General features: G+C 44.5%; 1 protein-coding gene across 1 annotated transcript; it reads left to right on the top strand.

Annotated features, from left to right (window-relative positions):
* Positions 1–28,478: 28,478 nt before the first annotated feature.
* LOC133800854 (lecithin-cholesterol acyltransferase-like 4) lies at positions 28,479–52,238 on the top strand. Its single transcript, XM_062238938.1, has 11 exons — positions 28,479–28,927; positions 29,383–29,474; positions 30,869–30,987; positions 31,891–32,026; positions 32,171–32,222; positions 32,500–32,600; positions 49,565–49,744; positions 50,142–50,299; positions 50,527–50,581; positions 50,799–50,852; positions 51,589–52,238. The coding sequence occupies exons 1-11, from the start codon at positions 28,687–28,689 to the stop codon at positions 52,006–52,008; spliced, it is 1,608 nt and encodes a 535-aa protein (XP_062094922.1). The 5' UTR covers positions 28,479–28,686; the 3' UTR covers positions 52,009–52,238.
* Positions 52,239–72,089: the final 19,851 nt, after the last annotated feature.

The following is a 72,089-nucleotide window of genomic DNA, read 5'->3' as shown; positions in this document are numbered from 1 at the left end:
CAGGCTACAACCAAATCGCCGTGAATCTGGCGGACCAGGAGCACACCAGCTTCATGACCCCGACTAACGTCTATTGTTACAAGGTCATGCCATTCGGGCTGAAGAACGTCGGTGCTACGTACCAGAGGTTAGTAAATAGAATGTTCGCCAACCAGATCGGGAAGAACATGGAAGTGTATGTTGATGACATGCTGGTTAAGTCAAAGACTGCCGATAACCATGTTTTCGACCTGGAGGAGTGCTTCAAGATACTACGGGAGTATGGCATGAGGCTTAATCCACAGAAGTGCACTTTTGGAGTCGCATTTGGAAAATTCTTGGGTTTCATCGTCAATACCTGAGGAATCAAGGAAAACCCCGACAAGATCAGGTCATTACTCGAGCTTCCCTCACCTAGATCGCGTAAAGATGTCCAAGGCCTGACAGGAAGGGTGGCAGCCCTAAATCGGTTTATTTCAAAATCCACCGACAAGTGCTTTCCATTCTACAACCTGCTCCGAGGAAATAAGAAATTCGAATGGATAGAAGAGTGCGAAAGTGCTTTCCTTGCCCTGAAGGCACATCTGGCCGAGCCACCCATATTATCCAAACCAAAGGCAGGAGAGCCCCTTTTTCTCTACCTAGCTGTCACAGAGGACGCAGCTAGTGCCATATTGGTCCGAGAAGAAGACCGGGTTCAGAAACTGGTCTATTACATCAATAAAAGACTCCTCGGAGCTGAATCCTGATACCCGTTGATGGAAAAATTGGCGTTCTGCCTTATCACAGCCTCCTAAAAGCTCAGGTCGTACTTCCAGTCCCACTCAATACACGTCATGACCGATCAGCCTTTAAGGTAGGTTTTGCAAAAACCTGAAGCATCGGGACGCCTGTTAAAGTGGGCTGTCGAGCTCAGTCAGTTCGAGATTTTGTACACCCCATGAACTACTATAAAAAGTCAATCCCTGGCCGATTTTGTGGCAGAGTGCACAGGATTCCGGGAGGATCCTACAGAAGACTCACCATCTCTGGGGCTGGAATCATTCTGATATCCCCTGAGGGACATAGATTCCACTCGGCGCTGAGATTCGGATTCAAGGCCTCCAACAACAAGGCCGAATACGAAGCTTTACTGGCCGGGCTAAGAATAGCCCAGGAGCTGAAGGCGAGCTCCATCTAGTGCTTCAGTGACTCCCAGCTCGTGGTAAACCAGGTGTTGGGCGAATATCAAGCACGAGGACCCAAGATGGCTGCTTACCTGGCAAAGGTAAAAGTCGAATTGTCCGCATTTGAGCGAGGCTCAATCGAGCAGATACCTCGGGAGCAGAACGCTAACGCAGACGTACATGCCAAGCTCGCCACCTCCAGGGAGACGAAGGCTTTGGGGTTAGTTCCGGTAGAGTTCTTGGAAAAACCAAGTATAGAAGAAGTCAGGATGGAGGTCGAGATGATCGATGCTAGGCCGACCTGGATGACCCCCATCCTTGAGTATCTCACCGAGGGGAAGCTACCTGAAGGGCATAATGATGCGCGGCGGGTACTGTACCAGGCCCCAAGGTATACGATGGTAGATGGGATATTGTACCGACGTGGGCATTCCCTACCTCTCCTACGATGTGTTCTTCCAGACGAAGCAAAGGCCATCCTACAGGAAGTGCATGAGGGTTTTTGCGGGGATCACACTGGAGGGCAAAGCTTGGCCCTAAAGGTCCTAAGGCAAGGATATTACTAGCCCACTCTGTCCAAGGACTCGATCTCGTATGTCAAGAAATGTGACAAGTGCCAGCGGTTCGCCACAGTTGCCTGAGCTCCCCCAGTCGAGCTGAAGATGATCTCTTCCCCGTGGCCATTTGCGGTCTGGGGAATCGACTTGGTTGGCGCCCTCCCTACTGGAAAGGGCGGGGTCCGATACGCTGTGGTGGCCATCGACTACTTCACGAAGTGGGCTGAGGCAGAACCTTTGGCAACAATAACTTCCAAAAAAGTCCTCAACTTCATGGTTAAGAGCATTATCTGCCGATTCAGGCTGCCCAAGAAAATCGTTTCCGACAATGGGACTCAGTTCGACAACGACCTATTCACCGAATTTTGTGAAAGGTATGGGATTGTGAAAAGCTTCTCGTCCGTTGCCTATCCTCAGGCAAATGGCCAGGTCAAGGCCGTCAATAAAACCCTAAAGGCGAGCCTCAAGAAGAGACTAGACGAAGCAAAAGGGGTCTGGCCAGAACAGCTCCCCCAGGTTCTGTGGGCATACCGGACCTCGCACCGGACTCCTACGGGTCATACTCCTTTCTCCCTGACTTTTGGGAGTGAGGCGGCCTCCCCGTGGAAATTAAGGTACCTTCGCATAGAGTCTAGGCATATGATCAGGATCGCAACCACGAGCTACTTTGCGCTTCCCTTGACCTGGTTGATGAAAGACGAGAAGATTTGCAACTCCAGCTCGCACATTACCAGCAAAAAATCACTCGTTATTTCAACTCAAAAGTCAAAAAGCGTGCCTTTATCATTGGCGACCTGGTCCTCAGGAGGGTTTTCTTCGCCGGTAAGGATCCCAAAGATGGAGTATTGGGACCGAACTGGGAAGGGCCATATCAAAGCATCGAGGTCATTAAAGAAGGAACTTACAAATTAGCTCGGCTCGATGGAGGGGCAGTCCCACGAACTTGGAAGGCCATCCATTTGAAGAAATATTATCAATGACCCCCTTGTAAGGCCTAAAAGGCCATTTTTTATGTATTAAGCAATGAGAATTAACTTTTCGTTTATGAGTGTACATGTTTACAAGTGTAATCTAAAGTAACCACGAAAGACCCTTTCCTAGTTACTTGGGGGGCATATGGTGCCTGGATATAACCAGGTCACCTTAAAGACTTATAAGTTAATTCAAATCGATTAATCGTTGTTTTTCTTAAAAAACGCGAGATATTGATAAAGGATTAACACGAACTAAGCTCTACCCTGGATATAACCAGGTTCTAAAACTTAGAAGTTAATTTAAATCGATTGATCGTTGTTTTTCTTAAAGAGCACGAGATATTGATAAAAATTAACGCGAACTAAGTTTTCAAACTAAGTTCCTGGACATAACCAGGTCATAAAACTTAGAAGTTAATTTAAATCGATTGATCGTTGTTTTTCTTAAAGAGCACGAGATATTGATAAAAATTAATGCGAACTAAGCTTTCAAACTAAGTTCCTGGACATAACTAGGTCATAAAACTTGGAAGTTAATTTAAATCGATTGATCGTTGTTTTTCTTAAAGAGCACGAGAAATTGATAGAAATTAACGCGAACTAAGTTTTTCTAAGCAGTAACTAAAATGCGTAAAGGCAAAAGGAAATAAACCAATTAAAAATAAAAATTGATAAAACCGATTGTCTCGAGGTAGAAAAACCTCATGCAAAGTTACAAAAAAAAAATGAGAATATTAAAGGAATGGGTGCAAAAAAGAAAGGCCCTAAGCTCCACCAGGCTGCCCCGAGGAGGTCGCTATCTCGCCCTCCTATTCGGCCACGGCGGTTGCCTCCCCGGTCTCAGAAGGTGTCTCCTGCTGGAGGCGAGCTTTAAACCCCTCCAGGAAGACCTCCCCGTCCGCTCCTAAGAAGGAGAAGTCGTCGTCCGGGTTATAGGCCCAGCAATGGTAGAGCATGTCCTCCATGGCGGTGCTGGAAGCTGCCTTCTCCGTTTCCAAGGCGGCCTTAGCCTCCTCGGCCCCAGCCTTCGCAGAGTCTAGCTCGACCAGCATGGCAGCAAGGGCGGCCTTGGTAGCCTCGGCCTCTTGAAGCTTGGGACGGGCTTCTTCCAGCTCGGCCTGTATGGCCGCCAGAGCATCCTTGGCTTCTTTTTCCTTCTGTTGGGCCGTCTGCAAGGAAGTTTGATGGGCAGCCAAAACTGCCTGATGCTCGCCCCTCATATCCTCGAGCTGGGCCCTGGACCTGGCTATGCTCTGGTGAAGGGCCAAGACGCTCTGCAAAAATAGAGAGGCAACTGCCTTAGAAAAAAAAAAGAGAGGAAAAACAGGGCAAGGCATGAGAACCAAAAATCGTAAAAGGGTAAAGTCAGCTTACCGTTAGGGCCATGCCCAATGAAGATTCCATTACGCCCACCGGGCTCCTTGTTTCGATGGCCCGCAGCTCTCTCTCAGTGAAGTGGTAGAAGTGGTCGACGGCGTAGCTCACCGTCCCCCGAAAGACATCTGGAATCTTCTCCAGGGCCTGGGGGTCCACCGGGATACGCACCTCAGGGGCCGCAGTTGCCGAGGTCCCGAGCTCCGCCCCTGTGTCCCGGACAAAGGCCGGAGCTCACGGAGGGGGTGGGGGCATGTTCCCCACTACAGCAAGAGGTGCAATTTCCTCGGCCTGGGCAGCTGGGGTCTGCTCTTTCCCCTTTGCAAGGGACTTGGTTGGGGTCCCAGCAGCTTTCTTCGCCACCCGGAGCTTCTTCATTTTGGGCCCAAAGGCCCCAGCTGAGGAGTTCCCTCCGGTGAACATAGCTCACAAATTTTTTCCCCCAGGCTGAGACATCTCCTTTGGCAAAACAAAGACAACATCAATATATCAATAAGCAGTCATGCAAAAACAAAAAAAAAACAAGGGGGAAAAAAGAGAAACTCAAGTATATATATACTAAAAGGAATCCTACCCCCCGAGCTAGAAGAGGAATCTATGGTCATGACCATCGGCCCCGGAGCTTCTGCGGGGGAATCTAAGACAATTACTTCTCGAGCTGGCGCGGGTTCTGGATCCGAGGCTGGCTCAGGACTAGACTCTTCTACGTATTGCCTAAGACCCGGAGCTACGACATCCTCCCAGAGTGATGGCCATGACCGAAGGTTGGTCCCATACTCCTCGAATAGGACCGACCTAAAGGCTAGGGTATTGTCTACAACTATGGTACCCCTAGGGTGGCTACTTTCATAATCCAACACGAGCTGGTCGACACAATGGAGCAGGGTTACATCAAAGTCTGGGTCACTTCGATGGCGTTGGACGAGCTATTTGGGATTGAACCTAGCTAGTCGGGGGTCTGCAGTGGCCCTATCTAAGTTCCTAAACATATATGGGTTACCTTGGCCGGAGGGACCTGCAGCTGCTCCGGACCGGATCCTCTCCTCGTCCGTTCTTTGGACGACCTCCAGCGCCCGCTTCCTCGTCCTCACGAGGGGCACCTTGTCCTCCTCATCCTCATCCCCCGCGGCCTCCTCCTCGGGGATAGGCCTCATCTTGCGAGCTAGGGGAGGCACCCGGGGCCTCCTCAGGTTTAGAGTCTAGCCTGGGGAGATCAGCTTGCAGCCCAGCATCGTCTCGTTTGTCATGAGTTGGCGATAGTCCTTTTCACTGGGGGGCAAGCCCGCCAGTGTCTCGTACTGGCTCCCGAGGATCACAGACTTCTCTGTCCTCGCGAAGATACCTGCAGAATTATTCTAAGTCAGAAATGGATACAGGGGGGAGCTAACCGATACTTAACTTACGAGCTAAGGATGAAAGGTACTTACGAGGACGGTTGAAGTAGTGCAGGTCGCAGTTGTGAAACCCCTTGGACATAAAGAACTGGTCTTTGAAGTTGTTGGGGTGGCTGGGCAGCTCGATGACCGCAGCCGTATTTGGAAACTGGGTTAAGTAATAGAACCCGTCGCCTCGCCCCCGCTGCTCCGGGCTGGCCTTGAGGCAGAAAAAGTATAGGATATATGCCGGAGTGGTGGGGACCTCCCACTCCTACTTCAAGAACAGATATCTCAGCCTCGCCAACAAACGATAGGAGTTGGGGGGGAGCTGGAAAGGGGCCAACCTCACATAGTTGAGGAAGTCGGCGAAGTATTGATCCAGCGGGAGGAAGGCCCCTGCCTTGAAGTGTTCATCACTCCAGGTCGCGAACTCCTCGTCAAGCGGCGCGCAGCTCTGCTCACCTTTTGTGGGAGGTCAGGCGATCAGGGCGCCCCTCCCCAGTTCGATGTGATGGGAAAGGAATATCTTATTCACTTTCCCCTGGTCAGTGATCTTCGAGATGATCCTCTCGGCCTCGAAGAAAGCGTCGGGCGCCACCTCGAGCTCCTGCTCCACGGCCGGCCCGAAGACAGGAATTGGGGAGTCTGTCATCACCTCTTTTCCCTTGGATTGTTGGGAGTACGAGCTATCGGCGATCCTCTTTGGAGCGTTCTTCTTGGGTCCCATCTGGTCGCCTAATGTACAAAAGAAGAAATTTTCAGAAAAGGCGACCTAAGCATAAAGGAGAATCAAAAGGGGTGTTTTCTTTGCACGAGCTGAGGTAATCTTAGCTCGTGGAGAGTGAGACCACGCGGTTCTATGAACACACGCCTGTGCTCCCAACAGATCCCTGATTACTCGGAATTCGTGTGTCAGGAGGGTCAGGATAGAAATTTGCCTTGGAAGGAAAGTTTCAGTAGGCAAGAGATGCAAAACCGTCTATGAGGCGCGTCACCTAAGCTACCCTGTTTTGCACCCAAAAATACTGGATATTTTAAACAACCATACCAAAACTCCTACCCAGAAAATTTCCCCAGAAAATGCATCCTGTAAACCGTGTCCCTAAATGGTTTTTTACTACAAGCGATACCCTAACCTAAAAGGCTTTCACCCTTCATGCCCACAAAAAACCAACAAAACCTTGCATGCGGCTACAGTGAAAAATAATCTCAAAACATGCACAATCAGGGGACTTACGGAGTATTCTGGTTGAGAAGAGGATGAAGGGATCATCTGGGTTGGGGCTTCGTCGGAGTAGTTGATTCCAAAGCTTCAAGGGAGCCCTTACACCTGAACTTCTTGAGTGCTGGGAGTGGCGGCCGGAAAGAAGAGGGTTTTTCTTTTGAAGATGAAGAAGAGAGAAGAAGAAGGAAAATTCTGAAAAATTTCAAATGAACTGGTGGCCCATGCGTAAGGTGGCCACCCCTTTTATATACGTGAAAGGCCACGTGAGGAGGGTCGTTGGATTGCCCTGATGTGGGATCCAAGGCTCTCCACTCAAAAGATGAAACGACGGCTAAGTATAGGCTAGGCCATTTAATGCGGTTCTCGGAAGACGTACCGTCACCAACCACGATGTTCCACGTATTCGGCGCCTGTGTAAAATGTGGAATATGAAGAGTTCGTGGGGAAGCCTAAAAGCCCCTACTGTGGCCCTACACGACGTCGTGTACCCCGAGCAGGGGCTTGGGGGGCAAATGTATGCCTTGATTTTCCAATGGGCTATTAGCGAGCTGAGATACGGCCTAAATTATATCAGCCACGTGGATCCCCCATGACCGGAGCTGTGTCATCAGGTCCTACCTCGTTAGCTCGGGGTATCCAAAGGTTCGCCAAGATTACTTAAGGACTGAGTCTGGACTCTAAAGACCACAGGTTGAGGGAAGCATCCAGCTCGTGGTACGAGCTAGAGTTGGAGGCTGTGACCTTTTATAAAGTCAACCACGCAAGGTAAACGTGCATATATCAGACATCACGTGTCTGATATATCCCTGACTTCTCGGACACGCAGGATGAACGTGCGTATTCAGACACCCACGACTGGGTTGGGCCGTGCGGCCCATTATCCCCCTTACCTATTGATTAGACCACACTTCATGTGTCAGGTTTTAGGAATTAATCATGAATGTCACAGAAGTGACATGATAGGTAAGAAGGTCACGGGATGACCTTCTTACCAACTCCCAGGTGCCCTCTCCTATAAATATGGAGACCCTGGGAGTTGCAAAGGGTGGGATTCTATTGTGTAAGGAAATACCCTGTAAAAGAATACCAAGCATATAGCAATAATATTGGCTGATGGAGTAGAAGGATTTTAACCTTTGAACCACCTAAAAAAACGTAATTGTGTCACCAGTTCATTTACAAAGATTATTCATCTATTTCGGTTCATAGTTAAGCACTAATCCCTTCCTCTTATTTTCTTAATTACCTGTTGGCGAAGAACCACGTCAACAACGTTCAAAACGCCTACGGCAAACACAAGAGGCTGAGGTTCGCCGAGACGAAGTAGAGCGGAGGGCTTCCAAGAAAGACCCCCCTTCACCCGAGCATGGAGGTGGACTAGAAGAACCTCTTCCCCCAGGGGAGGAGAGGGAAGCATCATCCCCAGCTATCCAACCCGACGGAGTTCATTCAGAGCCACTAGTGTATCCACTTAACCGGCCCCGGTTGACCCCACGCTCAGGCCACCAGGACCCTAGTCCCTCGACGCACTGGCCAAGCAAGGGTCCCGGGGTAGGCTCGGTAAGTTCCAGCTCAAGGATGCGCTTCTACAAGGATGAGATTCACGAGTTGTATAAAAGGACTCGAAGGCTGGAAACCACAGTAGAGAACATGCAAGAGGTTTTAAACGACCTACTGCAAGGGAAGTCAAGCATACCCCTCCCTAAGTGTAAAGGGAAGGAGCATGAAAAAGGTGAAAGCACTGTCCCCGTAGACAATGGGGGAACCCAACTTTCCACCAGTAAAGCCCCCCAGACAAAGTACCAGGGGGGACCTAGGCCAATGAAATGTCCCCAGGAGCAAAGGCGGAGGGAAGGTGATGGTCATAAGAACGAGGCCGAAGTCCCCTCAAAAGAGGCACCCCCTGGCCTAAGAAAAGAGCTCCATGGCGAGAGGTCAGAAGTAAGAGACGTACCCCCTGCGGTTCCCCCGAGGGACACAACCAAGGCAAGGGATCAGCCCGAGAACCCGCAAAACTCCTTATGCAAAAAGAGGAGGGGACTAGACACCAAAATGCGAAGCCCTCGAGGCAAGATCACCACTGCACTTGGGGGGCACATGGACGACGAAGAATTCGACCGCGATTCACCCTTCACAAGGGAGATTCAGGCTGAGCAAATGCCCACTGGCTTTAGAGAGCCTCGCATGACTCCGTACGAGGGTACTACAGACCCAAAATATCACTTAGACTCCTTCAATAACTTGATGAGGTTAAGAGGGGTCAATAACAGGGCAAAGTGCCATTGCTTTGTCGTTACGCTTAAAGGAGTGGCGTACAAGTGGTTCAAGAGGTTAAGGCCAGGAACAATCAAATCATGGCAGCAATTCTCTGATGAATTTCTTCAACAACACCATGCAGCCTGTGATTACGTCATGCCAATTACCAGCCTCGCTAACATAAAACAAGGCGAGAATGAAAGTCTGAAGAACTATATCCATAGGTTCAATATGGAAGCAACAAAGGTGGGAAGTTTAATCGAAGCAGAGCTCAAGATGGCTATTACAGCCGGAGTACGACCAAGAAGCAGGTTATGGGGTAACATGCTCAAAAGAGAAGTTTCGAATTTGGATGACTTCGAGAGAGAGCACAGAAGTACATACGTGTGGAAGAGGGCCATAAGAACTCGAATGTTGAAGAAAGCGAACCTTCCTCCAGTCGCTCTACTACCAATACGACTGAAGATTCCATATAGAAGGGGGCGTCGGGCTAGAGGGGTCGCTGACCAAGTTTGAGATTGAACTAAGACCATCTAGCCTTGAAAGTCTCGACCTGAGGGGAGATCACCTCAGAAATTGCAAAAAGGGTCTCAAAAGTAGACGCTTGCAGAAAGGGTCTCCAAAGTAGACGCTTGCAAAAAGGGTCTCAAAAGTAGACGCCTGCAAAAAGGGTCTCCAAAGTAGACGCTTGCAAAAAGGGTCTCAAAAGTAGACGCATGCATAAAGGGTCTCAAAGCAAATGCTTCCTAAAAGGGTCTCAAATAAGACGCTTGCAAAAATAGTACTATGCCTAATGACAAGAAGGACGCTTCTCGCAAGAAATAATAAGCGCGCGTGAAAATGTATAAAAGGATAACTAGAACCCAGGGGGTCAATATATCCTTATAGATACAATCAAGGTGCACCGAAGAGAGACCTACCGAACCCCCATTCGCGGGGTTCCAAAGGACCTCGAGCATGGTGAATACCAAAAAAAAAAAAGAGGGGTAATAAAAAGGAAGAGAAGAGTCTACAAGAACGCCTAAAGGCCTCCTTATAGACTGGGGGGCAAGTGTGGATGCCAAAAATCCACCAAATAAAAAATCTCTAGTCCCTGGTTGGAACTTAAGGATAAAGGTCACTTAGTCATGCTATTGGGCTCGAGCCTGTAGGCCTTGTTAAATACAGGAGATCATCTCATGAGAAACAACATGTTATGAGCCACAAGGTTTGGCCCTGCTAAGCTAAGGGGCCACAATTAATACTGCAAGAAGATAGGTGAACAAGGCCCTCACATAGTGAGGTCTGATGTGCCCATGCAAGGTTGACGTGCTCATGGGTCATGATGCACTCACACGCGTAAACGCTGCCAAAGACACCCGGGACATACACCTATCTGCATGCAAAGGGCACCAAGTACCCAGGCACCTCACGAGGCCCCCCGTCTCGCAAGCCTATCACCCGCACTTCACGAAGGGGCACTTGGGGTGCCACGGGTGTCTCGCGCCCATGACCCGCGAGCCCACCTTGCACCTCGTGAGGAACGGTCTCACATCTAGAGGCACGTCGCGCGCCAAGGGTGTCGCACACCCATGTGTCTCGCGCAAGAGGCGCGCCTCGCACCCGACGTCTCGCCCCCAAGCCTCGCACAGCGAGGCCATGCGCCTCGCGCCCGGCGTCTCGCCCCCAAGCCTCGTACAGCGAGGCCATGCGCCTCGTGCCCGGCGTCTCGCCCCTAAGCCTCGCACGGCGAGGCCATGCGCCTCGCACCCGGTGTCTCGCCCTCAAGCCTCGCACAGCGAGGCCATGCGCCTCGTGCCCGGCGTCTTGCCCCCAAGCCTCGCACAGCGAGGCCATGCACCTCGCGCCTGTCGCCTCCCCCCTAAGCCTCGCACAGTGAGGCCATGCGCCTCGCGCCCGGCGTCTCACCCCCAAGCCTTGCACAGCGAGGCCATGCATCTCGCGAAGCTGTCTCGTGCGCCTAAGGGCCTCGCCCAGGTGCGTCTCGCGTGGGCGTTCCTGTGGCCTCGCCCAGGTATGTCTCGCGTAGGCATCCCCTTGGCCTTGTACCTCACACAGCCGTAGCCTCCGTCTCGCGAAGCCGTCTCGCGCGCCTAAGGGCCTCGCCTAGGTCCACCTCACGTAGGTTTTCTGAGGGCCTCGCCCAGGTGCGCCTCATGTAGACATTCCCATGGCCTCACGCAGCCACAGTGTGGGTCTCGCGCCAAGCAGCCCTCAGCCACGCACCTAAAGCCTTATGGCATGGGTCTCGCACCAAGCACCCCATGGCCTCCCACCAAGGGTCTCGCACATGAAGGCTGCAAAGCAATGGTCTCGCAAGGTGAGATCCTAATCACATGCATAAGCGTCATGCCACACTGCACACGCAGTAGGCCCCATTGAAGAGGCCTTACCTCCTTTCCTGAGAAAAGCGCCACCAATGGGGCACCACTCTCCCTGTGAGTCCCATGAGATGTAAAGTCAGAAAGGGCATCATAGCGATTCGACATGAAGTCAGAAGAGACACGGAGTGAGCCTACAGACCAAGAAGAGTCAAAGTACGGATGCAGTGTTCATGCCAGACAGGTAATGGCAGTACAAGAATGGTACATGGTCAGGACTCCCTCAGCATGCTTATGAGGTCCGTACCAGACAAGTGGTGGAGGCATAATAAGGCACCAAGCCATGAGCACTTTTGCAGACCTCTGACACGTACTGGAGCAGACCACCACTCTACCAGCACCACTACCACCTGTGGTGTTAACTTTAGTAGTGTACTCGTGTACTAATTTGTCCTAGGGGACCACCATGTATAAGGGGGCCATTAGAGCCCAGCTATAAATATAGCTTGACCCCTCAGAATAAGGGGTTGGAAAAATCATTGTATGCAGAGGCTATTAAGCAATATACATTATTTACTCCATTGTTGATCTGTGTTTATACTTCCATAAGTTCATTCTAAGTTCTTATCTAAACATCACCACACTTACCTTTGAGTTTTCCAATCTAATTTCGTTGACGAGATTTCACCGTCAACACTGGCTATATAGAGGACAGGGCAAAGGGCCCCGAGGTGACTCATTAGTCCCATATCTTAGGGCGTTGAGCCAGCATGATTTATTAATTATGTGTTTGGGCGCTGAGCCCCAGTATGATTCCATAATCATGTATTTTGGGTGTTGGGCCCCGGGATGATGCATTGATCATTTATCTAGGGCAATTGGCGCCATATGACACTTTAGTCATTTATATGAATGATATGCATGCATGAGTAGGGTTATTACTGCTAGGCATGCTTATTATGATTTGGAAACACGTTATTAACTGCTTATGAGCGTGTTTAAGTTTTCTTGATGAGCCTTGGCTCACGGGTGCTATACGGTGTAGGTAAAAGGGTAAAGAAAGATGGATCATTATTGAGTTGGAGACCTTAGGTGACGATGTGTACATATGCAACTCGACCACCATAGCCAAGGGTTTAAAGAGGAACTAGGGTCAAACGCTATTTTGTCGCTTAGGTCGGCAGGTTGTAACTTTTTATTGTAATTAACCATTTAAATGTATTTTGGGATCCCATGTATACAGTAAACATTTGTATCTTTGACCAAAATTTTTAACCCTAAACTATTAATCATGTTTAGTTGCACGATTATAACCAAATGACTCGTTTAGCGAGTTTAGCACTATTTAAAATACACAGTGTAACGGTCCCTGAGTAGTAGGGCGTTACAGTAACTTACTATTTTTAAATAAATTGATTTTAAAATTAAAATATTGTATAAGTGCTAAATAAAAAAATTATAACAATATAATTGATAATTAATATAAGTAGGGTAAAATTCAGCGATACACATCTTCCTCATGGGGACAGAACACTATGGAACCTGCCCCAAATGAGGCAGGGAATCCTCATCTAAATGGGAAACGGGCATGGGGGCAGGGATGGCACTCCTCCCCTCTCCCTTCGACGGGCCCCATTTAATTTTTATCTGTTTTTGTAATATTTTTTAATGTATTTTATATTTTTTTATGTGTTAGTGTAGTATATTAGTAACTTATTTTAATAATTTAAATTTTATTTGAGATAATGACTAGTATTTTAAATCATAAATATTGTGTAATTTTTATATAATTTATGTTGAAAAAATTAATTTATCGTTTTTATTTTAACATTTTAATTTAAAATTTAATTTTTAAATAAATGGTTCTCCGTGAAGATTCCTCGATACAATAGGGAATTCCCCAACCCTATCCCCAACAAGGAATAAACAGAGATGGGGGCAGGAATGAAATTAAAATTATAAATGGGGATGAGGATGGCCTGCGAATTCCCCTCCCCATATGCAACAGTAGTTGTTGTACCCTAAACTTAGCACAAGTTCACTTGCCCAGCTCGAGTTCAGCTGGCAGTTAATACGTAGAAAAATAACCAAGTAAAATATCTAGTTATTAACCATGTGAACAGCTCGAGAGTCATAATGATCAGACCCAATATTAGGCGTCCTGGATTTACTACGAGCTCGGAATCAGATAGCTGTCAAACACGAGCTCAGGTGAGATATTCAGGTCGCGAGGACCTAGATATACTGCATACTGAAGGATCCCAAGAGACTCAGGAAATCTTTATACGCTCATTAATGACCAGGTTGTCTCATATATATATATGTTGACGCGGTTCTTCGCCAACAGGAAATTAAGAAAAGAAGAGAAAGGGATTAGTGCTTAGGTTGAACCGAAATAGATATATGATCTTAAGAAATGAAATGGTGACTCAAGACACATTTTTTAAGTGGTTCAAAGGTTAAAATCCTTCTACTCCACTAGTCAATATTATTGCTATGTTCTGGGTATACGATTACAGGGTATTTCTTACAAGAGAGAATCCAACCCCTATGTACTCCCAGGGTCTCCATATTTATAGGAGAAGGCACCTGGGAGTTGGTAAGAAGGTCATCCCGTGACCTTCTTACCTATCGTATCAACTCTGCGACATTCATGATTAATTCCTAAACCTGACACATAAGTGTGGTCAAATCAATAGGTAAGGAGATAAGGGGCCGCACGGCCCAACCCAATCGTGGGTGTTTGAATACGCAAGTTCCTGCTGCGTGTCCGAGAAGTCAGGGATATATCAGACACTTGATGTCTGATATATGCACGTTTACCTTGCGTGGCTGACTTTATAAAAGGTCACAGCCTCTAACTCCAGCTCGTACTACGAGTTGGATACTTAACTCGACCTTCGGCCTTCAGAGCCCGGACTCTGTCCTTAAGCTATCAGAGGCGAACCCTTAGGTTACCTCGAGCTAAGGAGGTATGATCTTATGACGGCAGCTCTGGTTTTGGGGATGTCCACGAGATAATCATGAATAGGCCGCAGCTCAGCTCGCTAATCAGCCCGTGGGAAAATCAGGGCGTACATCTGCCCCCCAAGCCCCTGCTCGTGGCAAACGACGTCGTATAAGGCCACAGTAGGGACTTTTAGGCTTCCCCATGAACTCTCCACATTCCACACTTTACGCAGGCGCCTGATACGTGGAACATCATGGTTGGTGACGGTACGTCTTCCGAGAACCGCATTTAATGGCCTAGCCTATGCCCAGCCGTCGTTTCGTATTTCGAGTGGAGGGCCTTGGATCCCACATCAGGGCCATCCAACGACCCTTTTTATGTGACCCTTCGCGTATATAACAGGGGTGGCCACCCTACGCATGGGCCACCCTTTCATTTGAACTTTCTCAGAACCTCTTTCCTTCTTCTCTCTTCATCTCAGAAGAAAAACCCTCTTCTTTGTGACTGCCATTCTCGGTGTTCAAGAAGCTCAGGCGTAAGGACTCCTTCACAACTTTGGAAACAAATACTCCGACGAAGCTCCCACCTAGGCGACACCTTCATCCACCTCCCAACCAAACACTCTGTAAGTCTCCTGACCATGCGTGTTTTGAAAATATTTTTCACTGTAGCTTAGGTAAATATTTACTGTAGCCACATGCAAGGGTTTACTGGTTTTTGTGGGTATGAAGGGTGAAAGCCTTTTAGGTTAGGGTATTTTTGCTGTAGGAAATTATTTAGGAGTACGGTTTACAAGATGCATTTTCTGGGGAAAATTTCGGGGTAGGAGTTTTGGAATTTTGGGTGCAAAACCGGGTAGCTTAGGGGACATGCTTCACAGGCGGTTTTGCCCTCTTTGCCTACTGAAACTTTCCCTCCAAGGAAAATTCTATCCTGACCCTCCTAACACACGAATTCCGAGTAATCGGAGATCTGTTGAGAGCATAGGCACGTGTTCATAGAACCGCGTGGTCTCACTCTCCACGAGCTGGGCTTACCTCAACTCGTGCAAAGAACATTTGATTTTTCCTCACGCTTGGGTCGCCTTTTCTGAAATATTTTCTTTTGTTCGCTAGGCGACCAGATGGCACCGAAGAGGAACGCTCCAAAGAAGACCGTCGGCAGCTCGGCCTCCCAGTAAGACAAAGGAAAGGCGGTGATGCCGGACTCCCCGATCCCTAACTTTGGGCCGGCAGTGGAGCAGGAGCTCGAGGTGGCTCCTGATGCATTTTTCGAGGCGAAGAGGATCGTCTCAAAGATTACTGACCAGACGAAGATCAACAAGCTATTCCTCTCCCACAACATCGGGATGGGGAGAGCGTTAGTGGTTGCCCGACCTCCCGCGGAAGGCGAGCGGAGCTGCGCGCCGCTCGACGAGGAATTCACAGCCTGGAGCGACGAGCATTTCAAGGCGGGGGCATTCCTCCCGCTGGACCAATATTTTGTTGACTTCCTAAATTATGTGAAGTTGGCCCCATTTCAGCTCCCCCCTAACTCTTATCGATTGTTGGCGGGGTTGAGATATTTATTTTTGAAGCACGAGTGGGAGGTCCCCACTCCAGCGGGCATTTTGTACTTCTTCTGCCTCAAGGCCAGCCCGGATCAACGGGGGCGAGGCGACGGGTTTTACTACCTAACCCGATTTCCCAATACGGCTGCGGTCATCGAGCTGCCCAGCCACCCCAACGACTTCAAGGATCAATTCTTCATGTCGACGGGGTTCAGAAACTGCGAGCTCCACTACTTCAATTGTCCTCGTAAGTGTTTTTTTTTATCCTTAGCTCGTAAGTTAAGTGTCGTTTAGCTCCTCCCGTATCCATTTCTGACTTAGATTAATCCTGCAGCCATCTTCGTGAGGACAGAGAAATCTGTGACCCTCGGGGCCCAATACGAGACACTGGCGGGCTTGCCCCCCAGTGAGAAGGATTATCGCGCGCTCGTAACAGACGAGACGATGGTGGCCTGCAAGCTGATTTTCCCAAATCAGACTTTGAACCTAAGGAGGCCCCGGGGGCTTCCCCCAGCTCGTGACACCAGACCCATCATCGTGGAGGAGGCCGCGAGGAATGAAGATGAGGAGGATGAGGACAACGAAGTTCCCCTCGTGAGGAACAGGAAGCAGGCGCTAGAGGTCGCCCAGAGGACGGGCGAGGAGAGGATCCAGTCCGGAGCAGCCGCGGGTCCTTCTGGCCAAGGTAACCCTTACTTATTTAGGAGTTTAGATAGGGCTACAACAGACCCCCGGCTAGCTAGGTTCAATCCTAGGCAGCTCGTCCATCGTCACCGAAGTGATCCGGACCTGAACACAACCCTGCTCCACTGTGTCGATCGACTTATGCTGGACTACCAAGAAAGCCGGCCTAGGGGTACCGTAGTAGTAGATAACACCCTAGCCTATAGGCCGATCCTATTTGAGGAGTATGGGACCAACCTTCGGTCATGGCCATCACTCTGGAGGGGTGTCGTAGCTCCAAGGCTTAGGTAATATGTAGAAGAATCTAGCCCGGAACCGAAGTCAGATCCAGAACTTGCACCAGCTCGGGAGATAATCGACTTAGAATCTCCCACGGGAGCTCCAGAGCCGATGGCCATGACCATAGGTTCTTCTAGCCTGGGGGGTAGGATCCCTTTCAATATACATACTTTAATTTCTCTTTTTCCCCCTTTGTTTTTGTTTCTGTATGATTGCTAACTCTTGTACTAACCATGTCTTTATTTTGACAGAAAAGATGTCTCAGCCCGAGGAGAGCCTGCGAGGTGCGTTCGCCGGGGGGAATCCCCCAGCTGGGGCCGCTGGGCCAAGAATGAAAAGGCTCCGGACGTCCAAGCACGCCGCCATGACCCCCACCAAGTCTCCTGCAAAGGAGAAGGAGCAAGCCCCAGCTGCCCAGGTCGTGGGAGCGGTCCCTTCCGCTGCAGGGGGAAGCAACATGCCCCCACCCCCTCCGTGAGCTCTGGTCGCCGCCCGGGACGCAGGAATGGATCTCGAGGCTTCGGCGATTGTGCCCTCCGAGGTACGCATCCCAGTCAATCCCCAGGACCTGGAGAAGATCCCAGAGGCCTTCCGGGGAACGGTGTATGAGTCGGCGAACTACGCCGTCAGCCACATATACAAGTTCACCGAGAAGGAGCTTCGGGCCATCGAGACAATGAGCCCAGTGGGCGTGATGGAGTCTTCAATGGTCATGACCCTAACGGTAAGCTGACTCACCTTTTTATGGCTTTTTATTATTACACTTTGCCCTATTTTTTCTAAGGCAATTATCCATCATCTCTCGCAGGGCATCGTTGCTCTTTACCGGAGCATCGCCAGGGCCAAAACTCAGCTCGAGGATATGAGGAGCGAACACCAGACCTCTCTGCAGGCGGCTAAGGATGCCTTGGCAGCCTCGCAGGTCGAGTTGGAAAAGACCCGCTCGAAGGTCCAATAGCTCGAGACCGCCCTCGCCACCTCGAGGACAGATCTAGATGCCGCGAAGGCTGAGGCTAAGGCCGCCCTGGAGGCCGAGCAGACAGCTTCGGAAAAAGCCTTGGACGACCTGTTCTACCATTGCTGGGCCTACAACCCGGATGCTGACTTCTCCTTCCTGTCAGCGAGCCTTTGGGAGCGCTTGCTAGTGAAGTTCCAAGCTCGCCTTGATAAAGAAGCGCCCTCCGAGGCCGGGGAAGGCTCCGGTGCAGCTGAGCAAGGCGAGACGACGACCTCCAAGGGGCCACCTGGCGGAGCTTAGGGCTTTCTTCTCTTGTGCCCTTTCCTTCACTATTTTTTAATACTTTTTGTGTAACCTTTGCATGAGGTGTTTCCACCTCGAGACAATTTGACTCAATTTTGTTTTTAATTAATCCTCTTTCTTGCCCCTACGTATTTTGGTTACGATTTTTGAAAAACTTAGTTCGCGTTAATATTTATCCCTATCTCGAGCTCTTTAGGAAGAACAACGATCAATAGATTTAAATCAACTTCTAAGTTTTATGACCCGGTTATATCCAGGAACTTAATTTGAAAACTTAGTTCGCGTTAACTTTTATCCATATCTCGAGCTCTTTAGGAAGAACAACGATCAATAGATTTAAACCAACTTCTAAGTTTTATGACCCGGTTATATCCAGGAACTTAATTTGAAAACTTAGTTCGCATTAACTTTTATCCATATCTCGAGCTCTTTAGGAAGAACAACGATCAATAGATTTAAATCAACTTCTAAGTTTTATGACCTGGTTATATCCAGGAACTTAATTTGAAAACTTAGTTCGCGTTAACTTTTATCCATATCTCGAGCTCTTTAGGAAGAACAACGATCAATAGATTTAAATCAACTTCTAAGTTTTATGACCCGGTTACATCCAGGAACTTAATTTGAAAACTTAGTTCGCGTTAACTTTTATCCATATCTCGAGCTCTTTAGGAAGAACAACGATCAATAGATTTAAATCAACTTCTAAGTTTTATGACCCGGTTATATCCAGGATAGGAATTAGTTAGCGTTAATCCTTATCCATATCTCGTGTTTTTTAAGAAAAACAACGGTCAATCGATAGGAATCAACTTCTAAGTCATTAAGGAGACCTGGTTATATCCAGGTACCATATGCTCCCCAAGTAACTGGGAAAGGGTCTTTCGTGGTTACTTTAGATTACACTTGAAAATATGTACAAATATAAACAAAAAGCTGATTCTCATTGCTTAATACATAAAAAAAAAATATGGCCTTCTAGGCCTTACAAGTGAATCATTGATAGTATTTCTTTAAATGGATGGTGTTCCAAGTCCGCGGGACTGCCCCTCCATCAAGCCGAGCTAACTTATAAGTTCCCTCCTTAATGACCTCGATGACTTGATATGGTCCTTCCCAGTTCGGTCCCAAGACTCCATCTTTGGGGTCCTTACCGGCTAAGAAGACTCTCCTTAGGACCAGGTCGCCAACGCTGAAAGCGCGCTTTTTGACTTTGGAGTTGAAATAGCGAGTGACCTTCTGTTGATAATGGGCAAGCTGGAGTTGCGAATTTTCCTGCCTTTCGTCAACTAAGTCGAGGGAATTGCACAGTAGCTTGTGGTTACGGTCCTGGTCGTAAGATTGGACCCTATGCGAAAGCACCTCAACCTTCACGGGGAGGACTGCCTCACTCCCAAAGATTAGGGAAAAAGGAGTATGACCCGTAGGAGTCCGATGCCAGGTCCGGTATGCCCATAGGACCTGGGGGAGCTGTTCCGGCCAGATCCCCTTCGCTTCATCTAATCTCTTCTTGAGGCTCGCCTTTAGAATCTTGTTGACAGCTTTGACCTGGCCATTCGCCTGAGGATAGGCCACGGAGGAGAAACTTTTCACAATTCCGTACCTTTCACAAAACTCGGTGAACAGGTCGCTGTCGAATTGAGTGCCGTTATCGGAAAGGATCTTCTTGGGCAGGCCGAATCGGCAAACAATGCTTTTAACCACAAAGTCAAGCACTTTTTTGGACGTCATCGTCGCCAGAGGTTCTGCCTCAGCCCACTTCGTAAAGTAGTCGATGGCCACCATGGCGTAACGGACCTCGCCCTTTCCAGTAGGGAGGGCGCCTACCAAGTCGATCCCCTAAACTGCGAACGGCCATGGGGACGAGATCATCTTCAGCTCGACCGGAGGAGCTCGGGCAAATGCAACGAATCGCTGGCACTTGTCGCATTTCTTCACGTATGAGATCGAGTCTTTGGACAGAGTTGGCCAGTAATACCCTTGCCTCAAGACCTTTAAGGCCAAGCTCTGCCCCCCAGTGTGGTCTCCGCAAAAACCCTCGTGCACCTCCTGCAGGATGGCCTTTGCTTCACCTGGAAGAACACATCGTAGGAGAGGCAGGGAGTGCCCACGTCGGTATAACACCCCATCTACTATCGTATACCTAGGAGCCTGATACAGGACTTGCCGTGCATCATTACTCTCTTCAGGCAGCTTTCCCTCGACGAGATACTCAAGGATTGGGGTCATCCAGGTCGGCCTGGCATCGATCATCTCGACCTCCGTCCTGACATCTTCTATGCTTGGTTTCTCCAAGAATTCTATTGGCACTAACCCCAAGGTCTCCGTTTCCCCAGAGGTGGCGAGCTTGGCAAGAGCATCTGCATTAGTGTTCTGCTCCCGAGGTATCTGTTCGATCGAGCCTCGCTCAAACGCGAACAGCTCAACTTTTACCTTTGCCAGGTAGGCGGCCATCTTGGGCCCTCGTGCTTGATACTCACCCAGAACCTGGTTTACCACGAGCTGTGAGTCACTGAAGCACTGGACGGAGCTTGCCTTCAGCTCCTGAGCGATCCTCAGCCCGGCCAGCAAAGCTTCGTATTCGGCCTCGTTGTTGGAGGCCTTGAATCCGAATCTCAGGGCCGAGTGGAATCTATGTCCCTCGGGGGATATCAAAATGATTCCAGCTCCGGAGCTGTTCTCGTTGGATGAACCATCCACAAAGATCCTCCACGACGCCTGGGGCGAGGTGACTTGGGGTGAGTCCTCCGCGGGATCCTCCTGGAATCCCGTGCACTCTGCCATAAAATCGGCCAGGGCCTGACTTTTTATGGAAGTTCGCGGAGTGTACAGAATCTCGAACTGACTGAGTTCGATTGCCCACTTTAACAAACGTCCCGATGCTTCAGGTTTTTGCAAAACCTGCCTTAAAGGCTGATTGGTCATGACGTGTATCAAGTGGGACTGGAAGTATGTCCTGAGCTTTCGAGAGGCCGTGATGAGGCAGAACACCAATTTCTCCATCAACGGGTATCGGGATTCAGCTCCGAGAAGTCTCTTGCTGATGTAGTAGACTGGTCTCTGAACTCGGTCTTCTTCTCGTACCAATACGGCACTAGCTGCATCCTCCGTGATAGCTAGGTAGAGAAAAAGAGGCTCTCCTGCCTTTGGTTTGGATAGTACGGGCGGCTCGGCCAGATGTGCCTTCAGATCGAGGAATGCGCTTTCGCACTCTTCTGTCCATTCGAACTTCTTGTTTCCTCGGAGCAGGTTGTAGAATGGCAAACACTTATCGGTGGACTTGGAAATAAACCGATTGAGGGCCGCCACTCTTCTTGTCAGGCCTTGGACATCTTTTCGCGACCTGGGCGAGGGAAGCTCGAGCAGTGATCTGATCTTGTCGGGGTTTGCCTCGATTCCTCGAGTATTGACAATAAACCCCAGGAATTTCCCTGACACGACACCAAAAGTGCACTTCTATGGATTAAGTCTCATGCTAAACTCCTGTAGTATCTTAAAACATTCTTCCAGGTCGGAAACATGGTTATCGGCATTCTTTGACTTGACTAGCATGTCATCAACGTACACTTCCATGTTTTTTTCGATCTGGTCTGCGAACATTCTATTTACTAACCTTTGGTAGGTAGCTCCGGCGTTCTTCAGTCCGAACGGCATGACCTTGTAACAATAAACGTTAGTCGGGGTCATGAAGCTGGTGTGTTCCTGGTCCGCCGGATTCATGGCGATCTGATTGTAGCCTGAGTACACGTCCATAAAGGACATGAGCTCGTGCCCCGCCGTGGCATCTACCAACTGGTCAATCCTTGGTAGTGGAAAACAATCCTTGGGGCAGGCTTTATTCAGGTCAGAGAAGTCTATGCAGGTCCGCCATTTTCCGTTGGGCTTCGGGACCAGCACGGGGTTGGCAACCCATATTGGAAACTTGGCTTCAGGGATAAAGCCACATTTTTTTAGCCGGGCTACTTCTTCCTCCAAGGCTTCAGCCCGGGTTGTTCCTAGGCGTCTTTGCTTCTGGGACTTAGTGGGAATGCTTTTATCCAGATGAAGTGTATGCATGATGACACTCGAGCTGATTCCCACCATGTCCTCGTGGGACCATGCAAATACGTCCAGGTTATCCCGCAGAAATCGGATCAGCTCTGCCTTCCTCTTGCTGCAGAGGTTTTTCCCGAGCTTGACCATCTATGATGGATTTTGCGGATTAATGTTCACTTCCTCAAGCTCCTCAATAGCCTGGAGCTCGGACCTGTCCTCGCCTATTCGGGGGTCAATATCCTCACTTAAGACGACATTTTCCCCTTCGGTGCTTTGAGGTTTTTCAATCTCAGGATCAGCTAAGGGTTCCTGAGATTCCTCTTCACCACTTTGGATGGCCATTGCCAGCTACCCGGGTTTAGATTTTCCCTTCATGGAAATGTTGTAGCATTCCCTGGCAGCAAGCTGATCGCCAGGGACAGTGCATATTCCCGTGGAAGTAGGGAATTTCATTGCGAGGTGGGGAATGGAAGTGACGGCCTCAAACGCCATGAGCGTAGGTCGTCCCAAGATTGCGTTGTACGCAGCGGTGCAGTCAATGACCACGAACTCGAGGAGTTTCGAGACTGTTCGAGGTCCTTCTCCCAGGGTGATCACCAGCTCGATCGTCCCTATGGCCGCCGATCCTTCTCCCGAAAAACCATATAACATCATGGAGGTCGCCTTCAGCTCGGCGACGGTCAAACCTATCTTCTCTAACGTGGATCGGAATAGGAGGTTCACCGAGCTCCCATTGTCGATCATCACCCTCCTCACCTTCCGATTGGCGAGCTGAACTGCCACGACCAAAGGGTCGTTGTGAGGGAACTGGACATGGCCCGCATCTTCTTCCGTAAAAATGATCGGTTGCTTTTCCAATCGCTGCTGTTTTGGCAGGCACTGCTCCGGGACAAACTCTACTCTGTTATGAGCCTTCAGTTCGTTCACGTATCTTTTCTGGGCGCCCCTGCTCGTGCCAGCCAAATGTGGTCCTCCAGAGATGGTAGATATCTCCCCTCCAACCAAGGGAGGAGGGACGTCCTGATCTACCCGAGGCTCGGGCTGACTGGCCGGGACTTCTGGAGTAGGTCGACTTGCTGGAACCCTGTTCCGTGCGTATTGAGCCAAGGGGCCGGCTCGGATGAGGGTCTCGATCTCATCTTTTAAATACCTACAATCGTCGGTATTGTGGCCAACATCGTTATGAAAACGGCAAAACTTGGAGGTGTCTCTCTTCCCCTTGTGGTGCTTTAATGGCTCTGGCCTCTTCCAGGGGACTCGAGTAGAGTTGGCTAGGAAGATATTCTCCCTAGACTGGGTGAGCTCTGTATAAGTCGTGAAGACGGGCTTGAACTTGTCTACGGACTTATTCTTCTTTTGGTCGTGCTGACTGTTTTCGCCATTCCCCTTTCTCTTGCCTCCACCGGGCTGGTTGTTCTGTGCGACGTTTTGGGTCGCTGCCACGACCTCCGTCCCTACTCCAGCGGGCTGATCAGGGACCTGGTTGGTTCCTGCAGCTGAGGCTTCGGCTTCCTCTAAGTTTATCCATTCCTGGGCCCTGTTAAGGAATTCGTTAACCGAGCTGACTCCCTTCCCTTGTATATCCTTCCAGAGATCTCCTCCAATGAGGATTCCAGTTCTCATGGCCATGAGCTTGGAGCTATCATTCGCGTCTCTGGCCCGAGCAGCGACGTCCGCAAATCTGCTCAAGTAGGCCTTCAGAGTTTCGCCGGGCTGCTGCCTCACGTTAGCCAGAGAGTCGGCCTGGATGCGGGCAGCTTGGGAGGCTCGGAATGCCCTTTTGAAATCCGCAGAGAAAGTCTTCCAGGAGCTGATTGACTGTCTTTTACCTTACTTGAACCACTGCCTGGCAGGTCCAGTCAGCGTGGAAGGGAAGATTAAACATCTCAGCTCGGGGCCAATGTTGTGGGCCATCATCAGGGTGTTAAACATCCCTAGGTGATCCGACGGGTCTCCGTCTCCATTGAACTTAGACAGGTGCGGCATACGGAAACCAGGTGGGTAAGCCGTTGCTGCTATGCTGGGGGCGAAGAGCTCCATCTCGTCCCCAGAATCATATTCATCTTTTTCTTTTTCTGACAGGAGCTTCCTCATCAGCTCCTCCATCTGGGCCAGGCGCTCGAGGGTTTGGTCCTGATGTCCTTGGTTATTCTGGGGCTGTTCAACAGCTCCGGATCCATTGTACATATTTGGTGGGTTATTGTCCCTCCTATCTTGAGATAGGTTATTTGGGACATTCCCTCCGTTACGTACTTCGGACAGGGCCCCCCCTAAGCGAGCATGGCTGTCTCCTCCTACCTGCTCCCCTCTATGGGAGTTAAGGCGATCCCGCAGATCGCCTCCCCGAGTGGCTTATGGGCTTTGCGCCGAACTTAGGCGCTGACGCAGGTCTTCGACAGACAGGTCACTCCGGCGACTGCCGGTCCAGTAGCTCCTGCTAGAGAGGCTTGGAGTCCGCCCTTGGTGGTGAGGATCTGGGCTTTCCTTTGGCGCCCTGCTACGCCGGGAAGGTCCAGCTGACGGCGGGTTTCTCCTGCTACTTCTGTAGGCTGGAATATCTCGGACGGATCGAGGAGGAGATGGATACCTGATTGGAGACGGAGGATGCCTGACTGGAGAGGCGATCCTGGTTCCATCTGGACGGATCAAGTTCGGTGGGGTCCTTTCGGACCTGCCAACCTGCTGGTCCCGAGCCTGGCGATCTGGACGAGGCGCAGGACGGTTATTGGGGACGGGCTGATGCTGCGAGCCCTCCCCGGATCTCCTTCGGGAATTTCCTCGAGCTCCCCTGGGTGCTCTCGAGGATGGTTGGGAGCTTGGAGTCGACGTTCTGACCGAACGGCTGTATTGCTGTTGCCTAGCTCCAGGCACTTCTTCGAAGCTTGCCCCTCGATGGTGTGATGAAGGAGTGGAGTTGGCTGTCGAAAATCTGTCCGAGCGGCTATGCCTGGACCGGTTACCCCGAGCGAGACTTAGGAGCCTCGCCTTGCCTCTCTCCGACGTTAGCGTCGGTTGTGAGAGGGGGTAGTCGGGCCAGCGCGTCCTTGATCTATTGGATAGCTATTGCTAGCTGGCTCCTCAGCTGAGCATTCTCCATCTCCACCGTAGTGTAATAACACGGGTTTGGATTAGGTGGCCGGGGTGTTGAACTTTCGGTGTCATCTTGGCCTGCAGGCTACTTTCCTGGCCGCTGCTGGGCTTCAGGAACTTGTTCACCAGAGATGGCAGTATGATGAGCCTCCTGCCCATCATGTTGTTATGCCTCGTTACCGTGCCTGGATCGAGTAGTCACCATAGTTGGATGTTTGCGACAGCACTAATCGAACTTGCTCTCAATGAAAGCACCAAACTGTTGACGCGGTTCTTCGCCAACAGGAAATTAAGAAAAGAAGAGAAAGGGATTAGTGCTTAGGTTGAACCGAAATAGATATATGATCTTAATAAATGAAATGGTGACTCAAGACACGTTTTTTAAGTGGTTCAAAGGTTAAAATCCTTCTACTCCACTAGTCAATATTATTGCTATGTTCTGGGTATACGATTACAGGGTATTTCTTACAAGAGAGAATCCAACCCCTATTTAGTCCCAGGGTCTCCATATTTATAGGAGAAGGCACCTGGGAGTTGGTAAGAAGGTCATCCCGTGACCTTCTTACCTATCGTATCAACTCTGTGACATTCATGATTAATTCCTAAACCTGACACATAAGTGTGGTCAAATCAATAGGTAAGGAGATAAGGGGCCGCACGGCCTAACTCAATCGTGGGTGTCTGAATACGCACGTTCCTGCTGCGTGTCCGAGAAGTCAGGGATATATCAGACACGTGATGTCTGATATATGCACGTTTACCTTGCGTGGCTGACTTTATAAAAGGTCACAACCTCTAACTCTAGCTCGTACTACGAGCTGGATACTTAACTCGACCTTCGGCCTTCAGAGCCCGGACTTTGTCCTTAAGCTATCAGAGGCGAACCCTTAGGTTACCTCGAGCTAAGGAGGTATGATCTTATGACGGTAGCTCCGATTTTGGGGATGTCCTCGAGATAATCATGAATAGGCTGCAGCTCAGCTCGCTAATCAGCCCGTGGGAAAATCAGGGTATACAATATATATTTTATTACCCGAGATAGCAGGGACATATTTATTATGTTATCGAATCATATCCCAATGTAAATGTGAATAATTTGTATTAATTATATACCATATATAATTATGCGGTCTATTTACATGGTGACTCGAACCTGTCCATGAAATTCCCCTATAAATACTAGGAATATTGGACAGGGAAGGGGATCAATTATTTTTTGTATTGCCGAAACTCTGCCAAAATAGAGAGAGAAACAATAATAATATTGACTCGTGGACTGGGTGGATTTTAACTACTGAACCACGTAAAAGTTCTGGGCTTTTGAGTGGGTACTTGTTATTTCATTGCGGTTTATTATCTAGCACTAATCTACCCATTTTATTTCTTAATATACCGTTGGCGAAAAACCGCGTCAATAGTAGTCAAATTCCAAACAATAATACATAAATAATAAAACTAATGAAAAGCCAAATTTCCAATATCAAATGAAAATAAAATATTTTATTGCAACAAAATTTGTCTTTCAATAGGAAATAGTTGTGTACATGAGCGTAGTTTGTAATGGAGTACATGTACCACTAGTAAAGTTAGTTTCTAATCTTTTTCACTATATGCTCTACCTTTTACGCCTTGTCTCTTATGGTCCTCCTCATTGTCATCATCCTAGTTTGTGTCATGTTTGTAACTAGTTACAATGCATTGCAGCTAATTACTCAGGCATAATTATAACCAGTTACCACTCTAAAAATTGTACCTAGTTACTATATCATGTTTGTAACCATTTTCCACTCTAAAAATTATAACTAATTATTGGATTGTATTTTTAACCAATTATCACTCTAAAAAATTGTAACGGGTTATTATGTCATGTTTGGAATCAGTCACCCTTAATTGATAAAAACTTGGGGCACTATTTTTAGGTAAAACTCAAACTAGGTTTAACTTATCATATATGCTAGTGACCAACCGTATGAAACTCAATCACAATTTATTATATGCAATCTCTTATATGGTACAATATCTTTGAGCTCTTTCTTTATGTATCTCAATATCATAGATGTTATTTATCATTCCAACATAACCTTAGTCCTGCATGTATAAACAAATTAAAAGATATAAGTAGTGCCAGGACTGCCACACTGATATGTTATTATTTTCCTTTAATTTTTTATTTTCTTTGTTTTTGTTATTGGTCTTTATCTTCCTCTTCAAGTTGTGGTGTTATTGTGAAGTATGCTTTTTCTAGTAGCCATATGGTCCGCCGACTTTGCCAACCTCTACGACTAGTATACTCACCTATACGTCTTTGGCGACCTCTGCTACTATGAAGATTTAAGTCCACGTCCTCAACAACATCTTAAAGGCCATCTATCAAGAAAGAAGAGGTGTTTAAGTTGTCGATAAGAGAATTGCTAAGGGGCACCACTAGTGTCCAACACCACAAGAAGGTGACATACTATTATTGGTGCAATCTAATATCATATCACTTATTTGAATTTAATAAGCAATGTGGTATCGCTAACCAATCATGAAGTGTCACCTCATGTGGTGTTGAACACCTTCAAGTACCAAATAACAACACTCTGCCCATAAAAGCTCAAGCAAATGACTTTGGATTTAAAATTTAATAAAAAAATAAATGAATATATTAAGAAAAACATATAAACGCGTCTTCCAAAAGAACAAGTACACGTGGCCAAATTCTTAAAAAATAGGGGAAATACAATTATAAAATTGAGTTAAATTTTAAATTTTAATTGAAATTACTGAAATACCATTAAAAAATAATGCAACTTAAATGTGAAAAAATTATGACTTTATCCTAAACTTAAATATTTATATAGAAAATAAACAGTTATATATTTAAAAAAAGATAAAAAAATTAATTGGTAAAAAAAAAAGTCATATACTATGTAATTTTACTTAGCAAGTCCAATGAGATCGCATTCGAGCATTTTGCTTTTAACAACATATCAAACTCAATCAGATGCCAAATGTTACCCTATTTTTGCTCGAATGTTAATGTCTCCCACCATTATATATAGTGGAGTAATATAGCAACAACAAAATCTTTTTTTTTTTTTTTGCTTTTTGATTTTTAAATTAATATTTTATAAAGAAATATATATGTATATTATTTATTTTATAAGATAAATTAATACAGTAATATATAATATATTCTTGGTGTTGATTTATCATCAAAATAGTTTTGATGCTTTGACTTGGCCTTAATATATGTAGGGTCAAATTCCTAACAATAATACATAAATAATAAAACTGAAATGAAAAGCCAAATTTGCAAATGTGAAATGAAAACAAATATTTTATTGTAACAAAATTTGTCGTTCAATAGGAAATAGTTGTGTACATGTGCGTAGTTTGTAATGGAGTACGTGTACCACTCGTAAAGTTAGTTTTCTAATATTTTTCATTGTACGCTTTGTCTCTCCTCCTCCTCCTCCTCCTCCTCATCATTCATCCATTTCTCCCCAATTCCCTAGTCCCGTCAATTCCATTCCCAATTCTTCACAATCGAAGCTCTGATTTTGGAATTTTGATCACAATTGCAGCTTTAACCATAATCTAGGGTTTCGGTATTTGTGCTGTAAATATGGCGTCGCTTTTGGAGGAGATTGTGGAATCAGTGGAGATGTGGTTAAAGCTGATCAAGAAGCCCCAGCCTTACGTTGACCCGTCTCTTGACCCGGTGCTTTTGGTGCCCGGTATCGCGGGTTCAGTACTGAAGGCTGTTGATGATGAAAGTGGTAAAGAGGAGCGGGTTTGGGTCAGGATTCTTGCTGCTGATTACAAGTGTCGGACTAAGCTTTGGTCTCGCTTCGATCCTACTTCGGGTAAGTTTGCTTTTATCTCTGGTTGAAACGAATATAACTTTTATTTGTGTTTTCTTAAGCTTGGGCTTTTAGAACTTGGAAACAAAATAAATTTTGTTATTTGTTTTTTCAAAAAACAAGAAACTTGCCCTGCCCGATTACGTTTGGTTGCTTGAAATTTGACCGAAAATGAAGTGAGATGATCTAAGAATTTAGTGGGCTCGTTTATCTTTTGCATATAAGTTTTGAAGTTGGAAATGTTTTGAGAGTGCGTATTGGACAGGAAGTCTGGATTCTCCGTTTAGGATACTTTTTTTTTTAATTATGTGTGCAATACAATTTTATAACTGAAAATTGTTTTTATATTGATTTTGTTGTTTCGTATCGATGGTCTAATGATAAATTCTAATTAATGCCTTGAGAATTGAGACGCAAAAAGTTGTATTTACTTTCTCACATTGTAACACATGGAACAGGTAGAACTGTGTCTTTGGATCAAAAAACAAGTATAGTGGTTCCTGAAGACAGACATGGTCTCTATGCAATTGATGTTTTGGACCCTGACATGGTAAGTTTTTTTTTTTTATTTCCTTAGTTTATGGAATTTTAATTTGGATCGCTGACCACTTTTTAGTCTTTTTATCCCCATAAAAATAATACTTTAAAGTTGATTAGAGGAGAATAACTAATAACTAGCTGTTAAAGCTCAGAACTGATGTTAGACCATGTAGAAACACCCTTAATTAATAGAAATGACTTGATGACATCTATATGTTAAAGAGCCAGGCAAGACCTGCTTTCAGATGATTGAAGGTTTACCCAATGCCAAATTAATCGTATTCTGGCCTGAAGCAGTGAACCTGCTTGTGAGGCATTTTAGTTTCAAATTGGAGTTTCAAAGTGGGTTTATATTATGGACTTTCTTTTTTATTTTGATAAATTCAAGCATCTCAATATTAGGGTTAATGCCTTACCCTCATATGAAGTAGGAACATGCTAGTGATAACATTGAATCACTTGAATGATTTGAAACGGTGGGATTTTTGCCATATTCAAAATTGTGTATGAAAATCAACTTGTTGGTGCTGTATTACTTCATTTATTATAAATGGAAGAGGCTAAAATTCTCGCTCTTAAATAATAAATTGCATCGTAAGAAAATATATGGAATGAAAAATAATTTTTCTTTTTGTGGTTCGGGCATCTTGGTTAAGAGGAATGGAAGATTTGTGATGATATTCCAGGGTAGAAGGCTATGCTGGATAGGATAAAGCTTCAAATCAAGTTATGGACCTCTTAGGAAAAAGATTTTGGGGATTTTCAATGGCCTGGATTTTTTAAATGGTTATCTTGAACACCTTTCTCTCTTATCTCTTCCTTATTTGTAGTAAAACCTACTATATATTCATAAACTTTTTGTTTTGTTTTTTATATGAAAACAAAGTTAGTTGTGAAATAAAAATGGAAGTTTGAGAAAGCTTTGGTTATAGGATACATGTTGACAGATAAATGAATGAGCACCGGCAATCCTCAAAAGAGAGGTAAAAGGAGATATAAAAATTAAGCAGCCATATTTTGATAAGATACAAAACTTATATATAGAGCAAAAACAGAAGTACATATGACAGAGGGTAAGGAACCCAAGGACAAAAAGTTTAAAATATGAAACTGTAAAACATAGAAAAAGTAAGTAAAACAAAAGTATTAAATTTAATGTTCCATTTATGAAATGGAAATGCACTTAATTGTTTCAGGACAAAGGATATTGAAATGCTAATCCATCACAAAGGATATAGAAATGCCCCCTTCAGTAAAACAACTAATGACTATTAAATAAATTAATTTTCAAAACTTTCTTGTCAGTACCATAGAGATATGGATTATCTTGCATTTTCTCTAGCATTTTGGAGATTAATAGTAAGATGGCTTCCTCGTCAATTTTCATTTACTTTTTTTATGCAGGTTATTGGACGTGAGTGTGTTTATTATTTCCATGATATGATTATTGAAATGATCGAGTGGGGTTTCCAAGAGGGGAAAACACTTTTTGGATTCGGTTATGATTTTCGCCAAAGCAACAGGTATTTTTTATTTAACTATGAAGTGTTCTACAAATAACATTAAAGGTCCTTGGATCTCTCTCCTTTGTGTGGAGAAAAAAATAAATACCAGATCTGCATGTTCTGGAGCACTTTTGTGTAAGTAATGAATGTACTTGAAAGAAAGAGCTATGTTTGTGGAGTCTTAGTGGAAGTTTGTTATAGTGCATCGCCTCCTTTATCAATTTGCAGAAGCAATGAATGTGTTGTCATTAGAAATATTCTATTTTACTGTGCATGTGGTGAGAAAAATAGAAGGCATTTAAGATTTTAATGTCCATTATTCCTTGTTTATATGTAAATGATATTACTTTACCCAACCAATCTAGTTATGTACGTAATAGATATGTCATTAATGCCATTAATTGATGAGCCTCCCATAAGGTTTACTTATGCCAGGCACTAATAGAAACAGCAGCAGAGGAGAGCAACCTTTTTTAACAGCAGCAAAGCAAAGCAAGACATATTAGCTTTGCTGTTTTAAGGGCTGGTTATGTGTAATTTGTGCTGAGCTGTTGTTCTGTGTGTATTTTGTACTGAGATTACTGCATTGATAGTAATTGTGATTCCAAAATTATGGAACAAAAATATTTCAGGATCATGGCAGGCAGTATGGAAGAGTCCTTATGTTTTGTTCTCTAGATTGATACTGCCATCATAAGGATAAATAAACTTACTAATTTGTTTCTTTCTTGTTTTAGACCTTAAATATGTTTTTGGTTAACAGATGGTTTAGAATTTAGGTAAAGGGAATAACTGAAGACCTTTTAACTTCACAGCTTTTAAAGGCTTTGTATCATTGTCTTCTTGGTGAACTCAAAACTTCTATATGTCAGCTGTTGGATGATTCTATATTCCCTGATATGTTTTTTCTGTCTTGAGTAGATTGCAGGAGACATTGGATCGTTTCAGTGTAAAACTAGAGTCGATATATAATGCTTCTGGAGGAAAAAAGATCAATGTTATAACCCATTCAATGGGGGGTGTTCTCGTGAAATGTTTCATGAGCTTGCATGCTGATGTAAATTGTCCATCTCGCTTTCTTAAATTTTATTTCTCGTCCCTTAATGGTTTTCCATTTCAAGTTTATTGATTAAGTCTTTGTATTTTGCCATTACTAAAGATTGAAAAGTACTAAATCATACAATTTATGCTCATTGTGCAGGTTTTTGAGAAGTATGTCAAGAATTGGATTGCAATAGCTGCACCATTCCAAGGTAATTAACAACAGAACAATGCTGTCATACAATTTCAGTGAGCAAGGTTGACAAAAGCTTACACTGTTTTTGCCAGTTATCATATTATGGTTACAGTAACTTGAACAGTTTTTCATTTTTTTAAAAAAAATGGGGGACAGCATGCCAAAACTGTCACTTAGTCGGTGACAAATAAATTACAAAAGAGCAGGCCTGGAGACAAAAAACGCTTAACAATTCCTGTTTGACTGAAATGGTGCATCTCAATTAATCTGTTTTTTTTTATATTGTAAAACAGGTGCACCTGGGTATGTTGCCTCTACCTTTCTAAATGGAATGTCATTTGTCGAAGGATGGGAACAGAATTTTTTTATATCAAAATGGAGCATGCACCAGCTGGTATGAGTCTACTGAAGTAAATATTTATTGTTATTTCCAGTCTTCTACTACTAATAGTACTAAATTAGTTATTTGGAGTTTCCTACTTGTCAGCTCCTTAAAATTCTTCAATCTTTGCTTAATTAAACGTAATATCTTTGTGAAAACTATGAGGAAAAAATTATTTTTATTATTTCTGTGTATAATTTACAACCTAGAACTGAGTATATATAGGGTTTTTAACATATCAATCCCCTTTAATACATAATAATTACAATAAATGAAATTATTATAAAATAGGAAACAAAACAATAACAAGAAATTAAATAATAAAGAAACCAAATCAATAGGATTTGATTTCATAGCTGTCAACACTCCCCGCCAAGTTGGACTGTAGATATTGATGAGTTCAAGCTTGTTTATTAAGAAATCAAATACTTTTTTCAGATAATCCACTTCCCCTCAAGCTTGTCAACACTCCCCCTCAAGCTTGTTTGGTAAGAATATCTGCTACTTGTTGGTTTGTGTGTACATACTCAATTTTTATAACCCCTCCATCAATTTTCTCCGTAATAAAGTGACGATCTTCTTCCACGTGCTTTGTTCTGTCACGATGGAGTGGGTTGTGAGCAATACTAAGAGCAAACTGGTTGTCACAATAGAGCCGAACTTGGGCTTTGTACTCATTCTTCAATTCTCTCAGTAATCTTTTTATCCATATTGCTTTGCACACTCCATGGGCCATGACTCTATATTCAGCTTCTGCACTGCTTCTTGCAACAACAGTTTGTTTCTTACTTCGCCATGTTACCAAGTTGCCCCACACTAAAGTACAAACAAATGTAGATTTTCTATCATCAATCGATCTAGCCCAGTTTGCATTTGTGTATGCTTTGACTTTTCGTTTGAGAGTTTTCTTGAAAAATAACCCTTTGCTTGGTGTTCTCTTTAAATACAGCAAAAATACACAGCATTGAGATGACCTTGGCGTGGGTCATGTATATACTGACTCACTAGACTTACAACAAAGGCAATGTCTAGTCTAGCATGTGAAAGATAAATGAGCTTTCAAACTAACTGTTGGTATCTTCCTTTGTCAACTGGTTCTCCTTTGAGCATTTGGTCTTTGTTCCCAAGTTCGATTGGATTTTTGCTAGCCTTACTATCTAGCATTCCAGTTTCGTTTAGGAGATCAAGAGTATACTTCCTTTGTGATACAGAAATACCTTTTTTCCTCCTAGCAATTTCCATATCCATAAAGTATCTCAATGTTCCAAGATCCTCGACTTCAAACTCTTTTGCCAATAATTCTTTTGATCAAATTCATCTCCTTGGTATTATTGCTCGTGACTATAATATCATTAGCATATAGAATCAGGATAGTCATGTCTATTTTTCCCGAGTGTTTGATGAATAGAGTGTGGTCTGTTTGAACTTGTATGTAGCCGAGATCATTGACTACTTTTGAAAAACGATTGAACCATACTTGAGGAGATTGTTTAAGGCCATAGAGTGATTTGTAGAGTTTGCAAACAATCTTAGGAGTTTCTTCAATCCAGGAGGTTGAGCCATGTAGACCCCTTCTAGTTCACCATTTAAGAAAACATTTTTTTACATCTAACTGGTGTAATTCCCAATCCAAGTTGGCTGCCAGTGAGAGTAGAACTTTGATAGTATTGAGTTTGGCTAGAGTGAATGTTTCGGTATAGCCAATCTCATAGGTTTGTGTAAACCCCTTTGCAACTAACTGCACTTTGTACCTTTCGATAGATCCATTCACATTATACTTGACAGTGAATACCCATTTGCATCCTACCATTCTTTTGTCATGTGGTTATTCCACTAGTTTCCAAGTCTCATTCTTTTTTAGAGCTCTCATTTCTTCATAAACAGTTGCTCCATTCAGGAATCACAACATTTGACAGGCTAGTAGAAAGCTTTAAAAGAAGAAAATTTTTAATAAGAAATAAACTTGGAATGTCTAGATCAGAATCAGTGTTTGAGTGGAGATTACTTGACACATTTGGTGGAGAAGCATCTACCATCAGATTGGTCTCTTAATTGTGCTAAGGATTCATTACATGGTTATTTATTTGTCGTCTAGAATAAACACGCAACTCTTGTTGGTTCGGAGGATGTGCATCTGTTTCATTTGACTCAGAGGATGGAGCAAGATCTTGTGAAGATTGATCTACTGAAGTTTGAGTTGAATTTGGAAGTTGTGAAGACATTATAGAAGAATTAAGAGGGATGTCCAACCCCATGACCACTGAGCTTCGTGGTTGTGATTGTTCTCCCCCTGAAGCGAAGTGGGAGATAAGTATGGTGTGTTTTCAAAGAATGTGACATCTTGTTAGACATAAGTTCTTTGTGTAATAGGACAATAGCACTGATATCCTTTATGAGTAGGTGAGTAGCCAATGAATACAATTTTAATGGTTCTTGGGTCAAGTTTGGTACGATCCTTAAGATGGACATGAATAAAGGCGGTACAGCCAAATGTCTTAACATGATGAGTGTTTGAAGACAGGTGAGAATAGGAAGTAAGGAGAATAGAATATGGTGTCTTAAAATGAAGTGGTCGACTAGGAAGGTGTTTAATGAGATAGGCAATGGTGAGAATGGCATCTCCCCAAAAGGTACTTAGGAACATGCATAGTGAGTATTAGGGCACGTGTCACTTTTAAGAGGTGACGATTCTTTCATTCAGCGATGCCATTTTGTTGGGAGTATCGACACAGGAACTTTGGTGAATAATGCATTTTTGGGAAAGATAGGGTCCCAAGGCGGTATTGAAATATTCTGTGCCATTGTTTGTTCGTAATATACAAATAGATGTCTGAAATTGTGTTTGAATCATAGTATGAAAATTTTGAAACACATTGTATGTTTTCGATTTGTGTTTGAGTAGGTATACTCAAGTGAGACATGTGTGATCATCAATAAATGTGATGAACCAAGGATGGCCGTGGGAAGTAGTGATTTTGGAAGGTCCCCACAGGTCATTGTGGATTAAAGAGAAAGGGCTGGTTGGTGTATAATTTTTTTGAGGAAAAATAGCCTGAGTATGCTTAGCCAATTGACATATATCACATTGCAAAGAGGTATAATTATTATTGGAAAATAATGATGAAAATAGATGTTTTAAATATGAAAAAATGCAATAACATAATTTTGCTAGAGTTTGAAATAGAAACAGAGTTTAAAGTAGACATTGAAATAGAAGACAAACTAGATAAATCAGGTTGCCATATTCTTGGTTGACGAAATTCAAAGAAATAAAGTTCACCGTGCCAATTGTCCTCTCCTGGGATAGTTCCTAAAATTGACAATAATTGGAAAGAATTTTAGCAAGGCTGCTAGGCCCGACTACCTGCAGTTCTGGAATTAATCCAATAAAACAGTACCAAAACAGAAACAAGACAGAGCAAATAATCCAAGCTGACCAAGAAGCTGTGAAATGTATATTAATCAGCCAAATTGATACAATTTCCATAGGGATTCGAGAGCCTGGGACTCTCCAGCAGTAATTAGCAAAAGCTAGTACATGCATACCCTTCTCTTTCCTCCTAACTGAATATATTCAGCTACTCCTTATGTTATGAATTCCCTGCTAAATAAAACAATCCAGAACCAATACTAACAAACAGAGAACAACACAGAGCAGAAATGGGAAATGTGCATTAATGGGGACCTGGGTTGTTCGAGAGCCCAGCCTCTCCAATTACAATGTACACTTCTTGTCTACATAAACCAGAAAACAATTTGATACTTATACTAATCCCTACTGCCTTACTGTGTACTCACTCACATTTAATTCCAGCTAACATAACTAACTCTGTGACACCCATAACAACCCCAATTCTGTACTACTTCCCCACACTAAGTCCCCTTAGACCCCTTAGATAGTCTAGAGTAAACATACATCAAAGGAGGCCTATCAATACCGCCCCCTAAAAGCTTCACCTTGTCCTCAAGGTGAAAGTGAGGAAATTGTTCTTGAATCACTTGAAACTCTTCCCAAGTAGCATCACAATCTGGTAAATTCTGCCACTTAATGAGGGCTTGGGGGCGTTCTTTCTGCGTTCCTGGGCGAATTTCCAGCACTTCCTGAGGCTCCAAAAGCCATTCTAACTCCGCTGTCAATGCTGGAGACAATGTTGAGGCTTGCTGTCCTTGTCCCAATGCTGGCCGAAGGAGTGATACATGGAACACTGGGTGTATGGTGGCTTCCGGAGGGAGCTGGAGGCGGTAAGCCGCAGGTCCCACGCATGCTGTCACTGGAAAGGGACCAAAAAACCGCGGAGATAGCTTCTCATTCACCCTCTTTGCTAATGTCCGCTGTCTATACGGTCTGAGTTTGACGTAAACTAAGTCCCCCACCTTGTAATGTACGTCACGGCGCCTACGATCAGCCTGAAACTTCATCTTTTGTTGCGCTCTATGAAGATTCTGTTTCAGCAGCACTAAAATATCGTCCCGCTGCTGAAGGTGTTGCTCTACTGCAGAGACTTTTGTGCCAAACTGTTCAAAACGCAGCAGCGGAGGAGGGTCCCTGTGATAAACAGCTCTAAACGGTGTCATTCCAGCTGCCGTATGGAACGAAGTATTGTACCAATACTCTGCCCAAGAGAGCCACTTCATCCATTGGGTCGGTTTTGCGCTCACAAAACAGCGAAGGTATGTTTCCAAACAGCGATTAACCACTTCCGTTTGCCCATCCGATTCGGGGTGATAAGCAGTACTTTGTTTCAATGATGTCCCTTGCAGCCGAAACAACTCCTTCCAAAACAAACTCAAGAATATTTTGTCACGATCTGAGACAATAGAACGTGGAATGCCATGTAATTTCACTACCTCCCTTACAAAAACTGTCGCCACTGTGACCGCTGAAAAAGGATGTTTCAAAGGAATAAAATGGCCATATTTGCTTAGTCTGTCCACCACGACCAAAATACTGTCAAACCCATTAGAAACCGGTAGTCCCTCAATGAAATCCATGGAAATGTCTTCCCAAATCTGGTCTGGAATGGGTAATGGCTGCAATAAACCAGCGGGTGATTGTGCTAGATACTTATGTTGCTGGCAAACTGTGCACTCAGCCACAAAACGCTGAGCATCCTTGCGCATTCCACGCCAATATAGGTCGGCTGCTACCCGCTGAAATGTCTTGAACACCCCCGAATGACCCCCCACCTTACTACTATGGTACTCTTGTAACAAAATAGGAATAAAGGGTGACGAAGATGGAATAACCAGCCTACCCCGAAACTTCAAACACCCTTGAACTAGTGAATACCTGCCTCCATGTTGTCCCAAAGACAGCTCTTTCATGATCTTGGCCAAAAATGGGTCCGTCGCCACGTGGGCTTGAAGGTCTGGAATTGAAACGACGTTAGGGACCGAAATAGCTGCGAGGTACTCTTCGCAATGGATTCTGGACAGAGCATCCGCTGCCTTGTTCTCCAATCCCGGCTTGTAAATAATATCAAAATCATAACCCAACAATTTTGTAAGCCACTTTTGATGCTCCAATGCGACCAGCCGTTGTTCCAAGAGGTATTTTAAACTTTGTTGATCCGTTCGCACCAAAAACTTACGTCCCAACAAATAGGGGCGCCATTTTTGAACCGCTAAAACAATTGCCATAAGCTCCCTCTCATACACCGATTTCATGCGCGCCCTAGGAGCCAAAACCTTGCTGAAAAATGCAATGGGCCGGCTGGTTTGCATGAGGACAGCCCCCAATCCCATCCCGGAAGCATCCGCTTCAACCACAAAAGGTGCTGAAAAATTGGGTAGCGCTAACACGGGGACGGAGCACATAGAGTGCTTAAGTTGCTCAAAAGCGGACTGTGCTTCCATAGACCATTTAAACGCATCCTTGCGGAGTTGATCGGTAAGTGGCTTTGCTATGCTTCCATACCCACGAACAAACTTGCGGTAGTAGCCCGTTAGCCCCAAAAAACCCCGTAGGCCCTTTATAGTTTTCGGCACTGGCCAAGTTCGCATCGCCTCTAATTTGCTAGGATCGGCCGACACACCTTGGGCTGAAATGATATGCCCTAGGTACTCCACCTCCGCTTGGCCAAAAGAACACTTTTTGTGATTCGCATAGAGCTGGTGTTGCTGTAGACGCTCTAAAACCAGCGCTAAATGATGGGTATGTTCTTCCAAAGAGGCACTGTAAATAAGAATATCATCAAAAAAAACCAGCACAAATTTTCTCAAAAAATCCCGAAAAACTTCATTCATTAGAGCTTGAAACGTCGCTGGGGCGTTAGTAAGTCCAAAAGGCATGACAAGAAATTCGTAGTGCCCCTCATGTGTTCTAAAAGCTGTTTTTGCCACGTCCTCCGCCTTGACACGGATTTGATGATACCCCGATTTCAAATCCAACTTCGAAAAGATGCTAGCACCATGAAGCTCATCCAACAGCTCATCAATTACTGGAATGGGAATTTTATCAGCCACCATTTCGCGGTTTAAGGCGCGGTAGTCCACACAAAAACGCCAGCTGCCATCCTTCTTCTTAACCAAGAGTACCGGGCTAGAAAAGGGGCTGGTGCTAGGCCTAATGATCCCTGCCCGCAACATTTCAGACACTAGACGCTCAATCTCGGCCTTCTGCACTTGAGCGTACCGGTATGGACGCACAGAAATGGGTCCCGACCTCGTTCGGAGTGTGATTTGATGTTCTCGGCTGCGTGTAGGCGGTAATCCTTCGGGCATCACAAAAACCGGCTGGAACTTGCTAATAACTTCAGTAATTTCGGCTGGAATTCCTTGCTGTCCCTGTGTATTCTCCGCTGCCAAGTTACCAAAATGAACCCAAAACCCCTGCGCCTCTCGTTCTACGGACAAGATCATCGCCTTGAGCGATATGGGAGACTTGCACAGACTTGGGTCGCCCTGTAAAGTGATCCAAACTCCGGCCATTTCAAACTTCATCACCATAGTGCGCCAGTTAACTTGCATATTACCAAGAGTTTCCAGCCATTTTATTCCCAAGATGACATCTGCACCGCCCAATTCTAGTGGCAAAAAATCTGTCACAACCCGCAAAGCTCCTAAATCCAGCTCCACTTGAGCACAAATTCCTTCCGTTCGAACTTTGCCGCCCGTCCCCAATAGTACCCCGTAACAAGTGGTTGCTGTAATCGGAATGCCGGAAGCTTGAACAACATCCATGGAGATAAAATTATGCGTGGCCCTACTGTCTATTAACACAGTCACTGACTGGTTCCCAATTCGACCCGCGAGCTTCATTGTGTGGGCAGAGGTGATACCCACTAAAGAATTCAGCGACAATGTTGCAAGTGTTTCCTCTGTAGCGGCCGTTTCTCCAGACTCCGGCGACGGGGGTGGCGACTCATCGGTTTCTTGAGGATCGTCGTCATCCAGAACCAATAAAACTTGAATAGCTTTCTGCTCACACTCATGCCCCTTGAAGAACTTCTTATCGCAGCGAAAACAAACACCCCGTGCCTTGCGATCTTGATACTCTGCCTCTGTAAGGCGACGAAATGAAGGGGGTTTTGATGAAGAAGACCCATTCGGCCGATTGCTGCTGGACTGGGGAGAGAACCCCGACGGTGCGACGTGCAATGGTGGAGGAGTCGTGCGATGCGTGAAGCTGCTTCCTGGGCTGCGTTGGGTCGAGCTAGGGCTCGTGAAACCCTTAGAGAAGATGGGCTTCAGAGTTGGGCCTGAGTGGAGTAGCTGGTGCCCCTCTTCCACGCGTTGGGCCGTGTCCATTAACGGGCCCAGTCCGATTGGCTGGAGAATGTGCAGAGCCGCCTTGATATCGTCCTTCAAGCCACGAACGAAGCTTGCCTCCAACAAGTGCTCCGGCACGTCTGCGATTCGCGAAGCTAAGCTCTCCCACCGGACCCGATAATCCCTCACCGTGGTGGTCTGATTGATCGTGAGCAACTCCTCAAATAGCGAACCCACGGGAGAAGCTCGAAAACGAAGAAGAATCAGCTTCTTCAATGTTGCCCAGGAAGTGATTGGGCGCCGCTGGTTTTCCCATTGAAACCAGGTAAGTGCGTCCCCATCGAGCCCGACAATGGCGGTTTCCAGCATCGCCGTTTCTGTCAAGCGGGAGAGGAGGAAATAACGTTCCGCCCTATGAATCCACCCATCGGGATTTTCACCAGAAAAAAGGGGAAGCTCCAGTCGAGGGGGACGGAAATCGTGACCATAGTTTTGAGCTGAGTATTCTGGATCGAAGGGAGCTGCGGTCGGTGGCGCGGGGTAAGTTGGAGGTGGTGGCTGAGGTGGGGAAACCGTTGAGAATTCGGGTGCTGGGCGCGGTGAACTGTCCCCGTCGACGGCTCGGCGTTGACGATCAGCACTCACGGCCGCGCCCTCAGTAGCAACTCTTCCCGAAGCTTGGAGCAATTGAGCTAAATGAGTAATAACGAAATCCATCTTCTTCTCGATGTCGGGTAGCCGCTGAACTTCCGATTTCAAGGACTCAATCTCCCTCGGCAACTGATTGAAGTCCGATCGAACCTCCTGCAAACTCCGATTGAAATCTGATTGTATCGCTTCTAATTTCTCATCAAACATTTCTACTTGCAACTGCGGTTTCGGGCCCATGAGGATCGATGCTCTGATACCACTTTGTTATGAATTCCCTGCTAAATAAAACAATCCAGAACCAATACTAACAAACAGAGAACAACACAGAGCAGAAATGGGAAATGTGCATTAATGGGGACCTGGGTTGTTCGAGAGCCCAGCCTCTCCAATTACAATGTACACTTCTTGTCTACATAAACCAGAAAACAATTTGATACTTATACTAATCCCTACTGCCTTACTGTGTACTCACTCACATTTAATTCCAGCTAACATAACTAACTCTGTAACACCCATAACAGCCCCAATTCTGTACTGCTTCCCCACACTAAGTCCCCTTAGACCCCTTAGATAGTCTAGAGTAAACATACATCAAAGGAGGCCTATCACCTTATTATCTACAATTACTAAACAGCCCCTTCCTATAGACCGAACTACCTCTGGTGCGTGGACTTGGTTCTCCTAGCATAAGTGAGCCGAATAGGAGGCCTAACATTACCCCCCCTATATCTTTAACCTTGTCCTCAAGGTTAAAAGACGGAAATTGATGGCGAATGGTCTCAAACTTCTCCCACGTGGCTTCAAACAGCGGTAAGTCTTTCCACTCGATTAACACTTCGAGCTGCTAGTGTGGGTCGTCCTTGGCATGACGGACATTGAGGAGCGCTTCAGGTTCAACAATCAACTCCAAATCAGCAGTCAATGTTGGAGGGAAAGTGGGCGAAGAGTGTGACGCCCCGACAGCAGCACGGAGCTGAGACACATGGAAAATAGGGTGGATGGCTGACGTAGCGGGCAGGTCCAAGTGATACGCTACTGCCCCAATCCGAGACAGCACCTTAAAGGGACCATAAAGACGTGCAGCCAGTTTTTCATTCTTCCGAATGGCCAAGGACTTCTGTCGGTAGGGTCGGAGTTTCACAAACACCAAATCCCCCTCTTGAAACTCCACATGTTGCCTGGACAAATCTGCCGCTGTCTTCATCTTCTGTTGTGCCCGCAGTAAATGCATCTTTAAATCGTCTAAAAATGCATCCTGGTCCTCCAATAACTGCTCGACAGCCACTGCCGTTGTGTTGCCATTCTCGTAGCGAATCAAAGTTGGAGGATCTCGGCCATAAAGTACTTTAAAAGGGGTGCATCCCAGAGCTGAGTGAAACGTCGTATTGTACCAATATTCAGCCCAAGACAGCCACTTCGCCCACACCCTCGGCTTCTCGGATGCAAAACAGCGTAAATACGTCTCAAGGCAGCGATTTACCACTTCAGTTTGGCCGTCGGTCTGGGGGTGGTACGCGGTACTCCGCTTCAGTTCTGTACCTTGTAAACGAAACAGTTCTGTCAAAAAATTGCTGAGAAAGATGTTGTCTCGGTCAGATACTATCGAGCGCGGTACTCCATGCAACTTGACCACAAAGTCAAGGAATTTCTCAGCCACGATCCGGGCATTGAAAGGATGCTTTAGGCCAATAAAATGGCTATATTTACTCAGTCGATCCACCACTACCAATATCGAATCTACCCCTTCTGACTTGGGCAGCCCCTCAATGAAATCCATGGACACATCTTCCCAAACCCGCTCGGGCAGCAGTAGTGGTTGTAATAATCCCACAGGGGACATGGCCATGCTCTTGTTCCGCTGACATACCTCACACTGACGCACAAAATCCGTCACCACCTTCTTAATACCTGGCCAATACACATCCCGTCGCAATCGCTGATAAGTACTCGACTCACCCGAGTGTCCTCCAATCGGTGAGCAATGATAATCCCGCAAAAATTCTGGCAGCAAGGAAGAAGAAGCTGTCAAAACCAATCTGTCCTTATACAATAGTCGCCCACTCTCCCAAGCGAATCCCGGAACTGCTTTCCCTTGGGTAAGGTCAGCAATCACTCCCAAACAGTTTGTCTTGCTGCACTTCCCGCGAGACCACATCCCAATCCAACCAAATAGTGGAGGACAAAACAGCGCAATCCACCCGTGGCAGCCGTGAGAGTGCATCAGCCGCACTATTACCCACCCCTGGCCGAAACTGAACCTCAAAATCATAACCCAATATTTTTACCCACCACTTCTGATGTTCTTGCGATACTAAACGCTGCTCTAACAGAAACTTTAAGCTCTTCTGATCTGTGCGCACTGTAAATTTCCTACCCAACAAGTAAAGTCGCCACTTCAATATGGCTAGTACAATTGCCATGAGCTCCTTCTCGTAAATTGACTTCAATTGGGCGCGCGGTTTAAGTGCTTGACTGAAATACGCAAGGGGCCGTCCCCCTTGCATGAGTACCGCCCCAATGCCATATCCCGAGGCATCTGTCTCCACCACGAAAGGCTTGGTAAAATCTGGAAGAGCCAGCACGGGCACGGATACTAGTGCTGTCTTGAGTGCTAAGAAGGCTTCAGTGGCTGCCGTTGACCACCCAAATTGGTCCTTTTTCAGTTGGTCCGTGAGAGGCCGTGCTATGGTCCCATAATCTGCGACAAACTTCCGGTAATAACCGGTCAACCCCAAGAAACCCCGCAGCTCTTCAAGCGTTGTGGGCAGCGGCCATTCAACCATGGCTTGAACTTTTGTGGGGTCAACGACGACCCCCTCAGCTGAAATGATATGACCCAACTATTCCAATTGAGATTGGAAGAAACAACACTTCTTGAGATTAGCATATAGCTGATGCTGTTCTAACGTCTGGAAGACCAAATCCAAATGTTCCAAGTGTGTGTCGCTGTCCGGGCTGTAAACAAGGATGTCGTCAAAGAAAACCAGCACAAATCGCCTCAAAAACGGCTTGAAAACTTCATTCATGAGGGACTGAAAAGTGGCGGGGGCATTCGTCAGCCCAAACGGCATGACAACAAACTCCTAATGGCCCTCGTGGGTGCGGAAAGCCGTCTTGGGAATATCTTCCAGTCGCGCTCGTATTTGGTGGTAGCCAGAACGTAAGTCTAACTTGGAAAAAATCTTGGCTCCATGCAACTCATCCAACAATTCGTCAATAACTGGAATAGGAAACTTGTCGACGACTGTCTCTCGGTTAAGTGCTCGGTAATCAACACAGAAACGCCAGCTGCCATCCTTCTTCCTAACCAGTAAAATGGGGCTGGAATAAGGACTGGTACTTGGGCGGATTATTCCCGCGGCTAACATTTCGCCCACCAATCGTTCTATCTCGTCCTTCTGAATTTGGGGGTAACGGTAAGGCCGCACGCTGATCGGTAAGGTGCCTGGACGCAGGGAAATGGCATGGTCACGACTCCGGTGTGGTGGTAGTGTCGACAACACATCAAAGACCGAACTGTACATTTGAAGTAATGCCTTGGCTTTACTCGGCAGCTCCCCCACATTTGGCTCAACCGTGGACATCCCCAACTCTACCTAAACCCTTGCCGTTCTTGTTGCAAAATCTTCCGCATGGCCTTCAAGGAAACGCTGGTCTTATGCAGGGAGGGTTCACCCCGCAACGTAAAAGCTTTGCCGCCAACGTTCAGCTTCATAATGTTGTCCTTCCAGTGATGGTATGTGCCCCCCAATGTCTCAAGCCACTGAATTCCCAGAATTACATCCGTGCTGCCCAACGGTAGTGGTAGAAAATCAGCAACAATTTCCAAATCTTGCAAAGCCAACGGAACCGAGCGACACACCCCTTCCCCCTTGACTGCCTGTCCCGTCCCCATTTGGACCCCATACGCTTCAGTGCGAGATATGGGAAGTTGCAGCTTCAATGCTAACTCAGCGGTAAGGAAGTTGTGGGTCGCCCCACTATCAATAAGAACGACCACGTCTTGTCCACGGATACTGCCCAGTAGCTTCATCGTCTTGGGCGAAGTCAAACCCACTACCGAGTTCAGTGACACCTCCACCAATTGAGCCTCCAGCCCCATTGACGGCGGCGCATCAGGGCCCATACCCAGCAGCTCCTCAAGCGGCTCGTCGGCCTCCTCCATCCTGGACCAACACAATCTGCAACTCAGGGAACTTGCACTCATGCCCCCGACGCCATTTGCCTTCACATTTGAAACACACTCCACGTGTTTTCCGATCCTGAATCTCAGCTTCTGTTAGGCGACGATAGGCAGCCGCTGGTGTAGTCGGAGAAGTCGCCTGCGGCGATGTAGCCGCCGAAGAGGGAAAAGGACCTCTGGACGTATCGAGCTGCAAGGGACCCAAGTGCCGAGTAGGGATGGGGTGTGTTTTGGGTGGCCCAAGCCCAACCCGAGAAGCCCTAACCAAGGACTGATTAGCCTCTATCACCTCTGCCAATTCTATGAGTTAAGCCAAGCCCGCGGGCTTAAGGATTCGCAGTGGGCCCTGAATCTCCATCTTCAGGCCCTTGAGGAACGTGGACACCAGCATTGAATCCTCCATCGTCCCCAGTGTGGACGCAATGGATTCGAATTGCCGCCTGTAATCCTGGATCGAGGACGTCTGCCGGAGGTTTAGCAAGCGGTCGTACAGGGAACCCTCCGTGACTGGCCTGAACCGTTTGACAATCAACGACTTCAGCTCTTCCCATGAAGCAATCGGCCTCCGAAGATTCTCCCAACGAAACCAATGGAGGGCCGCCCCCTCCAAACACATCACCGCAGCTTCTAATTGTTCAGCCTCCGACAACCGCTGCAACCCAAAGTACCTCTCCGCTCGATATGTCCACTCATCGGGGTCAGCCCCCGAATACACAAGCAGCTCGATCTTCCGAGCTCGGAAATCCGATCGATGGCCACCCTCACCCCCACGAAAAGACGACCCACCCAATAGAGGAGAGCCGTCCGAAGAGTGCTCGCCTGCGCCGGAGGGACGGTCAGCACCAAAACGTCCCGCGGCCAACTCAGAGGCGATAAGAGCCTGGCCCTTAATCACCATCTCTAATTTCTCGGTAAGAACTGCCATATCATGCGACTGCGATTGCACCGTATCCTGAAGGGCGGACAACTGAGATTCAACGGAGTCAATTCGTGAATCCATCCTCGTGTTCGTCATGCACCCCGAACGAGTGCTCTGATACCAATTTGTTAGGCCCGACTACCTGCAGTTCTGGAATTAATCTAATAAAACAATACCAAAACAGAAACAAGACAGAGCAAATAATCCAAGCTGACCAAGAAGCTGTGAAATGTATATTAATCAGCCAAATTGATACAATTTCCACAGGGATTCGAGAGCCTGGGACTCTCCAGCAGTAATTAGCAAAAGCTAGTACATGCATACCCTTCTCTTTCCTCCTAACTGAATATATTCAGCTACTCCTCCTTATTATCTACAATTACTAAACAGTCCCTTCCTATAGACCGAACTACCCCTGGTGCGTGTACTTGGTTCTCCTAGCATAAGTGAGCCGAATAGGAGGCCTAACAAAGGCAACGATTACCAGTAGTCAATTTGCTAACAAAAATTAAAGTGCATGTTAAAGAAGGAACATGAATGACTGATTTGAGAAGTAAATCAGCCGACAATTTAATGGTACCAATTCTTGCAACAAGAGAAAGCGTGCCATTTGCTATTCGAACACTAGAATGATTAGAACATGGAGTATAAGAATCAAATGAAGAATACAAACTAGTCATGTGATCCGAAGCACCGGAATCAATAATCCATGGTGTTTAAGAGTCGGTGAGAGAAAATATCAAATCAGCCGACAACAATTTAATGGTACCAATTCTTGCAACAAGAGAAAGTGTGCCATTTGCTATTCGAACACTAGAATGATTAGAACATGGAGTATAAGAATCAAATGAAGAATATAAACTAGTCATGTGATCTGAAGTACCGGAATCAATAATCAATGGTGTTTAAGAGTCGGTGAGAGAAAATGAGAAATTACCAAAGTGTGCAACAGAGCAAGATGCACTATGAGACCCCAAACTAGAAGAAGAGGACTGATTCAAGATATAAACTTTGTTGAGGACTGATGCAATTGACAGATTGTGCCCATTGCAAGTAATTTTACCTTCAAGTTGAGAACCAACAACATCAGTGGACTTAATTGAAGGAGTGGAGTCTAAATTCCGAACTGGCCTGATGGTCTGAGAACAGACTTTCTCGTCGAGTGACAGTCTGAGAAAAATCTGAGGACTACTAAGTTGTGAGATGTGATTGGAACCTGAGGTGATGAGAAGAACCACATATGAAGCAGGAAGCATCGAGGAAGAAGACGCATGAAAAGGTTGTTGGAGGCTGTCACGTGCCTACATGTGCCGGCGTGTGGCAACGGATGACGGCGGCACGTGGGGATCACGCACGGCTCTCCTAGGCACCGGACTCTGGCGAAATGGAGAGGCGACTGGCCTTCCTTCCTGGATCGGCGGTGTGAATAGAAGACCACTCCGAAATGGTTTTCTAGGATTGAAGTACCAAACCCTAATTTTTAAGAAAGGGTTGAGGAAAAATAAATTGAACCTGACTCTAATACCAAAAAAATTATTTGTGTATAATTTACAACCTAGAGCTGAGCATATACAGGGTTTTTAACATATCAATCCCCTTTAATACAGAATAATTACAGTAAATGAAATTACTATAAAGTAGAAAACAGAACAATAACGGAAACTAAATAATAAAGAAACCAAATCAATAGGATTTGATTTCATAGCTGTCAACAATCTTGAGTTGTGGTTTCATGCTTATCTTAGTTAGTAAGCAAAAAGTATCTTCCACTTGAGAGAAAAGTAAGAAGACGAGACTTCCCAAGCATAGTAGATTTCTAAGGAGTTCCAGTTCCATAATATCATAACATATTTTGGTTGAAATAAATTTTCACTGTTCAGATTAAAATATGACTTGCTTTTTAAAAGAAGTAGCTTTTTTCATTTAAGTAAATATGACTTATTTTCAATTTTTCACTACCAATTTTGTACTGAACACGTATATATGACTGGAAACCTCAAGTCACATAGGAAATTATTGCAAGGATTTATGTGCTTCGCAAATTAATATGAATTTTTCAAAAAAAAATTCGTTCATCACAAACTGAGATTGTGGAGGATTTGGGTAAATGACAACACTTTTTTTTTTTTAATTTGTGCATTGCTCTCTTTTTCTGTTCTTTCACTGCACTTAAATTGTGATATGATATCTATATTTTATAGGGAAATTTGCGACATTAATCTTTATGTAGTTCATTTTGTTGCACTTAAATCCCTATGTAAATTGTTTGGTGGCAAAAATTTATACTGCTACACATTTGATGCGGACATTGATCTCCTAACCGTTAAGTATGTCAAATGGTACACGTGGCAGCACCCTATTGCAACAAAATTCACTTTTGAGAAATTTGCTGCACAAATACCTATGTAGTTCATTTTGTTGCATTTTAATGCCTAAGTAAATTTTTTGTTGCAAAAAATTTAATAAAATAATTTATTCACCTCAAAAAATTACTAAAATCTAATTAACAATTTTTGATCTAAAAAAAAAATTAAATTAATCTTAAAAATTGACTAAATTCGTAGAGGGTATTTGGCACCTTAACTAAAAAACTGTTTTTTGTTTTAAAAAGCTAAAATCTGTTTTTTGAAAACAAGTGGGGGTGTTTGGCGTTATTTTCAGAAAACAATTTTTAAAAACAAAGTTGCAAAAAACAGAAAATTTGGAGAACAACAAAAAGTTGTTTTTTGTTGTTCTCAAATTTTTTTTGTCAATCTTATTTTTTTCTCACATCATTTATTTATTTATTATTATCTAACATCATTTATTGTCACATAATTTTCTCATTAGTTTCTCTCTTCAGTTTCTCTCACATCAATTTCTCTCTCATCACTTAATATATCATCATTTTCTCTCATCGTTTTTTCTCTCTCATCATTTCCTCTCTCATCACTTTCTCTCTACTCACTTCTCTCTCTTCACTTTCTTTCTCATCACATTCTCTCATTTTTTCTTAGATCAATTTCTCTCTTCTCAATTTCTATTTCTTCAAATTTTCTCACCTTACTTTCTCACTTCTTATTTTTCATAATTTTTTTTTTCAAATTATTTTATTTCATTATTTATTACAAACTTTTAAAATATTTTTCTCTTTATAAATATATTTGTTAGGCAACAAAATTTTTTCCTAGGCACTAAAGTGCAACAAAATGAGTACATAGGTATGTATGCTGCAAATTTCTCAAAAGCAAATTTTGTTGCCAATCGGGTGCTGCAACGTGTACCGCTTGACACACGTAACAATTGAGGGACTAACGTTCGCGCCAAATATGTAATGGCAGTGATTTTTGTCGCCAAAAAATTTATGTAGGGATATAAGTGCAACAAAATGAACTACATAAGGATTAATTCCACAAATTTCCCTATATTATATAGATTGATGAATGTTATATGTTTGGCTCCTTGTTTACCTATAATGTAATTTTGATCAGAGAGGTCTTCAAGATCATTTATTAGTATGTTGCAATGTTTCAGTTGATTGAATGTCCATCCGTGTACGAATTGATGGCTTGTCTGGATTTTGATTGGGAGCACATTCCTTTGTTAGAAGTCTGGCGAGAGAAGCTTGTTGATGAAAACTCTCATGTAGTGTTGGAGTCTTATTCCCCTGTAGAGAGTGTAGAAATTTTCCAGAAAGCTCTTTCAAGTAACTCGGTGAGCTTTTAACTTTTTCATTATAATGTTTTATTTTAATTGTGGTTTTTTTAACTTTAATGTCTACATTTTTTTGGCAGCTTTGGATTTGAAAGATATAAAGGCTTTCAATATTTTTTTAAAAGCTCTTTTTTTTCCCCTTATGGATGTGCCCAAAAATTCAGTGCGTACTTTAAAACATTGGAAGAAAAGTGTTTTTGTTTCCACCTGTGTTGTAATTTGTTTTATCATTCATCCTTCTAGTTTCTCTCTGTATCTAGTTTAGACCAAGCTTGCCAGTATTGATAAATAGGTTTTAGTAAGTAGCGTCAGACAACATTTTCCCAGGTTTTTTTGGATGTTGTGTGTGCATAACTTATAATAATAATTTATTGAAACTTGCATTTAAAAAATCTAGGTGAATCACGATGGTGAAAATATTCCTCTGCCATTCAACTTGGAGATCTTGAAATGGGCTAATGAAACACGAAAGATCCTTTCTCGAGCAAAAGTTCCTTCCCAAGTCAAATTCTTCAATATATATGGGACCGGTCTTGATACACCTCATAGTGTATGGTAATATACTTTGTAAATTATGTTGAACCATTGCATGATTACTTCTGCCGTAAGAATGTTCTTTTAATGTTAGACTTATATTATGATAGAGCTTGATAGCACTTCTGTATCTTTTTAGGTGATGTTTTTATTTTATGATAGAGTTTCATAGCACTTTTGTATCTTTATAGATGATGTTATTACACAGTTTGCTGTATGTCATTTCTGAACTTATTTTTGCAATGTAGCTATGGGAATGGGCAAACACCTGTAAAAGATCTTCAAGAACTAAGATATTTCCAGGTAATTATCTCTTACAATACTGAGTTTATTGTATAATTGTAGCTTCTTGGGCTAATATATTAGTGCATTTATCATTTATATATTGCTGTACCGAAAACACATCTTTAGGTCGCCCTCATCAAATGTTTAAAATTTCCTTATAAGAAAGTGTGTATTATGCTATACCTTATCCACTTTGGATGAATTATAATTGCTTTCTTATGTTTGAATGCATCAGCCAAGTTACATTTGTGTTGATGGTGATGGGACGGTACCAGTAGAATCGGCAAAGGTTTGCTAATTCTTCTTACCATTATTAATTTTGATTATAAATTTGTTAGATTACTTCTTTATAAACTAGGCATTTTATCTATAGCACGTTGAAAAATTGTCTTTGTTCATAGTCTATATGGACTGTATTTTTGTTCTTCTGATCCTCAGTTATGAATTGCTCTTGCATTCTAATAAGTCTGCTTTGTTCATAGTACGAAGAGAATAGTAGGGGATTCTCTTATTTAACCCAAGTTGAATTGTTTAGGGTAACACTAGGTTTTTTACTTTTCGGCTCGGAGTTAACACACTTGCTACAGAAGGTTGTTGTAAAGGTAGAGGAGAAGATAAATAGAACTAATTTAACTAAATCATAAGCTTAGACATCTTCTGAAAAAGAGAAAAAAGAAAGAAAAAAAAACTATGGCTGTTAGTGTTTTCAGGTCTTAACATCATAACTTTTAAGCAAGTTGGGTCTATTGCCGCCTTTAATTGATTCGGAAGATTTAATATTATAATTTTTTTCCAAAGATACTTGTGATAGAGTGCAAAAAAACCTTATTTTGTCTATATATTATATACTTTACTCCACTATTTTTCAAGTTAAACTCAATGCGTTAGCAGCTATGTATTTGCCAGTTAATGGTCTGGTGAAGATGTCATGTTATTGCTGAACATAGTTTGTGCGCTAGATTAAAACTATATTCAGCGAATTGGGAAAGGAATGTTTTGGTGTTTTGAAGGGATTTTTTTTCCAGGCTGATGGGCTTAATGCAGAAGCAAGGGTTGGTGTTCCTGGCGAGCATCGAGGAATCCTTTGTGACCATCACGTATTTCGGATTCTAAAGCACTGGCTGAGGGCAGATCACGATCCTTTCTACAATCCTCTAAATGATTATGTTATTCTACCAACTGCTTTCGAATTGGAAAGCCACAAAGAGAAGGGTTTGCAAGTGACATCGCTGAAAGAAGAGTGGGAGATCATCTCAGGGAACACAGAGGATCAAGACGATGTGGCTACTAAAAAGCCTTTAGTGAGCTCTATAACAGTTTTTCAGAATGGAGGCAACAATCAATCTTCCCGATCTGAGGCCTGCGCAACTATTGTTCTGCACCCCCAGAATGATGGTAAACAGCACGTAGAATTGAATGCTGTAAGTGTCTCAGTTGATGCTTAAATTGATTCCAATTAAATTTCTGTGATTTGAAGTGAAAGTCCTGTACATAGAAACCTTCATTGTCAGTGTTCCTGGATTTAATATTCCATTGTAAGATATGCCACCAATTATATGTACGTAGCTCAAGTGTGAATTCATGGACTGTTATTCTGTTGCCTTTTTCTAATATTAAAGAAAAGGAAAAAGATCTACCATGACTGCGCAAGACCTCTTGTGCTTAATTCTATAAATTTAAACTGCTGTGAAAAAAAATGTTTTTTAAAAATGTAACTATCTGGCTTGTCTAATTCAGCAGTGTGGATTTTATTTATTTATTTGAAGTTGAAGAACAAGACAACTAAAAACATTTTTTCCTGGAAACATTCTTAGACGTGGGTAACAGTTGTGTTTGTCCTATATTCTGTGAATGGCTACTTCTAATAAGCCTTTATATTAATCTCATAGTAAGAATATTACGTTACTATGTCAGTTTTTAAATGAATTAATATGGTTTACTTGTATATTTTGAAAGAGAGTACGTCCCTTTCATGAATTTTAAGAACTAAAAAAATCATTCCCATCAAAGTAGTATTCTTCCTAGATCAAACCTACACGTATCTTATGAGACATTTACTGTGCTGGGAAGACAAACAATTTATGTAAACCTAATTAAAATGTTTTAAATTAATTAAAGAATAATTAAGATTTTTACCCTCTAAACTTTGACTACGATTAAATTATGCCTCTTTTTATATTCAGCTGTTAAAAATAATCTCAAATCTATTCCAATTATTGAAATGTGGGACATATGTTAGCTTCTTTTTTAGGTGGCTATTGGAATGATGTTGTGATAGTGTATGTAATTCAAAAAATAATTAAGATTTTTGCCATCTGATGGGTGTCGTATACCGTATCAAATTTAATTTATTAGTTCCTTATACCAACTACTTTAGTATAGTGATAAATAAGGGTCAAACTCACGATGACTACTATTCAATTTATTATTCAAAAGATAAAAATTAATAAAGAAATAGATTTTGATTTTTAACTCAAAATTAAATAACATAAACTAGAAAGCAAATAAAGATTGATATTACGATATTAAGAAACAGTTAAAGATTAATCTCCACCATCAACAATCATTCTTAATCACTAATAGTAAATATTATTCAAATTTCTCAATTAAACTATTAACCCCGCAGATAACGCTGAAGCATACAATTATCCCAGCCTCCCTATTATAAGTAATCAAGGCGAAGCGCTCAATAATGAACTCTTTTAGCTAAGCAATAAATCTATGAAGCATGCAATCTATTTAACTTAGATAAAACATTAAGTCCTATGGAGAGAAGTTAATCTAGGCAATAAATTAATGAAGCATATAATTCATTTAATCTAGGTTCTATTTTTCATCACAATCAACAATTCTTTTGACATCACTGTCAATTGCAATTTATCACTTACACTTAGAATCCTAAACTATTAGGTGAGTAGTAATTCTAAGATGACAATTGAATAATGTAAAACCTTAATTAGTTGTCCACCTAACAAGAAATCACAAAATTCATAGCATTCAATTGGAAAAATAGAAACAATTTAATATTGAGAGAAATTAAAGAACAATATTCATTATCAACAATCAAGAATTCATGTCTTGGGTTTTGAATTAACCATTTGTTGATGCGGTTCTTCGACAACAGATAATTATATGAATAAGGAGAGGGATTAGTGCTAAATGATGAACCGTAATAGATGAATGATCTCAAAGGAAGATTATAGCTCGAATACTTTTTTAGGTGGTTCAAAGGTTAAAATCCTTCTAGTCCACCAACCAATATTATTGATATATCTCTGATATTCCATACAGGGTATTTCTTTACAGATTAGAAGCCAATCCTCTGCAACTCCCAGGGTCTCCATATTTATAGGGAGAGGACACTTGGGTGTTGGCAAATGAGGTCATCCCGTGACCTTCTTACCCATCATGTCACTTCTGTGACATTCATGATTAATTCCTAAAACCTGACAATGAAGTGTGGTTTAATCAATAGGTAAGGGGGATAATGGGCCGCATGGCCCAAACCAGTCGTGGGGTTCCTAAACACGCACGTTTATGCTGCGTGTCCGAGAATTCAAGAATGGAGTAGACACGTGATGTCTGATATATGCACGTTTACATTGCGTGGTTGACTTTATAAAGGGTCGGAGGTGTCATCTCTAGCTCGTACCCCGAGCTTGATGTAGTCTTAGCTTGTGGTGTCCGCACTGCTGACCCGATGCCTTAGTAATCTCACTAAACCTTTGGTTATCTCGAGCTAAAGAGGTAGAGACTTGTAACAGCAGCTCCGGGTAGGTGGCTTCCACGTGGCTGATAGAATTATGCCCTTTTCCAGCTCGCTAATAACCCGTGGATATTTAGGGCGTACATTTGCCCCCCAAGCCCCTGCTTGTGGCATATGACACCACCTGTGGCCACAGTGGGGGCTTTTAGGCTTCCTTGTGGACTCTTCATATCCCGCCCATTACGCTGGTATCGGATACGTGGAGCATCGTGGTTGGTGACGGTCCGTCTTCCGAGAACCGCATTAAATGGCCTAGCCTATCTTCGGCCGTCGTTTCGTCTTTCGAGTTGTGATCCTCGTATCCCACATCAAGACAATTGAACGACCCTCATCCTTTGGCCTATTACGTATATATAAAGCTGGCCACCTTTCGCATGAGCCACCCTTTTATTTGAAAATTGTCTCCTCTTCTTTCTTCTTTCTTCTCAATCTCAAAACCCTTTCTTTCTTCCGGTCACTATTCCCGACGTTCCTGAGTTTCAGACACGAGGGCTCTTTCATGACTCCGGTACCAGCGATTCCAACAGGACTTCAACCCAGACGCTCCTTTCAGTCTTTACGCAGCAAAAAATTTCTGTAAGTCCTCCGTTTGTTGCATGTTTTAAATGTTTTCCCTTTTCCTTGCTTAGGTAAACTTTCTTCTTAGTCGCATGCAGTAGGTTGTTTTTCTTTGCTAGTATTTTGTGCGTAGGTTTTTATCCTAGGGGTATCGACCGTAGGAAAGAGGATGCTTAGGAGCATGACTCATAGGATACAACTCTGGGGCAATTTTCTAGGTAAAAGTTTTTTATGCCTGTTTGGAACAACAAGTTTCTAGGGTGCAAAAACCGGGTAGCTTAGGGGACACGCTTCACAGGCAGTTTTTCCTTTCGAAACTTTCCTTCCAAGGCAAACTTTATCCTAACCCTCCTGACACACGGATCCCAAGCAATTGGGGACCCGTTGGGAGCACAGGCGCGTGTTCATAAAACCGCGTGGTCTCACTCGCCGCGGGCTGAGATTACCTCAGCCCGTGTAAAGGAAACCCTCCGCGCTAGATTCTTTCTTATGCTTAGGTCGCCTTTTCTAAACTTTCTTCTTTGTTCGTTAGGTGACCAAATGGGACCCAAGAAGAGCGCATCCAAGAAGAGTGCTGGCAGCTTGTCTTCCCAGCAAGCCATCAAAGGGAAAGAGGTGGCAACAGACTCCCCGATCCCCAACTTTTGTCCCACCGTGGAGAAGGAGGTCGAGGTGGGGCCCGATGCCTTTTTCGAGGCCGAGAGGATTGCCTCGAAGGTCACCACCCAGGGGAAAGTTAACAAGATAATGCTTTCCCACAATATTGAGATAGGGAGGGGCGCTCTGGATGCCCGACCTCCCCTTGAGGGTGAGCGGAGTTGCGCGCCGCTCGACGAGGAGTTCGCAGCCTGGAGCGATGAACATCTCAAGGCTGGGGCCTTTCTTCCCCTGGACCAGTATTTCGCGGACTTCTTAAATTACGTGAAACTGGCCCCCTTCCAGCTCCCCCCTAACTCCTACCGTTTGTTAGCGGGGTTGGAGTATTTGTTCCTGAAGTAGGAATGGGAGGTCCCCACGCCGGCGGACATCCTTTACTTCTTTTGCCTCAAAGCCATCCCGGAACAACGGGGGCGAGGTGACGGGTTCTACTACCTGACCCGTTTTCCCAATTCGACTGTGATCATCGAGCTGCCCAGTCACCCCAATGACTTCAAGGATCAATTCTTCATGTCAAAGGGGTTTCGCAATTGCGAATACCATTACTTCAACCGTCCTCGTAAGTCCTTTTAACTTTAGCTCGCTAGCTTGTCGCTGATTAGTCTCTTTCCATTCGTTGCTGACTTGAAAACTATCGTGCAGCTATTTTCGCGAGGACGGCTAAGTCGGTGACCCTTGGGGGTCAATACGAAACCTTGGCGGGGCTCCCCCCAAGTGAAAAAGACTACCGCCAGCTCGTGTTTGATGAGACGATGCTGGCGTGTAAGTTAATTTCCCCGGGCTAGACTCTGGCCTTGAGGAGGCCGCGGACCATCCCTGCTACTCGCGAGATGGCGCCCATCCCCGAGGAGGAGGCCGCGGACGAGGACGAGGACGAGGAGGACGAGGTGCCCCTTGTGCGCCGGAAGTGGGCTCTGGAGGTCGCCCAGGAGGTCAAGGCAGAGAGGACCCAGTCCGAGGCAGCAGCCGGCCCCTCCGGCCAAGGTAACCCTTACTTATTTAGGGAGTTAGACAGTGTCGCCGCAGACCTACGGATTTCTAGGTTTAACCCCAGCCAACTCGTCCACCGCCACCAAAACGACCCAGATCGCAACATCACTCTACTCCAGTGTGTTGACCAGCTCGTGTTGCGTTATGACATGGGCCACCCTAGGGGTACTGTAGTAGTAGATAATACCCTGGCCTTTAGGTCGACCTTTTTTGAGGAGTACGGGACCAATCTTAGGTCGTGGCCCTCCCTCTTGGAGGGTGTAGTAGCTCCGGGTCTTAGGCAGTATGTAGAGGAGTCTAGTCCTGAGGCGGATCCGGACCCAGAGCCTCTTCTCACCCGTGAAGTCATCATCTTAGACTCCCCCGTAGAAGCCCCGGGGTCGGAGGTCGTGACAATAGATTCCTCCTCTAGCTCGGAGGGTAGGACCTTTTTCAATACATACTTTAGCTTTTTTGTTACCAAAGTATTTTTACATGCATATTAATACTTTGCTGTCTTTGTTTCAGACGAGGAGATGTCGCAGCCCGGGGGTAATGATCTGCGATCTATGTTTCAGGGGGGAAACCCTTCCTCCGGGCTGTCCGGGCCCTTGGTGAAGAGGCTCCGGTTGGTGAAGAAAGCTGTCGGGACTTCCTCCAAGTCTCTTGCCAAGGGAAAAACCAAGGCCCTGCTGCCATAGAGAAAGTGCCCCCACCCCCTCCTGCATTGGAGAAGATGGCTCCACCTCCCCCGCGACCTCCCGTCCCTGCCTGGGAAAAGGAGGTACCAACCGGGACCTTAGCGGCTCCGACTCCCACTGTGCGCACCCGGTCAACACTCAGGCCCTGGAGAAAATTCTCGAGGCCTTTCGAGGGACGGTTTACGAAACCGCGAGCTATACGGTGGGTCATTACTACAACGCCACCCCAAGGGACTTGCGGGAGATCGAGACGAGGAGCCTTGAGAACGTGATGGAGTCTTCACTGGGGATGACCCTCACGGTAAGTTCGCTTTACCACTGGTTCTTTCTGCTTAATTTCTAAGGCACTCGCCTCACATCTTTTCGTCTTGCAGGTGGCTTTGGCCCTCCACCGGAGCATATCTCGGTCCAAGGCCAGGCTTGCAGAGATCAGGGGCGAGCATCAGGCTGTCCAAGCCGTCCTCGCGTCCGCTCAGCAACAGGAGCAGGATGTTAAAGCTGCCCTGGCAACTGCGTAGGTTGAGCTGGAGGCATCTCGGACCAAGCTGCTGGAGGCCGAGGCTACCAAGGTCGCCCTGGACGCCGCGAAGGTGGAACTTGAAGAAGCCAAGGCTGCCCTTGTGGCGAAGAGGGCATCCTCTAGCTCCTCCATGGAGGCCATGCTGTACCATTGCTAGGTCTTCAACCTGGATGGTGACTTCTCCTTCCTGGGACCGGACGTGTGGGAGTCTTTCTTGGAGAAGTTTAAAGCTCGCCTTCAACAAGAGGCGCCCTCTGAGACCAGGGAGACTTCCACCGCAACCGAGCAGGATGCCGAGGGGGTGACCTCATCGGAGTAGCCTACCGGAGCTTAGGATTTTTGCTCCTTTCTCTTTTATTTTCATTTGTAACTTTATATTATGAGGTTTTTTATCCTCGAAACAATTGATTTCCTTAGATTCATTTCAATCTATTTACATATTTTTGCCTCGACCTTACTGTTACTTCTCTTTAATGCATTTGGTGAGAACTTAGTTTTCTGTTGGTGTTGTGATTGACATCTTATGCTTTTTAGGAAAAAAAAAACATCTGTTAATCAATTTGAACCAACTTCTAAGATTTAGGACCTGGTTGTATCCAGGATATTAATTTGAAAATTTAGTTCGCGTCAATCCTTTATCGATATCTCGTGCTTTTTAAGAAAAACATCGATCAATCGATTTGAACCAACTTCTAAGTTTTAGGACCTGGTTATATCCATGATATTAATTTGAAAACTTAGTTCGCGTCAATCCTTTATCGATATATCGTGCTTTTTAAGAAAAACATCGATCAATCAATTTGAACCAACTTCTAAGTTTTAGGATCTGGCTATATCCAGGATATTAATTTGAAAACTTAGTTCACGTCAATCCTTTATCGATATCTCGTGCTTTTTAAGAAAAACATCGATCAATCAATTTGAACCAACTTCTAAGTTTTAGGACCTGGTTATATCCAGGATATTAATTTGAAAACTTAGTTCGCGTCAATCCTTTATCGATATCTCGTGCTTTTTAAGAAAAACATCGATCAATCAATTTGAACCAACTTCTAAGTTTTAGGACCTGGTTATATTCAGGATATATGCCCCCCAAGTAATCAGGAAAGGGTCTTTCATGGTTACATGAGTTTACACCCACAAACATATACAATAATGTAAAAGATTAGTTGTTATTACTTAATAAACAAAAGATGGCCTTTCCAATTAAGCCTTACAAAGATATTACTGATAATATTTCTTCAAGTGGATAGCGTTCCAAGTCCATGGAACTGCTTCTCCATTAAGCCGAGCTAGTTTGTAGGTTCCTTTTTTCACGACCTCAGTTATTTGGTAGAACCCTTCCCAGTTTGGTCCCAACACTCCATCCTTGGGATCTTTACTGGCTAGGAAGACTCTTCTGAGTACCAGGTCGCCAACGCTAAAGACGCATTTCTTGACCTTTGAGTTGAAATAACGAGTGACCTTTTGCTGATAATGCGCGAGCTTCAGTTGTGAATCCTTTCGTTTTTCATCAATCAGATCGAGGGACGCGCATAGCACTTTGTCATTCCGGTCTTGGTCAAATGCATGGAATCTATGCAAGGCTACTTTTACTTCGACAGGAAGGACTGCCTCACTCCCAAAGGCCAGGGAGAAAGGAGTATGACCCGTCGGCGTTCGATGCGAGGTCTAGTATGTCCACAGTACCTGGGAGAGCTGTTCTGGCTAGACTTCCTTGGCTTCGTCTAGTCTTTTCTTAAGGCTTGCCTTTAGCGTCTTATTGACGGCCTCGACCTGCCCATTGGCCTGGGGGTAGGCCACGGAGGAGAAGCTTTTAACAATGCCGAGCCTCTCACAGAATTCGGTGAAGAGGTCGCTATCGAACTGCGTTCCATTATCTGACATGATCTTCTTTGGTAGCCCGAATCGGCAGATAATGCTCTTGACCACGAAGTCGAGGACTCTTTTTGAAGTGATCGTTGCTAGGGCTCTGCTTCTGCCCACTTGGTGAAGTAGTTGATAGCTACCACTGCGTAACGAACCCCTCCCTTTCCAGTAGGGAGGGCACCAACCAAGTAAATCCCCCAGATCGCGAATGGCCACGGGGACGAGATCATCTTCAGCTCAACTGGGGGAGCTCGGGCAACTGTGGCAAATCGCTGGCACTTGTCACATTTTTTGACGTAGGAGATCGAGTCCTTTGATAGAGTGGGCCAGTAGTACCCTTGCCTTAGTATCTTCAGGGCCAGGCTTTTCCCCCCAGTGTGTTCTCCGCAGAAACCCTTGTGCACCTCCTGCAAAATGGTCTTCGCCTCTCTTGGAAGAACACACAGTAGGAGAGGTAAAGAGTGTCCATGCCGGTATAATATCCCATCTATCACTGTATACCTTGGAGCCTGGTAAAGTACCCGCCTTGGCGTCATTTCGCTCCTCGGGTAACTTTCCTGCTGTGAGATACTCGAGGATGGGAGTCATCCAAGTCGGCCTGGCGTCAATCATCTCGACCTCCGCCCCGACTTCCTCTATGTTTGGTTTTTCCAAGAACTCTACCGGCACTAACCCCAAAGTCTCCGTCTCTCCAGAGGTAGCGAGCTTTGCCAGGGCATCCGTGTTGGCATTTTGTTCCCGAGGTATCTGCTCGATTGATCCACGCTCGAATGCGGATAGTTCTTTCTTTACCTTGGCTAGGTAAGTAGCCATCTTGGTACCTCGTGCTTGGTATTCCCCTAACACTTGGTTTACCACGAGCTGGGAATCGATGTAACACTGGACAGAGCTGGCCTTCAGCTCCTGGGCTACCCTTAGCCCAGCCAGTAAAGCTTCGTATTCAGCCTCGTTGTTGGACACTTTGAATCTGAATCGCAACGCCGAGTGGAATTGATGTCCTTCCAGGGATATCAATATGATTCCAGCCCCAGAGCCGTTCTCGTTAGACGAGCCATCTACGAAGACCTTCCATGAGGCCTGGGCTAAGGAGGCATGGGCCGACTCTTCCACAGGATCTTCTCGGAATCCTGTGCACTCTACCACAAAATCAGCCAGGGCCTGGATTTTTATTGCAGTTCACGATATGTACAATATCTCAAATTGGCTGAGTTCAATAGCCCACTTCAACAGACGTCCCGATGCTTCAGGTTTTTGCAAAACCTGCCTTAAAGGTTGATCGGTTATGACGTGTATTGAGTGGGATTGGAAATACATCCTGAGCTTTCGGGAGGTCGTAATGAGACAGAAAGCCATCTTTTCCATCAACGGATACCGGGATTCAGCTCCGAGAAGCCTCTTGCTGATGTAATAGACTGGCTGTAACGACCCAAATTCGCTAATAAGGCTTAAGGGTCTTGATTAGCGTGCCAGGAGGGCATGATGGGATTTATGTGTGATTTTAATGATTTAAATGCATGGTTATGATTTAAAGCATGTTATATGACTATTTGTTTATCTGAGATGCATGACTATGTAAGTTAGTGTGCATGTAGGCCCGGATCGTGTTAGAAGGGCATAATTGTAATTTTGGCCATGATTGGGCGTAACTGTATTGATATGTGTTGATTGTTGAGGCCACAGTGGTATGTGGATGTATCTGTGCTTTGTGACTCGAGGCGATCCCAGTGAGCAGGCTAGCGGAAAGTGTTGACAGGAATTTATACCCAGCTCGGGGCGAGCCTGGGGGTATGAACAGGAATTCAGAGAAATAGATTGAGATTTATTTTGATGATGGGGGATAATTATTTGGTGATTTATCAGGTATTGGGAAGCAACGGGAAAATATTAGAGACACTTGAGGATTAGCGGGAATTGGGTGAATGACTAAAATGGCCCTACTTGAATAAAAGGATTTAGAATTTATAGGGAGGGCGTTTTGGTCATTTGGCTTTTGGAGATAGGTTTTTTTTTATAAGGCTTTATAGAGAGAGGGAATGCTGAAAGAAAAAGAAAAGAAAGAAGAAGGAAAGAAAGAAAAGAGAGAAAACAGGGGGGGTTTTCTCAAGGAACGGTTTGTGCGTTCTTGCACCGTTCCTCTCCGTTTTTCTTGGGGAAAAGCTCGGTGGAGAGCTAGGATAGGCTGGGCAACAAGAATCTTAAGGTTATACTTGATGATTTGGCAAGGATTAGCAAGAACACATCAACTTTTGAGGTAAGTTTTAGAGATTTCAGTTTTAAGGGTTTTTGATGGTTTGAGCTGTGTTTTGAGCTGAGTTGATGGGAATTTTAGGGAATTTCTGGGCAAGCCTTGATGAGGAACAAGCTAAGGAGGTCTAGGGTTGAATCAAGGTCGAAATTTGCATCAATGGTAAGAATTCTAAGCCTTTAACTTTGTTGTTGACTGAATTTCTGAGTTTAGGGTTGATCATGGTAGATTTTGAGTTTTGGGTTGCTTGAGCTTGGGATTGAGTTCTTGGGATGCTTGGGATGAGTGTGAGGTGTTTATAAGCTTGATTTTGGGTTTGGAAAAGGTTTGGGGAAGTTTGGTTTGAGATTGGTTGGAAGAAATCGCAGAAATGCGATTTTGGGATTCCTGGGCTGCAACTAGCGCTACAGCGCTAGTCAGTGGGCGCTGTAGCGCTAGTCCCTATTTCTGGGGGGTGCATTCTGCTTGTAGCGCTACAGCGCCCTCTTTAGAGCGCTGTAGCGCTGCACTGTTCACAGAGGGGAATTTTTGAGTTTTGATGATGGATTTTGACCTAGGGTTCGGGGCTTGTTTCCGCCACTTTGTTTTGGGGATTTGGGACTTCCCGGGGGCTCGGGATTGGTCCCGAGGCTAGGTATTCGGACTTGGGGTTCGGTGTTGACTTTGACCCATGTTTGTGCCTAGGTGTGCGCTAAGGCTCAGGTGGGATCGTGCTCAAGGAGTTAGGTGATCTAAGCTATTGATTGGAAAGGTAAGAAAACCGTAACACCCGATAATAGGGCATGGCCCCACTGTGTGATTGTAGGGCATGGCCCCGGATTGTATTATGTGTAAATGTTAACCTTAAATGAACCGTGATGTGTGTGAATATTCATTTCGAATGTACTATATGTGTGATTGTGATGAAATGAACGGCAAGGGCCGAGTACGGCGTAGGTCGGGGCGGCCGTGGGGCCGAAAGTAACACCTAGCACATGGGATGCTATAGTTAGGGCGGGGCCCGGTGGATACATGTGTTATGCTATATTCAGGGTGGGACCCAAGGGATACATGAGTTATCCTCGCGGTGAGAACCGATACCCCAGGCTTCGGTAAGGCTCTGGGGCGGCTTGGCCGTGTTTGCTTAGTCTAATGGTTGACTTGTTTATCTGTGGATTATCTGTTATGATAAACTGTATAAACTGCATATGTTATGTTCTGCATGAGTTTTCTTGCTGGGCTTCGGCTCACGGGTGCTCTATGTTGCAGGTAAGGGCAATGACTGAGTCAACCAACCATGAGTACGGAGAGCGTGAAGCGACGTGTACATGTTTGGCCTGCCCGACTGCTTTGGTTGGGGGTTTATTCGAAAATGGCTGTAATAATCTATGATTTTATGATTTCTTAACTGTAACCTTATTTCAAGATGTAATTAGTTTTCAAACCTTATTTTGGGATCCCAAATGTTTAATGATAGAAGTTTTAATGAAACGACGCATTTTCAAAGATTACAGCCTTAACTTTTAATTAGTCACACTTTTGCTCGAAACCTCGGTTAGCGAGTTCATTGCACACTATTTCGTCTTAAAAACTCACTTAGTAACGGCTCTAAGGAAGTAGGGCGTTACACTGGCTTTTGAGATCGGTCTTCTTCTCGGAGTAATACGGTGATAGCTGCATCTTCCGTGACAGCTAGGTAAAGGAAAAGAGGCTCTCCTGCCGTTGGTTTGGATAATACGGGCAGCTCGGCTAAATGTGCTTTCAGGTTGAGGAAGGCACGTTCGCATTCCTCGGTCCACTCGAATTTCTTATTCCCTCGGAGTAGGTTGTAGAATGGCAGATACTTGTCGGTAGATTTAGAAATAAACCGATTAAGGGCCGCCACCCTTCCTGTCAGACCTTGAACGTCCTTTCACGACCGGGGGGAGGGCATCTCGAGTAGCGACCTCATCTTATCGGGGTTTGCTTCTATTCCCCTGGTATTGACAATGAAACCCAGGAATTTTCCTGACGCGACCCCGAAAGTACATTTTTGGGGGTTAAGCCTCATGCTGTATTCTCTCAATATCTTAAAGCATTCCTCCAGATCGGAAACATGGTTATCAACAGTTTTTGACTTGGCCAGCACGTCGTCAACATACACTTCCATATTCTTCCCAATCTGGTCGGCAAACATCCTATTTACCAACCTCTGGTATGTAGCTCCGACATTCTTCAGCCCGAAGGGCATGACCTTGTAGCAATAAACGTTAGTTGGGGTCATGAAGCTAGTGTGTTCATGGTCTGCTGGATTCATGTCGATCTGATTATAGCCTGAGTATGCATCCATAAAGGACATGAGCTCATGCCCCGCCGTGGTGTCTACCAATTGGTCAATCCTTGGCAAGGGGAAGAAATCTTTGGGGCAGGCTTTGTTTAGATCGGAGAAGATGATGCAGGTTCGCCATTTCCCGTTGGGCTTCAGGACCAACACAGGATTGGTGACCCAGATCGAGAACTTTGCCTCATGGATAAAGCCGCACTTTAAGAGCCGAGCTACTTCCTCTTCTAGGGCCTCAGCTTGGGTTGTTCCTAGGCACCTTTGTTTCTGGGATTTTGCAGGCACGCTTTTATCCAAGTGGAGGGTGTGCATGATGACGCTCGGACTGATCCCTACCATGTCTTCATGAGACTAGGCGAACACATCTAGATTCTCCTGCATAAACTTAATCAGCTCCGCCTTCCTTTTGCTACATAGATTTTTCCTGAGGTTTACCACCTTCGAGGGATCTTGTGGATCGATGCTTACCTCCTCGATCTCTTTGATGGCCTGGAGCTCAATTCTATCCTCGCCTATTCTGGGGTCGATATTATTATTTAAGATGATATTCTTCCCTTTGGCACTCTGAGGTTTTTCAATCTCAGGACTAGGCACAAGTTCCTGAGATTCCTCATTCCCGCCCTAGATGGTCATCGTTAACTGCCCGGGTTTTGATTTTCCCTTCATAGAAATAATGTAGCATTCCCTGGCAGCGAGCTGATCACCTTGGACCGTGCATATCCCCGAGGAAGAGGGGAATTTACGCGAGGTGGCGGATGGAGGTTATGGCTTCAAACGCTATCAGTGTAGGTCGGCGCAAAATAGCATTGTACGCGGCGGGACAATCGATGACCACAAACTCGAGGAGTTTCGAGACTGTCCGAGGTCCCTCTCCCAAGGTGATCACCAGCTCGATTGTTCCTATAGCCGCCAACCCTTCTCCAGAGAATCCGTATAGCATCATGGAGGTGGCTTTCAACTTGGTGACGGATAAACCCATCTTTTCTAGCGTAGACCAGAACAGCAGGTTCACCAAGCTCCCATTATCGACCAGTATTCTCCTAACTCTCCGATTAGCGAGCTGAGCGACTATGACCAGGGGGTCGTTATGAGGGAACTAGACGTGACTGGCATCTTCCTCGGTGAATATGATTGGTTGCCTCTCCAATCGTTGCTGTTTGGGTAGATGCTGCTCAGGGAAGAACTCCACTCCATTATGAGCCTTAAGTTCGTTGACATATCTCTTCTGGGCACCTCTGCTCGTGCCAGCCAGATGGGGGCCTCTGGAGATCGTGGAGATCTCTCTTCCTATCACAGGAGGAGGGACGTCTTGATCTATCCGAGGCCCGGGCTGACTTATCGGAACTTCTGGAGCTGGTTGGCCGGTGGGAACTCTATTCTGCGCATACTGAGCCAAGGGTCCGGCTTTGATGAGAGTCTCGATCTCATCCTTCAGGTGCCTACAATCATCAGTGTTGTGGGCAATGTTGTTGTGGAACCGACAAAACTTGGAGGGGTCTCGCTTACCCTTCTAGTGTTTCAACAGTTCCGGCTTCTTCCAGGGGAGGCGAGCAGAGTTTGCTAGGAAAATGTTCTCCCTAGTGTGAGTGAGCTCGGTGTAAGTTGCGTAGAATGGCTTGAACTTTTCCACGGACTTGTTCTTCTTTGGGCCGTGCTGGCCGCCCTCACTGCTCCCTTTTCTCTTGCCTCCACCAAACTGGTTATTCTGTGTAATGGTTTGTGTCGCTGTCACGACATCCGTTCCCACTCCAGCGGGCTGTTCAGGGGCCTGGCTGGTTCCCGCGGCTGATGCTCGCACCTCCTCCAGATTTATCCATCCCTGGGCCCTATTTAGGAATTCATTCATGGTGCTGACACCCTTTCTCTGTATCTCTTCCCAGAGTCCACCTCCGACGAGGATCCCAGTCCTCAAGCCCATGAGCTTGGAGCTGTCATCTGCGTCTCTGGCTCGAGCAGCGACGTTTGCGAATCTGCTCAGGTAAGCTTTCAAAGGTTCATCGGGCTGCTGTCTTACGTTCACCAGGGTGTCGGCTTTGACACAGGTAGCCTGAGAAGCTCGGAATGCCCTCTTGAAGTCAATAGAAAAGGTTTTCCACAAGCTGATGGACAGCTTCTTACTCTGCTTGAACCATTGCCTGGCTGGCCCGGTCAAGGTGGAAGGAAATATCAAACATCTCAGCTCGGGACCAATGTTGTGGGCCATCATCAGGGTGTTGAACATACCCAGATGATCTGACGGGTCCCCGTCTCCATTGAACTTGGACAAGTGAGGCATACGGAAACCAGGTGGATACACCATAGCTGCTATGCTGGGGGAGAAGAGCTTGAGTTCGTCCCCCGAGTCGTACTCATCTTTTTCTTTTTCTGATAAGAGCTTCCTCATCAGCTCCTCCATTTGAGCCAGACGCTCAAGGGTTTGGTCCTGACTTCCTTGGTTGTTCCAGGGCTGTTCAACAACTCTAGTTCCATGGTACGCGTTAGGCGGGTTATTGTCCCTCCTATCTTGAGATAGGTTGTATGGGACATTCCCGCTGTCACATACTTTAGATAGGCCTTCCCCTTGGCGAGCATGACTGCCATTTCCAACTGGGTCTCCTCTTTGAAAGTTTAGACGATCTCGGAGGTCGCCCCTTGGGGCGGCCTGAGGGCTTTGCGCCGAGCTCAAGCGATGGCGTAGGTCTCCGACGGAGATGTCACTTCGATGACTCCTAGTCCAGTAACTTCCATTTGAAAAGCTCGGAGCCCGTCGCTGGGGGTGAGGATCCGGGACTTCCCTGGGCGTCCGACTACGATGGGAAGGTCCAACGGAAGGAGGATTTCTCCTGCTGCTCCCATGAGCTGGAATGTCTCGGACTGGACGGGGAGGAGATGGGTATCTTATTGGTGAAGGAGGATGCCTGACTGGGGACACAATCTTAGTCCCGTCAGGGCGAATCAAGCTAGGTCACGGCCGCTCCGCTCTATCATCGTCCGCGTCTTGTGCTCGGCGGTCTGAGCGGGGTGTAGGACGGCTGGCTGGGGCGGTCTGCGTCGCGAGCCCTCCCCGGATCTCCTTCGCGAGCTTCCGCGAGCCCTCCTGGGTGCACTCGAGGGTGGAAGTGAGCTAGGAGTTAAGGTCCGGACTCATCGGATGAATTGCTGCTCGACCCTAGGAAGTTCCTCAAATGTGGTTTCCCGGTGGTGCGACGTGGGAGTAGAATTTGATGTCGAGGGTTTGACTGACCGACTGGGCCTGGACCGGTTACCCCAGCGGGACTTATGAGTCTCACCATGCCTCTTTCCGACGTTAGTGTCGGTTGTAAGAAGGGGTAGTTGGGCCAAAACCTCTTGAATTTGCTGGCTTGCTTTCGCCAGCTGACTCCTCAACTGTGCATTTTCCATTTCTACCGCCGTGTAGAAATCTGGGTTCGGATTGGGCGGCCGGGGAGCTGAACTTCTGGTGTTGCCTTGGCCCATTGGCTGCTTGCCCGGTCGCTGCTGAACCTCAGGGTTCTGATCATCGGACATGGCGGCATGGTGGGCCTCCTGCCCATCACGTTGGTCCGCCTCGTTACCATGTCTTGAGTGAGTTACTACCATGGTTAGGTATTTGCGATAGCACTAATCTAAAAGCTCTCAATGAAAGCACCAAATTGGTGACGCAGTTCTTAGGCAACAGATAATTATATGAATAAGGAGAGGGATTAGTGCTAAATGATGAACCGTAATAGATGAATGATCTCAAAGGAAGATTATAACTCGAATACTTTTTTAGGTAGTTCAAATGTTAAAATCCTTCTAGTCCACTAGCCAATATTATTGATATATCTCTGATATTCCTTACAGGGTATTTCTTTACAGATTAGAAGCCAACCCTCTGCAACTCCCAGGGTCTCCATATTTATAGGGAGAGGACACCTGGGTCACTACAAGAAAAAATGCTTTTAATAACACCGAAAATGTGTTGTCAAAACATACGATAACACTTTCTGATGTGTTAAGACCGACTATGTTATCGTAGGTCAGGGTACTTTACATAACACTTTATCAGTGTTATACAGATGTGTTATTGTACTGTCAACGATAACACAATTTCTGTGTTATTTTAATATAGATAAGTGTTGAATTATGTTATTTATAGTCGATTATATAACACTTTTTTTGTGTTATACTACACTTTAGTATAACACATGTGTTATATTAGCTTAGAGAAACATAATCTTTTTTTACTTACACAAATCTAGGAAAACAAATATGAAAGTTGAAGCCAAATAAGGTAACATAAATAGATTTTTATTAATTACTCAAATGTAATTACAATATTTAGTCTACTAGTCTAGGCTTAAGAAATCATATTACAACATAATTTATGCCCAATTCAGATTCCTTTATCATTAAATACAAAACAAGAAATGTATACAAAAATTAGTGAAATACATTCTTCCATTCTAAAGGCCTCAACTACAAATGTTGTCAAGAATTGCTCCAAAGAAATCATCTCAATATACCTGCACATTGTAAAAACAAGTCCTTTTATTATTAAGAACATAAGACTTAAGCTAGTTTCCACCTGTAAGCATATAAAGTTTAAATTAAATTTGTAATAACTCCAAAACTTGACAAAACAGCAAGGTATAGCAAGATGTACTACCATACAAAACAATGACTGAAGCAACAAAACATGCAACTTAAAACAAGGCTTGTGAAATGTATCAAGATAACAAATATATCTATAAGAGCAACACAGACAAACATCAACATTTAGAAATGGTCAGAGAGAGAGAGAATGAAAGAAAGGACCTATAACAACTGTTATGCTTGCAGTGATCACTACTAAGATACCAAAATGAATTAAAAAAAATTTGAAGCTTGAGAAGATGAGATTTTCAGATAACCAATACTAGACTAGTTAGAATCTCACATCCATTACTGGAGGAAGAAACCTAAATAATTAAATAATTAACAAGAAACTAAGATATACCATAAACAACATGACATAGGCATTATTTGAAGAAAAAATTGCTCATGAAACATTACCCATGGCTGGCTATAACAACAGGCATATTCATATAACAACAGAAGAAAAAGAAATCCCAGACCAGATGCAATATTCATATATTTCATAAAATTATGCATAAAACAATATGAATCTACTTTCTCTAGTATAAGTATAGCTGTAATATCACAAAGATATCTTTCAAGTATAGCTGTAACAAATGACTCTGTGCATGAATATTAATGCTTTCTTTAGTTTCTTCTTCTTTAGACTATAAGTATCTAACTTTAAAATGTTTCTATATCTTGGTTCCCATAGGCATCATGTCCAGCTAGTCGAGAGAAATGTTTGCTCTTCTAATGAGTTAGCCATTTACTTAAAGATTATCTAAGTTAATTCTGTTTGATCATCCAGAAATAGTCTTGTACATTTTTGTGACAGTAGAGTATAAGTGTTTTTTTGTTTTATTCAACCTTTTTCAGTTTGTTTATTGAGAAAGGACAATAGTTATTATTACAGCTTCTGGATAGTTAAAAGCCTCACCTTCTCTTGTATTAGTCAAGCACAAAATAATGACAAAGTAAAGAAATTTTTGAACTTTTCTATCTTAAAGTTTACAGTATATGAACTAGTTACCCATTGGAATAAAATTAGTGCAAGAAAAATATATCAGAGAGAGCATAGTTACCAATGTCTCTTTTATTCCACAGCTAAACTCTCAACAAAAATTTAAAAGAATAAATGACAAACACGAGATCACTTCACATGAGTATATGTAGAAAGCATAAGCTTAAATATGACCACGAACTATGACTTTAGATCATTAAGAAAACATGTAAACAAAACCAGAGAACTATATAAATGAGATTAGAATGTTAAACTAGGAATGCATTGCAAGAGAAGGGAAGCTTATAGATTACCCCTAACAATGTGACCAAGATACGAGCTCCACTGCATCCTAATGGGTGTCCCAATGATACAGCCCCACCATGTACGTTAAGGCTTTCCTGAGATATTTGGAAATTGGAAGAGTAAAAAAATGTAGATAAGGATAATGACAAAATGGAGCAAAGCTGAAATACATTGTGGATAGATGAATGACTATACAAATTGCAGAAAATGGAAGAGTGATCACATTTAAAATAGCATACATTTCAGGCTTAAGAGTAAATCAACTTGAAAGAAATCATCTAGTTTTCTCCAAACTCACAGGATTAAGACTAAGCAACTTTTGATTGGCTAGAGCTGCAACCTAGAGAGAAGAAGGACAAATATAAATGAATGAAAAAAAATGCTTACTAAATCAGGAACAGTATAGGGATTACAAGTACTAAAATCTTACAGAAAACGCTTCATTTATTTCATAGTAATCAATCTGAGAAGCATCTAAACCAGCATTTGAAATAGCTTTTGGTATCACAAGGGCTGGAGCAGTTGTAAACTCACAAGTTAGAGCTAAAGCTCCCATATTCAATGAGAAAAGAATATAGGGACAATAAATAAAGGTTTTGGAGCTGTGCTATCAATTAGAAAGTTGTAATACTTCAAGTTCAGACTAATGAATGCAAGAAAAATAAGTTTGTACACAATTGATGTCCATCTAAAACATAGTTATGTAAAGACTTGAACAATATGCAACTTCAGAATGGCTAAACAAAATACAATTTCAGGATTTAACATAGCCCTTCCTTAGTACATAAAAAGTTAATAAAAGCTTGAGCAGATGCTTCTCAGCGTCCTAGATACTATCAATCTCATTTCACAAGATATCCACATCTCAGGGTATCTGATTATTCTAGCAAAAATCATCATATTAATTCGTCAGTAAAGAAAAATATAGTAACTTATCAATGATGAAGACGAAGATCCATTACATAACTTGAAAAAGGCAAAATTATCATGAACTTGAAGGTATTACTATGTTGCCAATGATTCCTAATTTAGAGGCAAAATTATTTTTTACAAACTGAGAACCAACCAAAAACCAGACCAAAATTAAGATCTCAATCACGACTTTCAACAAATTTTTAAAAAATGGTAGAAAAAGTACGTAGCATCCTTTTTAGTATTCATAACAGAAGTACTTAACACATTTGGCCATATTATATATATGTAGTGTAGATTCATCATAGCCCAAAATTATCTACCAGTGCTGATAGATAATTATCCAAAAGAGAAAAAGCAACTTTTAAGCTATTGTTTGCAAAATGTCAATAAGGACAACACAAGGATTCACCATTTGTATCGGCTAAATCCAAAGAATAACAAAGAAAACTAGAGAAAATATATAGAACAAGAAAAGATTCAAAAGAGTACAAGCAATACATCAAGTTTCACACATTATCTATTATCTCTTCAAAGCTTATCGCAATAAAACAATAAACAAAGTTTAAATCTACAAAAGAGCCATAAAACTAGTTTCTTATATACATATATAGACAGCAAGCATATTAAAATAATAGTCAGCAACATAAAAATTACGATATCAAGCATATAAAGATATAGCAAACATATTAAACTAGTTTCAGCAAGTAAAACAAGCCAATGCAGAATTTGGCACAAATTATTTAATAGATTTAAATAACAGTAGAAAAAAACTAAAAAACAGCACAGATAGCTATGGAGCCTAATATGCTCCATAGAGCCTATCATTTAACCCTATGTATTATGCAAAAGAACAAGAAAAAATCTAACTTGTAAGATGACACATTTAACAACATTAGCAAGTCACCTATAATAAAATATTTATAATAGAATAAAACATAAAGAACAATAGAACGAATTGCAACTTTTATTAGGAGACAATAGCTTCAACACAAGATTTCCTTCAAACCATTGCATGGAGCCTTATAAAGACTGAGCAAAAGGAAAAGAGACAGAGAAAAAAAAAGGGGGATAAGTCTTCCAACCTGAAAACCAAAATAACTGTACAACCTGAAAACCAAACATGTACTAGATCAGAAAACA

The sequence above is a fragment of the Humulus lupulus genome, chromosome 9 (assembly GCF_963169125.1).
Source record: "Humulus lupulus chromosome 9, drHumLupu1.1, whole genome shotgun sequence".
Lineage (NCBI taxonomy): Eukaryota > Viridiplantae > Streptophyta > Magnoliopsida > Rosales > Cannabaceae > Humulus > Humulus lupulus.
This window is presented reverse-complemented; position numbering and strand designations above follow the sequence as displayed.

Coding starts and splice junctions, on each gene's coding strand:
- LOC133800854 (XM_062238938.1), top strand. CDS start 28,687: ATGGCGTCGCTTTTGGAGGAGATTGTGGAATCAGTGGAGATGTGGTTA. Junction 30,988..31,890: donor GATTTTCGCCAAAGCAACAG/GTATTTTTTATT, acceptor TGTCTTGAGTAG/ATTGCAGGAGACATTGGATC. Junction 50,582..50,798: donor AAGAACTAAGATATTTCCAG/GTAATTATCTCT, acceptor TGAATGCATCAG/CCAAGTTACATTTGTGTTGA.